General features: G+C 45.5%; 2 protein-coding genes across 2 annotated transcripts; one reads left to right on the top strand and one right to left on the bottom strand.

Annotated features, from left to right (window-relative positions):
- The first annotated feature begins 26,618 nt into the window (after positions 1–26,618).
- Positions 26,619–58,206, top strand: LOC149343397 (calcitonin gene-related peptide type 1 receptor-like). The gene is made up of 17 exons (XM_089546954.1): positions 26,619–26,641; positions 26,754–26,851; positions 28,411–28,521; positions 37,576–37,661; positions 38,611–38,767; positions 38,856–38,975; positions 41,312–41,418; positions 41,842–41,933; positions 42,626–42,752; positions 42,866–43,019; positions 45,748–45,814; positions 46,996–47,062; positions 48,314–48,399; positions 51,325–51,457; positions 53,033–53,074; positions 55,227–55,316; positions 58,132–58,206. Exons 1-17 carry the CDS (start codon positions 26,619–26,621, stop codon positions 58,204–58,206), a joined length of 1,635 nt encoding a protein of 544 aa, XP_089403080.1.
- Positions 58,207–60,871: 2,665 nt separating this feature from the next.
- Positions 60,872–64,485, bottom strand: LOC149343396 (uncharacterized). The gene is made up of 3 exons (XM_089546953.1): positions 64,333–64,485; positions 63,656–63,886; positions 60,872–61,153 (listed from the first exon to the last, which is right to left on the bottom strand). The coding sequence occupies exons 1-3, from the start codon at positions 64,483–64,485 to the stop codon at positions 60,872–60,874; spliced, it is 666 nt and encodes a 221-aa protein (XP_089403079.1).
- Positions 64,486–71,872: the final 7,387 nt, after the last annotated feature.

The raw sequence follows: 71,872 nt of genomic DNA, 5'->3' as shown, positions 1-71,872 counted from the left end.
AACACGCAACACTCTGGCGCAGACTACAGACACTCTCTCTCCCCTCACCCCTTGCCCTAGCCCACTATCATCCCTCCTTCCCCAATCCGGCATGCGCCCTATGCCCAGAACCCTTCGGCTCCTCCCTCCACATCCTTTCCCTCTGCCCGGCAGACCCTCCCCCGCGGGACCTAGAGAACCTCAAGACCTGGGAGGACTGGGAGCCCCTGCTGCGCTCGGAGGACCCGGCCGTGCAGACCATCGCCACCGGCCGGGCTGCCAGTGTTCTGGACCTTAGGAACATAAACACTTGAGTGCAGTGGTGTCGTGCGGGGACCCTGGGTCGTGCCCCGAATTCCTTGTACAATAAAGTTTTTATTGCGAAAGCACTACTAGTTGCACTTTCAGCCCGTCGCGCAGCGAGGCCGGTAGCTACCATATTAGCGTATTGGATTGGATTGTATTGGATTGGATTGGATTGGGTTGTATAACCGATGCATCACCACAAGTCTAACCACAAGCACCAGCACCAGCTACACTACCAGCTGAACCATTGCGTAGCTACGGATATTGCTTTAGCAATTACAGGGCTTAACCAAGCTAAGCCACAGCCATTTTTTTATCTCTCTTTCTTTCTAAAACACGTATGGCAACAATAAACACAAAACGTTCGCTCCTCTAGCTGGTCATTTCATGAAGATGCGGAAGTCCGCCGTGCATTACCTATATCAACATTTATTTTACCCGAAGAAAACGCTTGGTGAAAATCAGCGGCGAAAAGACACTCTTTCTTTACAGCTTCATGAAGCTCCCGCCACTACTGTTTATAGATCTTATAAATTACAACCCAACACTCAGAATAATTTTCAAGGCTGGACTGGTCATTTCCTGAACTTGGAAAAGCATGTGCGCGCAGAAGCACGACTCTGGCGTGTTGGCCTACCCAAGGCGCTTTTTTTTAAAGAAAAAGTATGGCAAGGCGTTGAAAAATGGTGAACCGAATTGTGTAAACGACGTACGAATTTAGGAAAAGTGTGTTTTGCAAGTTTTAGAGGAAAGGAAATGGCGCGGTAACTGTCATATCTCGGTGGACACACGAACTGCGCCGTAAGGAAAAGGATAAAGGAGGGAGAGAAAGAAGAAAGGATGAAAGAGGAGCCACGGCGGGAAATAATTCTTTCATTTATTTTATAAGACATGAAATGGCGCAGTAATTGTTTCACATATCTCGGTGGACACCCGAACCACGCCGTAAATAGGATAGGATACGAAAACTTTTAATGTCCAACAGACAGAGGGTAGCCAGAGGGCTACCCGCCTACACGACGGACGAAAGGTCTTGACTCTTGGCGGCGGCTACGGCCAGTCGGACGAGTTATAACTGAGTCTAGAAAAAAGAATAAACAGGGAGTTGAAGAAGAAAGGCAGAGAGAGGTGGTGTAGTAGAGGGCTCCGGAATAATCTGGACCACCTGGGGATCTTTAACGTGCACTGACGTCACACAGCACCCGGGCGCCTTTTTGCTATTCGCCCCTATCGAAACGCGGCCGCCGCGGTCGGGTGCGAACCCAGATACTCCGGCTTAGTAGACAACTGCTTTAACCACTAAGCCACCGCGGCGGGTCCGTAGTGGAAGGCTGCGCGAAATAATTTAGAGCATCTGGTATCTAGGCATCTTTAAATGCTTCCACATGTGGATGCATGCGCGCTTGCTTTCATCCTGCTGCAGCCTCAAAAATTCAGGGGGCACTTTGACTGTCTAAAGTGCGTAGAGGCGAAAGCGTTTTCCGCACCACTTTCAGTGCTTCTGTGGCACTGGTGGCGTCACATGTAATTGAGTACTAATTACTAAGTGATGACAAATCACTAATTAAAGGTTAATTACTGATTAATGCCTGAATACTAATTAATTGCTAATTAAGCTTAAGCTTAAGCTTCGCCTTTAGGAGTGGAACGCGACAGCGTGTTGTAGCGCTGCCAGGGAGTCCACGGAACGCCACCACCCGTTCGGCGCGATGCCTTGCCGTTTCAACGCAACGGTTTTTGAGGAAAGGAAATGGCACAGTAAATCTCTGTCATCTCGGTGGACACCTGAACCGCACCGTAGAGGAACGGAGGAAGTGGGAGTGAAAGAAGAAAGACGAAGATGGCCCGTAATGAAGAAAATGAAAATTGTATTTAAGGAAAGAAAATTACGCAGTAACTGTCTCACATATCTCGGTGGACACCCGTCAAAATTCAGGGGGGGGGGGGGGGGGTGCACTTTTTTGACCTAAAGTGTGGTCACTGATGTGTGGTTAAGATGTTAAGCTTCGCCTCTAAGAGTGGAACGCGAGAGCGTCTTGCAACGCTGCCAGGGAGTCCATAGAACGCCATCGCCCATTCGGTTCTACGCCTCGCTCGTCGGTAAATTGGTTTTCGAGGAAAGGAAATGTATTTCTCTCTCATATCTCGGTGGACACCTAAACCTCGCCGGAAGGGAAGGGAGGAGGATGGCAGTGAGCGAAGACACCGTATTCACTAGACGTGCCTTTGTTCATTCCAAACCATCGAGCTGGCATGGCGGAGTGGATAGCATGCTCGTCTCGCACTCCGAAGACCGGGGTTCGATTCCCGAGCTCGACCGATTTCTTACTAGGTGTTATTTATTTATATTGCCTGACTAGAGAAGTTAATTAGGCTAATTGGGTAATTAAGCAATTAACTAAGCTCAGTCCCACTTCCTTGGAGCATCACTATATGGTCCCTTCAATTGGTTGCATGGTTACTAGCCAAAGTACAATTGGCCCCGTTTGAAATTGGCGCACTATGACGTCACGACCGTTTCGACCAACTGAAAAGCGTGACATTCTCTGTCGACAACTGCTGCTTACAACGATGAGACATTAAAGGCTTTCGCCTTAAAATGTGGGTTCTTTTATTAGTCCTTTTTGTTTGCCTTGCTTCGGAGATCGAAACAAGAAAAGACCAAGACAAATTTTTTCGGCTGATCATTGGAACACTTTGCTCTTTCCAATAACTTCATGCTGCTTCTTTCTGCGCTTTGTTTAACGTGCACTGACATCGCACAGCACACGGGCTCCTTATGCCTGTCGCCTCCATCGAAAGACGGCCACCGCAGTCGGGGATGCCAGTAGTTGTATCCTTTGGCGCAGTGCATGAACACCAAGCCTGGGGGGGGAAGGTTTTTAATTCTATAAATGAGCGACTGGTTCACTCAGGTAAGCTTAAAACTGGTTGCGCGATTTCGTACCGGACAAAAGTAAGCTTATTTGTAAGCATGCACACACATCTAACGAAACCTAGATCTTTAACTAAAGCTTTTGGTTGTTTATGTATGCTATTTGTGTTTAGATAAAAGGGATTATCTCACTGTACTATGTACAATGGTATACACTATGTCATCGATATGCCAGGTATTTCAGAGAAGCACGCCTATAATTGTTTACAGTTTTTGATGTAAAGATAACCTTTTTGCGTAATAGCAATGCCAGTGTTTTCGGGCGTCAAAGAAGAGAGAAATCACTTAGACCAGTAAACTAGTTAACTAGATTCTAACAGTTAACTTTTTGCTATTATCGATAACCGTCCGATTGCAGTAACACGCACTCGATGACGTATATTTGTTCTACGCGAGAATGAGTTCCGCGCACGCTGGAGCAGCGAAGTTGCGAGAAGCGGGCAGCACCACAGTATGGACGAGGCGTATATAGTTGCGTAGTACGTGTGTCATGGAGTGACGCAATTTGACTGATGTCACTTTGCGCTCTCCCGCAGGAGGGCGCTTTTTGAATGGCGCGTGAAATAACCTTAATTTGCTGAGTCACTGCGGCGAGGGTAATCGCGATAAAAAGTTCATATGACTATTACGGCAAGCTACAAATCACTAATTGCTATTGGGTGCCTGTCGTAATAGTAAAAAAGTGAATTATTTAATTTGGTAATCACAATACTAATTTACGTGGTTCGCCTGTTTTTTTTTTTTAGATCCGCTAACAAAGATATTACGTTGCCGCAAAAAGCTTCTCTGTACGTGAAAAACCTATTTTTTTAAAGTTAGCTGCGGTCTTCTTCGAAACATCTAATATATAGCGTTTATTGCCCTACATGTGATCTTACAAAATGTAACCCCCTCAGCGCACCAGAAAAAGCACCCACAAGCGAAATCCTCGGTTATCATGCCACAATATGGATACATTGGGGTTAAATTTTATACAATGGCAGTGCATTACCTCAATCTAAAGGAAAGCTGCAAAACCAGCGAGAACTGCAGGTTTTATGGCCCTCTCAGTAGCTGTGTAAATACGCACAGAGTACCGTGTGAGATGGGTCTTAAACGCGTGGTAGTACAATTTCCGCTCCTGGTTTACGACAGCACGAAGCGGCAGAATTTCTTTCTGCGTAATGCGCCTGTATACCTGTCTCATCAACAAAGCAAAAAACGCCTCAATGGCATCAGTGTATCATTATTAACCCATACCAGTGGCTAGAAGCTATACCATAGAGTGGCTCTATGGCTATACATCACGATAAAAACTAGCAGCACGCCTATGAATTATGCAGCCAGTGTTCTAGCTTTAGCCAGTGCCCGCTATTGTTGCTACTGAACCGGAAGCGGTGTGTCTACAGTCCCTTACTGTCGCTGCTCGACCATATGCGTTTTCACGACCGGCGGCGCTCTCGTGGCCGTCGCTTTGCAGCCGGATCTCCGTGAACTCTCAGTTAACGCGCTTCATTTCCCTCGCTTTTGTTATTTTTTTTTGTTCATTCTACCAGCTTGCACAGGTGGCAAGCTCTTCTGCGGCGGAGCGTCTCTCTCCTTTCGAAAGCTCCTGAGGTGCTTCGGCTGAATTCAAAGTGTATGTAATATATATATATATATATATATATATATATATATATATATATATATATATATATATATATATATACACGCTGAGCCGACACAAAGCTACATACTCAACAATCCTGGAAAAAAAAAAATTCAAAGGGAAAGAGTTTATGAACTCCATTGTTTCATAAACTGTAAGATTTCACTACAGAAATTTATATACAGTAAATCTACCGTCCACAAGCTTGCATTTTCTTGCAATTAACATTTTTGAGAACCACAAAAACGTTCTTTGTTCATTTTCTATTGGAATCTGAACAATCTTAACTACTCGATGTGAACCGGGGAAAAAATTTTTAAAGATAGTAATTTTGCTACGCATCACAGTAATACACCATTACCTTCAATATTTTTATAAACGTACCTTACAGTATTCTAATATTGAAAACTTTTGTTCAAGAATGTTGACGTGTTATCGGGCTCAGCGGCCGCCAAAGCACGTCAGTTGCTGTGACATACGTCGTGACTGCTGTTGTAGCGATTCCCCGGGAATAACAGCAGGGCTTCCTTTTTCCTATGTAATGTCATTGCAGTGTGATAACGCGCTCTTTAACGCGCAAGATCTATTTCTAGGTGTTATTTGCTACAGTTATGTTCATCCAGTCTCATGCAACACTGTAACTTGTGCCGGTGTTGTCTGTTTGTGGACATGAGTATGCCAAAAGTGGCGTGCCGTCTGCTAGTTACCTCCGTAAACTCGTAGAGGTCGTCCACCTTCGGTGTTCCGCGAAACCTTTGTAATAACATCACAACCTCCTAATTAAAAGAAAGCAGACCACAGAAGGATTGGAGCCTTTAGGTGCAAATTTATTGTTGTTGAGTATACAACGACGCTTTGACCAACATTGCTTTTCGTCACAAGAAAAAGGACTCATGAGTGGCCCGATGCCTTTGGGCCTGTTTTAAAGAATTTTACGAACTACGCGTGAGCACTGACTGATCACAGTTCATTCTTAACTGAGAGCTGCGGAGTAGTTAGGACACTGTTTTTAAAAAAATCATGCGCGTAGGAAAAATGGCCTATCTAAGTACTCTTCTTTTCAGCATGTTCTGCGCAAACGGAAATCGTGAAGCCACAAATATACACGCCGTGATATGGCACTCAGAACATGTTGAAGAACAAAGTAAGTTGATGATACCAGTTTCGCTGTTCAGAGCTTGTGCAGGATTCACAAAGCTTTCTTTGCGCAATTAATCTCGGGATTGGCCACAAACAGTTATCTTGTTTCTTTCTAACGGCGATCCATAAATCGCCCGCAGCCGTGAGCTGAGTCATGCGAGTCTCATGATACGTGCGAAAATCTGAAAAGCTTTCATGAGCCTTCAGCGCTTTTTCGTGATAGTCCAATGCTAAATATCGATTACTGAAAAGGACGCGTAAAGGCCTATCTAAGGGCGTCCTTTTACTTTTCTAACTTGGGGAGAATTTACATCGGCAGTTCACTGTGCCCAGTTTTCCTGTCCCTTTGAATAGATGCCGTTCTCCATTAAACGACCACAAAAATGGATGCATGCCCCTTACGTTGCACTCTTTTCTGGGAAGTATAACAGTCTCCTGGGTGACACAGACCCAACTGGGCTTCAACGAGTAATAATTATTGATTGCACCTTCTCAACTGTCTTCGGCCAAAATGCTGAAAGCTAATCGAAACTGCACCTTCTTCAACTGCGTCCACGCGGAAAACCGCAAGCCGCCCAACATTATCATCCGTCACTAGCATCATTGTGTCGTTATTATCGTCCCCCTGCCAGCGCTCTCCGCTGACATGAGGCAACCTAGCAGGCAAAGCGGCTTTGTGAAGTTCGAGGCTTTCCTATGCAATCAAAACGAAGACGGGAAAGTAAACGGAAGAACATCGCAAAGTTAAACATCTACCATGCCATGCCGCTGCGCATAGCTCTCTGTGCTACTTTGCCAAGGGCATGGAAATCCACTTGGAAATAACACAACACTGAGTGACATGCATGTCGTTAATGTCGCCATCACAAATGACGACCTTTACGCTACTGCTACAGGCAAGCGAATGAATGTATAGTCACTCTTCATGTGTTTTGCGCTGGTGACTTGCGTTCCGTGAGAATAGTATTCAAGGTCGACCGTATCTCGTTTTGTGCAGATTCCTGTCCTGTTTGGCATGCTAAAATGCTTCATGAAAGGCGCTATAGTGTCAGAAAGTACTGCCATGCTGCAACTGTGTGAACCAAATCACGTGAGTGGTCAGCCAGCTTTTCTGTATCACTTTCAAGTTGGGTATTTTTGCACCTGAATAGCACGTGAACATGTAATAGTAGTGTCACCATTAAGATTGCTCTTCCTTTGTTGTCACTGCTCCATCAATTTGTTAAAGTGACGTTTAAAAAGCAAGGACTCCAGCGACAGCGTGTAGATAGATACACTATGGACAGAATGTATTGGCCAGTGCGTTTGGTATAAATTGACCAATGCAGCAAAGCGAACACGCTTTTCTAGAAAGAAGTCCTGTGAGCAAAACCAAGCCTTTGAAGATGGTTTGTTACTTGTTTGTTTTTATACTTGCCGCGCATTAATCGATTGCATCCTGTAAAGGTTCTACTCTGTGCATTGTTTTCGTCGACCAAAAACCGGATTCATAACGTGGGATATTTTGTAGCTAAGAAATTTTAAGCTGAATGTGCTGCCCGTTTCTGTCCTATTATTGTGTTCGCTGTGAACACGTGTCGTGCATAAACTATGCAGCACAACTTTTTTTTGTTCATTTTTGCTCTTTACCCTTTTTAAATTTTCCTAACGGCGCGTGCTTAGGCAGTGATTGATGGTGGCGTAGGCTACCCATAATGCGTAGTCTCTTGCGCCCTGCTAAGCACACTGCACAACCTGCCACCATGAAAACAAAGCTGCGAAACAGCCGCATCCGTGTCGACAGCAAAAAAAAAAAAATTGAATGTCGCGTGTCGCCATGCGAGCAAGCCACGATTCCGGTTACAAAACAGGTGTCAGGTGAATAAAGAACTCGCGAGCTACATCACCGTTGGGAAGCAGCTTCTGGTAAGTTTTTGCTATTATTCACTTGTTTATTTATTATATTACACATTTATCTCAAGTTGCACCATACTTGTTCGAAATTCGACCGTGGATTCCTGCCGCGGCGGCCGAATGTCGATGGCGGCGGAATTCTAGAGGCCCGTGTACTGTAGAGGCCCTTTACTGCGGCGTCTCTCATAGACTGAATCGCTTTGGGACGTTAAACCTCCATAAACCTAAACCTGTTCATCGACGAGTTCGCCTTTAACTGCTCGTGGTCCGTAACGAGAATTCCCGCTTGTTCTATCGATCCAATGAGGTTTAAGGGAAGGAGGATTGGCTTTAAGCTCGCATTGCTTTGCAGTCTAACTCACCTTCGAGAGTAGGAAGGTGTAAGCATGAGGTGCAGTCAAGGAAAGGTTCACTGCCTTCATTACATCTCTTGTGCGATATTCTATATAGCATGGCGTTATACTGACTGGCTGATGACCCATTTGGTTAAACACAATTCATGCTCTGCACTGACTGGCTACCTGGGCTGCATACAAATACCGAAGTATTTAAGCACTATGACAACTGCTGATGCATATTTAAGTTGGCGCCAGCAATAGGCAACGGTTTTTTTCAAGGTGAAAGAAATAAAAAAGAATTCAAAGGTACTAATTACAGGATAGAGCACCATGACGACAAAATGGCTTGAAGTTGTACATGGTGCTTTCTTGTGATTTCTGCCTTTGAATTTTAGCAACCTCTATGTTTGCGTCCATGGTAGAGAGAGGGTGTGGTAGATGGTCCTTGGCGATCACAAAATGAACAAGGGAGGGGCAAACCTCAGGTTGCTCGAGCCAACGTTTCGACAAGAGGACTTGTCTTCGTCTGGGCAAAGCGTTCATCATTGGCAGGGATTAAATAGGGCCTTCGCTCCGAGGAGGAAGCCCCCGGGTGGGGGAAGGAAAGTGGTGTGAGATGGGATGCGTGTTATTTTTTCTCCTTGAGTGACTGCCATTGGTCCTACGTTTTCTTTGATTTGTAGACGGTGCGCTGTCAAATGTTGCCATAGTATAGTGCAGTGCAGCAGGTCATATATTAACCCTTCAGGATGACCTCTCAACCTCTTTTGCATTAAAAATTATTCAAATTCTATTGTCAGCTTCCTAGTACTGCAATCAAATCTGCGGAATAGATATTGTTCTTTGTTTCTGTTGCTTGCTTTGTTGGATTTTTTTCTTATATTTTTGAGTTTAAGCCAAAATTACATCTCTTGTGCGATATTCTATATAGCATGGCGTTATACTGACTGGCTGATGACCCAGTTGGTTAAAAACAATTCATGCTCTGCACTGACTGGCTACCTGGGCTGCTTACAAATACCGAAGTATTTAAGCGGCGTCGTGTGTTATTTCGTTAATAAAGGGTACCCCTGACAATAAGTGGACAACAGACGGGCAAAAGAGAATAGGGGCCACAAATACAAGTACATTAGATGTTTCTATTTACAGAAGAAAGATTGAAATGTTGTTTTTGTTTTGTCACCGCTGCTAATAGCATATTGAGCTATGTTTCATATGACGATAAAGTGTGCTATGAACTTACAGTACGGCAACCGAATTACCAAGTCAGCAGCTGTACGTCTGGATAACACAAATTGTAAACATGAAAATCAAGAGTACACTACCATATAGCAGCCATCGTTTAGAGACCTGCCGTACATCATATAAACAAGCATGAGAACAACACTATAAGATATCTCAATCAACATGCGTCGATGTGTTTTCGAATGCCGCCTTTTCATCGACTGGTATTTACTGTTGAGCACGTATCAATGATATATTGATATTCGATTCCACAGCCCAGCTTATCAGAAATCTAGGCACTGGCGTCGACAGCATTTCAAGTCAGGCATTCAACGATGTGTATCCATAGCATTCTTCGCAGAAACTTCGTAAACACTCAGAATAATATGAAAAGCGCTACCTTTGCAGAAAAAGTGAACGCTTGCTAGAGGCATCTGGGAAGCGCAATGTCTGCGAGGTAATTGCAGGAAACTTCACGCCGCATTCTGGCGTCGGTGTCTCCGGTTCTTCTTTCCCTTTGCTGCTTCTTTCTCCGCGTTTCGGCGCAGACAGTTGGCAGTCTCAGTCACGTCTTTATCGCAGCCTCCAACGCGCCGAAGACTGGACGCATTCCTCTCCGTCGAGACGGGTTGCCCCGTGCCTGCTCGCCCTCTGCGGAGGTTACGCCCGCTGGGACCACAACAACATTTCCTCGGCGTAATGACGACTTACGCCGGCGACTTAAAAAAGGGCCGCTACGGGGATTTGCCGTAATCCGGTGGCTTAGCCCTGATTGATGGCGTTAATTAGCTCCATGACTGCTGCGACAGAAGCAGAACGGTTTACCTGACGCGCCACACTGCTTAAATACGAACCGCTGAAAAACTCACAGCACGTACGGGAAAGCACCACCTGGACAGGTTGCTTGTCGCTGCCGCTGTGGCTATTTGTGTGAGGCTTCATGACCAGACGAGCTGCGCCCATAAGAGATTTTCATCGCTCTGACAGGTGTCGAGCTGCGGGCTCTTAAACAGCAGTGCCTTCAGTGCAGCGAGAACACTTCAGCGGAACGTGGCCTGCCTGAGTGTCCGTTTTGCTTCAACTCAAGTAAGGAAGTCATCGATTATCCTACGGCTGTAATCACTTGGGTGGTTTTAGATGGAACCAGAACGTCGGCGTCACTTCATGGAGTAGTTCACAATGAGTTTTCTAGGAAACAAACTCCGTTACGTGTGAGCACACGTTTTCAGTGCGCTGAAAAATGATGAACTTGCTGGCAACCAATGCGAATCTTTTAAAGGCCTTCTCGTGCATAACACACTAATGTTCTATAATTTGTCGGGCATGAAACGGTGCGGAAGTGATTACTTTCTTCAGATTTTTTTTTTGTAGTCTCTCTAACTAGTATAATTCATTCTAATGACAAACTGTCTGGACCCCTCCGCAGAGCTCGCAGCGAAATGATGAAGACAGCAGAGAAGCTTCCCCTCACAATGGTGAGTGCTTCTGCATCCGTATTTTTATTGTTTGGGCCGCTTCTTTTCTTTGCCGCGGGCATCAGTAAAATAGCGTCTCTATTACTAAAGCGTAAACGCGATGAAAATATATGTCATATAAAGTCTATTTCTGTGAATACATTCGGCAGCCAACAAATAGTATTCTCTGCAGCTTGTCGATAAGTCAACTCATCTCAGACGCTTAGATACTCATAGCCGAGCAAGACGGCAATAACGGTCTTCATTGTGGGAGGCTTTCTTCCTCTATTTCCGCATATGAGTGACATATAAGGGAATAAATAAATATGGGCAAGACGACCCCGTTAAAGAGCCAATTTTATAAAGTGAGGCAACTACGGGTCAAAACAAAGGCAATTGAAACTGTCGCGAAATCAGAACCTCAGCTATGTTTCGTGCAGCTTTTTTCCATAAGGTTACTTATCTCTGCTTACCTCTGCTTGGTAGCCTTGCATTATGTGCATGTAGGGCAAAATGCTCCAAAGCTTAACAGTCAAGAATTCTTGAATATCAGTGATAACTTTGAGGGAACTGCATACTTTTGTGAGGTACGGTTGCAAAATATTTATTTTAAAGTTGGTCCATTGATCTCATCAAATTGTTAAGACTGCCGCAAAAAACCAGTGGGAAATGTTTTTGACGACAGCAAGAAACGTTATCGGAAAAAAATCCAGGCCTCCAGAGGGGATATCTGCGTATATAGTGATTTTTACAGTGAAATTTTATGCCATAAAAAGATTATGTTTAAAAACGTTTCCCCGTTGAAAAATATACTCGTCTGAAATTTCTAGGTATGAATGCTTGAATATGCTAATACCAGAAATTAGTTTGCAGTACGACGCACTCACGTCCGGCACAGTAAATTCATTCTGTACTTTAAAAAAAGGAAGCATAAATTACATCGCAATATTAGCGAATTAAGCTTACAACACGCAGCATATTTCCTTGCTTATTTATTAACCTCTACATTATTTATTAACCCCTGCCTGCGAGGCGTTGCTAAACACGCAAGAGTTCCTCAACACGAAGATCACTACTGTTGAACACGTACCTTCTAGCGCACCATGCTCTGAATTCTAATAATATTCCAGTTTTCCTTCACATTAATGCTTGTTGAGGTTGCCCGAATGCTGGGTGTTTAACTAATTTGTACATTAAAACTTAATTGGAGAGAGTTTTTTGTGCGGGTATTGAGCATCTATAACCTCTAGAAACCCGACCATGGAATACTTGGCCAATAAATTAAACAGCTGTTTCGACGACGCGGCAGCCAAAGAAGGAGGTTTAGTGCAGTAAAAAGTTGTTCGTCAGCTTTTGTTCAGAATCTGAGCTGGCGCACAGTCAATGCGAATAAATCGTTTTATTCCTCCTCTCCAAGAGATCTCAAAAAAGTGGTAGGCATTGTGAGCACGAAAGTCGCAGTAAAAATGAAATAAACGTGTCATGTAAATTTTATGCTATGGTAAATCAATCATAAGCACTTAATAACACTCGCAGCAGACCAACCAACACCATAAGCAGCTATGGGGTACCCAAAAGAAACCGAACTTATTTTTCTTGAACTTATTTGTTCACATTTTAAGCACAGACCTTCAATCTCCTTCAAAGTACTCTCCACGTGCAATGATACGCTTGTCGAATCTTTCATTCCATTTTTCAAAACATTGTTTAAATTCATCTTTTGTGATGCTTCACAGTCCCTCCGTCGTTTTTTTCTTCACCTCAGCAACATCAGCGAAACGCTTTCCATTCACCTGTCTTTTCATTCTAGGAAACAAAGAAAGTAGCACGTGGCAAGGTCGGGTCATTATGAGGGTTGAGGAGGAGTGGTCATGCCATTTTTGGTCCAAAATTGTCGTAGAGACAGGGCTGTGTAAGGAGGGGCATTGCCATGGTGGAAAAACCAGTCACCCATCTTCCACAAATCAGGCCGCTTCCATCGCACACTGTTGCCCAATGTTTTCAAAACATCCAAGTAGAAAGCCTGGTTAAATGTCTGACCCTGCGGAACAAATTCTGAATGGACGACTCCTCTCACGTCGAAAAAACAAATCAGCATTGTTTTGAGGTTTGCTTTCACCTAACGAGCTTTCTTGAGGCGAGGTGAATTTGAAGTTTTCCATTGGCATGATTGTTGCTTTGATTCAGGATTTGATTCAGGAACACTTGAGATGTCCCCATAGCATCGTCCTTGAACGTCCTTCTGAATATTTCAAGAGTTTCCGTTCCACTTTTTCCGAGTAAAAATCACAATTTCACCGGCGCACGCTGCTCCCAAAAATCAGCCATTGCAAAAACGACACTCACACAAAACAGCCGTCACTCTAAAACTCTGTATAAATTAGTCTGACCTCCTTCAGCGACGGCACTCGGCTTACTGACTCTGGAATGTTCGTTCTGTGCGCTCCTAGTGGCAAAACGCTGTACCACAGAAGCTCTGCCGATTAAAAAAATTAGTTCGGATTCTTTTGGGTACCCCCTCGTATGAGCGAAAGTGAGCTGTGGTTTTCTACTGTGCTTCGAATATTTCATGCTTTTCATAGCACACAGACAAAAGATAGAAACGCAGCAGGAAATATTTCAATCATATTTCGGAACCAAAACTGTATCACAAATGTTTATGCAAAACTAGATAAAGCAGTTTAAACTCCCGGAGACAAAAAGGTAAACCGAATGCGTTTAGCAAATTTCTTCAGCGAGGCCGCGACTGGGTTTCCAACCCGCGGTGAGCGAGCAGATCGTCTTCGCTGACCACTGCAAGAGAGTCCTATGCTATCGCCGCAGCCGAACACGCCTCGTGTTAAACTGAAACACATTCTCGCGCTGCGCATTGTACATCGTCGTCTTCATCAACTTCCATCTGCGGCGCGAACAGGACAGGATAGCTTAGCCACGGTCAGAGCTTAACCCTAGTCTAATATTGTCGCCGGACGTTCCGATGACCCACCAAAGCAAAACCATAAGCCAACCTGGCTAAACACATGCTTTCTTACGTCTACTTGGTTTAACTGCGTTAGAACAATGTAATTTTTTTTTTCCACTAACCAGCTCGACAGCACTTGCGCTTATTGATTCCAATTATTTCAGTGACTCTTCAAGTGCACTCGTCTGTCCTTTGGAGCCAGTGCAACCTATAATTTCTGACATGACTACGATGAACTTCGCGGGGTAAAAATGGCGCCATGCGGCCTTTTCTCTTTCAGTCTCGAAGCCAGCATTGCTGTCGACGGGCAAAAGAGCGTATTTTCCACTTCGTTTGTCTGACTTCCCTTACCACTAGCATGTGAGCGTCAGAGCACAACTGCCTTAATTAAGTCGTTATACGCTGAGCACGAACCTCTGATGGCTATATCTCAAGTCGTTAGCACCTTTGTACACGATCGTCTCGGCGCTCTCAAGGGCGCCTTAGGTGGTAAACAAGCCATTTAAGAGAGACACGTTGGCACTTTTTTTGTTATCTACGCGTATTATTCATTAGTTCTCTCCTGGGACGAGACGGTATGCAACTGTGCAAAACGGACGAGTATCCTCGTCTGTTTTTTGCATACTGATGACTTTTTATGTCTTTTGACGTCACGGCAGCTCTAGTTCTCCTGAGCCCCACCGACTAATAGAAGGCGTCGTCGGTCGCAACAAAGAAAAGTCTTCGGGCTGTCTCCGGCTCTAGAAACTAAAATTTTTTCGTGGATTATGGGCTGTCAAGAAAAATACTGGTAGTATAGCTTTTCTGCTAAAATTATATTTTGTGTGGCTTAAATTTACAGAGATCGATTAGTTAAGGATAAAAAGTAGAATAGTAGAAGAGAGGATAAGAGCTGTTTCTTGAAGGTGAAAACTTGAGCAAGGTAGCGGAAATAAGACTTGGTGCGCTGACCAGTAATTCAGTAAGAAGACTTTTCTTTTTCTGCGTGAAGACAAGTGAGCCTGTCGAAACGTTTCTCAAAGGGCTGAAGCATCTGTCTCGGCTATTTCAAGATTGTATTAAAAAATTGGCAGTGGTTTAGCTCTGGTTAAACCTGGAGGATTGCCAAAGTAGCGAGGAGAGAGAGAGGCGATGGAGAGCGTGGGCTGCGGTGGCGGCCCGGGCACGCTAGTCGTGCGCCGCTACTGCGCATGCGCAACTGGCGAGCGCGGCGGCGGCACCTCTGAGTCACCCGCCCAGCGACAGCGGCGGCGCGCCAGCTGTGCGCCGTGTGACGTCACTGCTCCTCGCGCATGCGCAGTATGGCCTTTCGTCAGTTCCACGAAATGGCTCGGCGACTCGCGTAGTGTTGCTTTCGCAACAAAATATGTTTTCTGGATACATCAGATCACATCAAGAAATTTCTGCCGTTCCTTAGTTTGCACAGAACTTTTTACTGTTCCTTTTATTCTTTTATGTTATTTTTTGTTTAGTTAGCACTTTTCCACGCATCCGCGCATGCTGACTACATCATTCAATATCAATAGCAAAGCCAGTGAAGAAGAATCTATCCTCACTAACGGCACTAAGTTACATTCGCTTTTTTGTTTCCTCTACAGCATCTTGGTAGAAGCTAGGTCTCCCGCTAACGATACTTCACGTAAATGGTCCAATTAATTCGATCCGCAACTTTTGAAAATTAGTTGGTTGCAGAAGACTACGTCTCATAGGAACATGGCTTCATTCCTTTTTACTTATTTTTTTTACTCTACCTGACTCCATAGGAAGTCCGTTTTTATCAGGTTAAAGCATCTTAGCGTCTGGTCGATGAGCGCGCGCACTTTGCGCCCGCGGCGTCATCGGTGTTGAATATCACGTAGCAGACATTACACGCTCCGTACTTCACACTTTCACTGCGGCGTGCCCGAACGACGTGCAACTTCCTCCGTTCCTCCTTTTCGTACCTCGCAACACTCCTCCCTCGTGATGCCAAGCTACGTGGCTAGGCGTCCTAATGCGAAGAGCGCTAATCCCCTCGACGGTGGCAAAAAAAAAAAAAACAAAGCAGCGCCATCGGGAATGGCACAGACTGGCACAAATCGCGCGTGAAATTCTTGCCACACAGGTCCGTGGATGCCGAGCTTGCTGCTTTTCGGTGTAAACCCCACACGCTTTCCTTCAGCTAGCGCGGCAAATCTGCTTCTTGCCATAATTTGCTCTTATTAGCTGCTCCTTGCAAAGGAAAGCATATCAATTTCTGCTCTTTTGACTGTGTAGACAGACACTTGAATTGGTTGACAGCACGTGTGTCACTCTAGAGCTGAACTGCCACTTCACCGTTTCAGTGAGCCAGAATAAGAACTCTGTCCAAATGAAGGCCTGGGCAAGGCACTATGCCTAGCACTCATGGAGCCACCCCTCACCCATCGATCTGTAACAATTGGTTTAGTTCTGTTCAATGGAATTGAACGTCCCAAAGTGACTCAGGCTATGAGGGACGCCGTAGTGGAGAGCTCCGGATAATTTCGATCACCAGGGGTTCTTTAACGTAAACTGACATCGCACAGCACATGGGCCTCGTGCATTTCGCCTCCATCGAAATTCTACCGCCCCGGCCGGGATTACGCACACTGAGCGCCATAATTACTGAGCCACCGTGGCGGCCACATTTCGAACGAGCTGGAGATAAACATCGTGGTGGTCTTGAGAGGTCCTTCGGGCTAGTTGGTAAACCAGTGAATGTGCTGGGGAAGCACACAAGGACCTACTCTGGCCTGACTCTTATTCGGAACGAGCAGGTTTACTTATTTTATTTCTTTATTTACAGAACACTGCAGGCCATTTTTGGCCCTAGCAGTAGGAATGATAGCATGCAATACAAATTTTTTAAAAATGCTGAAAAAAATTTGAAACACAAAGCCGAAAACTTGATGGCGTCAATCTTCTATTTTTTGATGCAGTCCGTGTCACGTAGCGCTGCCAACGGTAAAGCATTACATTCAGTTACGGTGCAAGGGAAGAAGGAGTATTTAAATAGCTTAGTTCCGGTGGTGAATGAAGTTAGTGAATCATAGAAGTGGTGTCTTGATAACTGCGAAGGGAAGGTGGCTTAAGATAGGGATGAGGGCACATTGAAAACTTCTTAAGTTTAAGTACGAAACGAAATTTTATTGCAATTTGAGAATTTTTGTTCTTACTTCTAATGTTTGAATCCAGTGTTCTTGCAATATGGCAGTTGATCAGTCGATTGACCGATATTTTGAAAAGGTGAATCGAATGGCCTCGCGCTGAATCATTTCAAGCGCTTGAATGTTAGCTTTAGTAAATGGGTCTCTTACGACGCAAGCGTATTCTAACTTGGGTCTGATTAATAATGAATAGGCTAAAATTTAAGGTCTGTAGGAACATTCTTCAGTTTGTTATTGAGGACAAAAAGTTTACGAAAACCGCATACCCATACGTTACTTATATGTTTACTGCAGTTTAGATTGTTAGTTGTCGCGTCAAGACGTTTATATCTATATTTTGCGTTCGTATACAGTAGCGACAGAAACAAAGCGAAATGGCAAAAAAAAACTCGTTCACAACTGTTATGAAAGTCTGGCAGGAACGTCAGCTCCTCGCAGAGATTTTTTTTTTATTCGAGCTGTTTGCCATTAGGCATAATGAAAAAGGGAAAGGAAGTTATAACAAGGAGTGCCAACAAGCCTCGCTTAAAAAGCGGCAGAAGTTCGTGATAAAGCGATTATCTTGAGTCCACTTGCGATGGTCGTCTGCAATGTCCCATCGCAGGCCAACCTTTCTTAGGAAGCGTCGTCTCACGGAAGCTGTAGCCGGGCAAGTCCACAGCAAGTGTTTTTCGTCACACTGGTCGGGCGCAGCACCACAATGGGGACACTTGTTATTCACTTTGTAACGTTTGTCACGCCACGGGTACGCACAGAAGGAGTCTGAGCCGCTCCTGCCCGAATCCGGCGCACAGATACCTCCTCCTCCCGAGTGAGACTCCGGGGGAGAGGGTATGAACACGGAGGAATTAGAGCGCGTGTTCGTTGACGCAAAGCCTGTTTCACGGAAACATGGGACAGGAACAGATCTGAGGGAAGAGGGGAAGGTGGCGGGATATCGGATGTGTCAGGGTGTGTCATTGCATCCACTTGAATATTATGCGGATCCTGGGCATGCCCGCGGATCCAATGTATACGCACAGGACAGGGGTATTTACCAATACCCCCCCCCCCCCCCCCCCCCAGAGATTTTTACTATCACCTTGATCATAAAATGGCTAAGGTTGCCACGTGCTTTCGCGCTGCGCCACAGGAGTTATGGCTCAGTTCCTTCCGCCATTTTTCTCCTTTTCTTCGCTCCTGTCATTGTGTCTACTCTAAGACGCATGCCCACTGTAAACAAAAGTCGATTGAGAGGAGCCTGCACCCGCCATGCTCAATATGAAAGAGAAGAAAGTATCAGCGTTCAATTAATAATTACTCTATAATTATGTGTGATAAGCCTTAGAGTTTCTGTTAGGTTTTGTAGCGAAAGCTGCATTGGCCACGAACTGGCGATTTCGCTGTGGCCATGCTCCGAGGAGGCACAGAGACCAACCTTGAGCCGTTCCCTAGCAACCGCCGCATCTGGCATGACGTCACATCGCGCGTCTCGCCGCGGAGCCGCCGCCGCCATTTGGTGAAACGTCACACAGTTTGCCTCGTCGTTGTGCTCGCCTCCGCTCTCTTCGCCAGCTGTGTCGCATGCCTGATAACATGTCGGAGGATTGGAAAGGGGAGCTCGCGTGCGCCGCAAGCACAGTTGAGGCGGCAGTATAGACGGCGACTTAGCTTTCGATACGTATATCTCAGACTCAACTTAACGCTCTCGAGACTGCCCTTGTGGGCCTCTACAAGGAAGAGCTCTCAACCTCCCTATCACTACCTCTACCCCTAAGATCTCTGCCACAGGCCTCCTCCATCCTCTTCGTTCTCTTCTCAGTCTCCATCGTGACTCGCAGCTTGCCCGGCTTTCCCTTACCCGTCAGGGTCAGTGGTTATTGACTCAAGCGGGTATCTCGCCCATTCCAATCTCCCCGTTTACCTCTCCTATTCCCACCTCCGCTCCCAGTCTTCGTACCCTCCCCTTCCTGACCAACATGTCCCCCGTTGTTGTGCCATAGAGTTGGTCCCGTTGCGCTCGCCACCCGTTTCGTGACTGAGCGTTGCCAGCTCTCTTAGCGGTAGCGAAGACTCCGAGTCAGGCGTCGGTAAGACTAAGAAAATGGTTTATACATTATGTACAGGGCATAATATAGTTCAACATCGGCACGGGGGCCGAGAGCTACACAACGCGACTGTTCTCGCACAGCGACGATCAGCGAGACACCAGCACGTCACACCACCCGACTCCACTCGTGAGCAGCACTCGACTCACGGTGGGCCGGTCACTCGGTCACTCCGGTAGTTGTAGCTGCTGCCCAAGCGACAGCGGTGGGGCTTATATAGCCTGAGGAACGGCGGCCCCTCAGAACTGGCCAATCCAAAGGCAGCACTCGACGGCAGCCCGAAAGGACCAACCAGCGACCGCCGCGCCAGCCACCCGCTTCAAATTTTGCCGCGCGCTGTGACACCCTGGGGAAAGGGAAACGGGCGCCTCGTAGTCTGGCACCCAGCGACGTGTCCAGGCACGCTGCTCGCCGATGCTTCTCCTTAAGACCCTGCTGACTTACGGCGCAGCATCGTGGCTTGTCAAGGGAGCGTTAGGGCACGTTGCCTTGCGGCGCAGCACCAGGGCTTGTCAAAGGGACGTTCGCAGGAGAAAGTTTGCGGCCTGCAGATTTGGAATCTGGGTGGGTTTCCCGGCATAACAGCACCCCCGCCATCAGATAAGGCGCCGGGAAGACGAGCTGCTTCCACGTGGCTCGGATGCCAGGCGCGCATCTTCGTTAGGCTCTTCTTCCAAGTTCACGTCCAGGTAACTTCACGAGCACCAGGTCCCACTCGCAGGCCAGGAGCTCTGTTCACCTCGTTGTCGCCAAGGCACCTCGACCACCAGCTTCGCTGAGGTCGTTCCGATTCCCTTTGCTTCTCGCCACTGGTCATGGTTGGTCGTTCTGCAGACTACAAAACCGACCGGCAAAAGGCAACACCCAACACGAGCAAGTGCCCTCTGCCTCCCGTCAAACACCAGACAAAGCCATAATCCAAATCAACGTAACTAAATTGCTGTCCCCATTTTTTTCCCGCTGCAACAAGAGGCATGCGTACGATCTGGTACACAAGGTTCAAACAACCATTTTACAAAGTATCCACACACCAAAATAGCAGGAGAACTTAATAATCAGCAATAATAATGAAAATCATCTTGGTCCCCTTGAAATCATTTGGACCGAAAACACACTACTGAGGAAGCAAATGAGGTCATTCATTTTTGCCCCTTTCTTCCTTTGAACATGATAGTTTGTCGCAAAGTGAGAGAAGGTAAGTAACGAGGAGGTCACTGAAAGAAGCGAGGCCTAAAATGCACGATTTAGAGCATCGGCGTTCGCGTTCAACCTTCCCTTATAGCGGACAACGAGATTATGCTGCTGGAGGGTCATGCTCCACCTCAGCAAACGACCGCTTTTAGACTAAATGTTACTTAACCAGGCTAGAGGGAAATGGTCCGTTTCCACAACAAACTCAGTACCGGAGACACAACAAGCCAGTTTCTAAACTGCCCACACAAGGAAGGCGCACTCTCTCTCCTCTGCCTCTTCCCTATAACTTAGTTTGCAACTCAAATACAAAATTGGTCGTTCATGACCACTAGCATCTTCTTGGCATAGCACCGCTCCCATTCCGCGATCGCTCGCGTAACATTCAAAGATGAAACCTTTCGGAAAGTCTGGTGCCGTTAGAACCGGCTTATGGCTCAAGGCTTGTTTCAATATTTGGAACGCATTCTCTTTCTTCGAGTCCCACGTCACCTTAACGGGCTTTGATTTTCGAAGCGCGTCTGTCAGCGGGTTGGCAAGGTCAGAGTAGTCTCTCACATAGTGTTGGTAATATCCAGCTAAACTGGTTGGCTGGGGATAGTTTACAATAACGGCTACCTTGATGTCGGAAGGTCTACGCCGGCCGCGCCCCACCACATGGCCCAAATAAGTCACTTCACTGTAACCTAGGTGACATTTAGCTGGTTTCACAGTAAGGCCTGCCTCTTTCAACCTGCACAATACGACTCGCAAGTGCTCGAGATGTTCTTCCCAAGTGTCCGAAAAGATGGCAACATCGTCGAGGTATGGCAATGCAAACTCGCCCAAACCATGAAGCACTCTGCCCATTAGGCTAGAGAAACAATACGGCCCATTTCTAAGTCCGAAGCTCAAATTTTGGTTTGCCTCCATCTTTCCTTTTACATCTGAGTGAATTACCAAAAAAACAAACACTAAATACAAGAAAGATGTATTCTTAGAATCCACAAACTTCAACCGCGCCCTGCGCGGTCGGGGTCGGACGGCCCCTCGACCAGCCGACGCTTCACAGAAGCTGAGGGGCTGATTAGTCACGCCTCTCCGCGACATGCGTCCAAAGCCTAGGCAGCGCTTGGAACGCCGAAAGCGAGAGGGGCGCTTCCTCCTTTCTCGGTCCCAGTCATGTCGTTTCCCTTTCTGACTAGCGCGTGCACTGTGGCGCTCTTTTGTGTGGCGACCGCGCACCCTTCTCTGGAGTCCATCACGCCCGTCCCGAATCCTAGGAATTCCTCTGCGGTTCTCGAGACAGGACGCTACGTGCGCGCGGCTATGTACATACAGTTTACTTCTTGGGTAAGTGATTGTGCGCAGTGGCCGCTCGCGCGCACTTATTTTCGGACAATGCTTGGACATTAGCGCGCGAGCGGCGCGAACTTGATTACTTTTGTATTTTGTAAATAGTGTACAAAGCTCTACCCTGTCCTTTCTCGCTGTCGCTCCCCTCTATACTCCTCACTATCCTCTTCCTTTCCCTTTCGTTTCCGCCGGCTGCAGCTCCGGTGCTTAAGATATTAGATAGCAATTGCCGCGGCCGGCAACACTCTTTTGCTTCACTTTTTATTTTTTAAATAAACCACTACCACCACCTCTGCGGTTCTTCCACAGCGGCGTAGTACGCTTTAGACTAGGCTGCGCCTGGTGAGTCGGCTTTCCTTTTACGCGACGCCTGCGAACTCTTGGGCTCCAAGGTGACAATTTCGGGCTCTTACGCACATTGCCGGCCCTCGATCGTACAAGCTTCTTCCGCACTTTTTCCTTTTTAGCGCAACCATTCACATTGGTTTTTCTTCTACGCCGCCGCTTTTTGGGAACTGCTCTAGCGGATCTGTTGTGCGATTCTCCGGTTATTTCGGTGCCCTCATCCTTTAAGCTACCAGCCTTCGTCTGACCAGCAAAATCTGGTCTTGAAGAATTCATGCTCTCGTCCCGAGCAAGACTTTGCTCGCGCAGCCACAAAACCTGCGCTTTTCTAGCAGTGCCAGGCGACGGTTCACCTGACGAACCGTTCGGTGCTATTTCCTTTGAGCACAATAGCTCGTTTTAAGCAGTCTATCACAAGACGCTGGAGTTTGACCTTCACTAAGCTGATCTTTGTCTCGACGCAGCTCTGAACAGCATTCCTCGCCTACGATCGAACTCTCAGTTGGCGCTATCGGTGCGCCACTGCCCGTCGCGAACTCAGAGCGACCTGTCTCAATTTCCGCAGAGAACAGCTGCTCGCTCTCCTGTGGTCTACATCTTGGCGCTACGCCTTCATCTTTCAGGATCGCAACGGTAATCTCTGTAGCATCGCACTTTACAACGAACGCCGCGCTCTGGCTTGGCGCTTCAGCGTCACCGTCATGTGACTCACAGCCAGGCTCTGGGCCGCAGATTAGAGCCTCAATGTGATTACCCTCGCAGACAAGCTCAAATTTCTCGAGGTATCTATCCATATCCTCGCCGACGACTATGGGCGGCAGTTGGTCGCTTATTCTTGGACCGTTAGAGAGAACTGTCGTAGAAGCAAGAATAGGCGCTGGCGAGGTTTCGAGGAGCTCCAGCTCCATCATTCTTACCTCGTGCTCTCTAAGCGCCTGGCGCTCCCGCCTCTCCTCTTCTTCCCTTTCCTCCTCGCGACGTTCCTTCTCCCTCTTTTCCTCGCGCTCACGCCGTTCAATGACATCAGCCCAGGCCTCTTCGGCTTCCTCAGCCGTCACGTTCTCGGTTCTCATGACCTCAAGGATCGCATTCTTTCTTTTTGCTGGGCCCAAATCAATGCCTAACTCCTCACAAATTTGGAGAAGTTCTTTGACCTTGTAACCCTCCATCGTTCACAATGGCCTCTTGCTGTTTGCCCTTTTAGAAAATACTTGCCGCACACTACTATATCACTACTAGTTAGCCACGCGCAAGCATTTCACACACTGCCTTATTTTCCCCTTCAGCATCCCTTGGTTTTCAAAACACTCTTCCTAGGCTTGAAACACACAAGGTTAACACAATGCTACACCAAAGCTTTCCCTGAGCTACTATAACCTGTGTCGGAGAAAGTCTGGCGTTTGAGGAAAACTTCAGGCACTCACCGCGCCGAGGTAGCTGATGCCGCTCGATCCCATAGCTGCCATCCAATGTTGTGACTTTGGGCATCCCACCGCTGCCACCAATGTTGTGACTTAGGGGCATCCCAACGCTGCCACCAATGTTGTGCCATAGAGTTGGTCCCGTTGCGCTCGCCACCCGTTTCGTGACTGAGCGTTGCCAGCCCTCTTAGCGGTACCGAAGACTCCGAGTCAGGCGTCGGTAAGACTAAGAAAATGGTTTATACATTATGTACAGGGCATAATATAGTTCAACATCGGCACGGGGGCCGAGAGCTACACAACGCGACTGTTCTCGCACAGCGACGATCAGCGAGACACCAGCACGTCACACCACCCGACTCCACTCGTGAGCAGCACTCGACTCACGGTGGGCCGGTCACTCGGTCACTCCGGTAGTTGTAGCTGCTGCCCAAGTGAGTGAGTGAGTGAGTGAGTGAGTGAGTGAGTGAGTGAGTGAGTGAGTGAGTGAGTGAGTGAGTGAGTGAGTGAGTGAGTGAGTGAGTGAGTGAGTGAGTGAGTGAGTGAGTGAGTGAGTGAGTGAGTGAGCGAGTGAGTGAGTGAGTGAGTGAGTGAGTGGATTGAAGAGGGAAAGGGGGGAGGGCACGAGCCTATATACTGGTGGCAGACCACCACGCCCATTGCCAGCGTGCCGATAGTGGTAGGGGGGAGGGGGAGAAAAGAGAGGATAGAAGAGGAGCGCGCCGCCGCATAGTGTGTCGTATGACACTCGCTGTGCTCCTTAGGCCTGGAAACGACCGTGGAGACCTGTCTCCTCCAAGAAGGTCAGGAGGAGCTGGAAGGCTTTGATGGGGTGGTATCCTCCAGGGAAAAGGAGATCTTCCTGCGAGGAGGAGGGTAGACCCAGAAGGCGGAAGCCTGCAGCCAATTTGTTTCTGTGAGCTGAGAAGGCCGAGCACTCGCAAAGAAGATGCTCCAGGGACTCCATAGGGCTGTTGCAGTAGCTGCAGGCTGGAGAAGGGGTGAGGCCGAGGCGGTGAAGTCTGGAGCCCGTGCTGGCGCAGCCCACACGAAGTTTCAGGAGGAGCCTCCTCTCTTGGACGGTGAGACCCGAAGAAGGGAGTGGCCGTGGCGGGTGACCCTCAGCGACCCTGGGGTCGGGGTGGTCAAGGAGCAGGTGGCGGTCGGTGATTGACCTGGCCAGGTCCAGGGGACACAACGATGTTGAGAGTGGAGTGGAGGGGTTGTGTGCTTCCTTTGCCAGGGCATCAGCTGCCTCGTTGCCAGGTATTCCAGCATGGCCTGGGACCCAGCAGAGGTATATGGTGGTCCCTCTATTGACGATGGCATCCAGCCTGGCCGCTAGTCTCTTGACGATGGGGGTGCCTTTGGAGGGTCTCTGGAGAAGTTTGAAGGGCAGTTTTGGAGTCAGTCCAGACTGCCGCAACACGGACTTCCAGTGTGTCCATAAGGATATCGGCTGCCAGGTGTATGGCTGCCAGTTCCGCTGTGGTCGAAGAAGCGACGAAAGGTAGCCTGGACTTTCTGCTGGAGCCGAGGGAGGGGGCAGTGCAGGCTGCTGCGGCAGACGGGCAGGGCCCAGGCACGACAGAGCCGTCAGTATAGAGATGGACTGCTCCGGCAGGCTGGTCGTGCTCGAGTGCGGCCACTTCTTGACGGAGGCCAGATGGTGGAGTGTTGCTTTTGGTACGGGATCCGGGGAGGGAGAGCTGTACCGTGTAAAGGTGGCCCTGGTCCGGGCGGGGTGGGAGGGGTACTGCCTCAGGCGGCAGCGGTGGAGCTTATATAGCCTGAGGAACGGCGGCCCCTCAGAACTGGCCAATCCAAAGGCAGCACTCGACGGCAGCCCGAAAGGACCAACCAGCGACCGCGCCGGCCACCCGCTTCAAATTTTGCCGCGCGCTGTGACACCCTGGGGAAAGGGAAACGGTCGCCTCGTAGTCTGGCACCCAGCGACGTGTCCAGGCACGCTGCTCGCCGATGCTTCTCCTTAAGACCCTGCTGACTTACGGCGCAGCATCGTGGCTTGTCAAGGGAGCGTTAGGGCACGTTGCCTTGCGGCGCAGCACCAGGGCTTGTCAAAGGGACGTTCGCAGGAGAAAGTTTGCGGCCTGCAGATTTGGAATCTGGGCGGGTTTCCCGGCATAACACCGTCCTGCACTCCGGCCGTCGTCATGCGGCCGCGCAGCACCATTCTCCTCCAGGGTGTAGCCTACACGGATGCCTCCTTAGTGGCTCCTCGAGGTTCCTGCGGCTGCGCCTTACCATCCCCACCTCTCCGCTGCTGAAACCCACACCAGTGGGCCGTATCTACACCCTCCAGACGCATTCTCCCTCGGGGTCCTCGCCATTGCGCATGCCCTCCAGTCATTTGCCCTCCTTCCCTCTCTCCAAGAGTACACAGTCTATTCAGACTCACAAGCCGCTCTGCACCACATACAGAAACGCACCCTGACCCCTTCTCTCCAACAGGAGGTCGAACGAGCGGTCTCCGCACTGCAGCCTTCCATCGTTTTCCTCCGCTGGGTCCCTCGGCATTCAGGGATTGACGGCAATGAGCTGGAACATCACCTCGCCCGCGACACACTTTTCCGGGCACCGTTGATCCCGTGGCCCAAGCCCTTGGAGGACGGCGGGAGATTCACCCTTCGCCGCACCATAAAAGAGGTCGACCTTGAGCTCCGCCTCTACAAACGCCTTTACCCTCCCCCTCATCCATCACTCACTGTGCCGCAGTCTCGCCTTCTTCCGAACATCCAAATGAATGCAGTTATCACCCCGTCCCGCCTCTTTCTCTATTGCTATCGATCGGACCCTTCCTGTCCCAACTGCCCCTGTATCTATGCGGACCTGGCCCATTTAAAAGAACTTTTGTCTCTTCTATTGCCCGGCTGCTCAGCAGTCGGGTTCCTTCCCCCCAACCCTCTCTATCGATCACCTCCTGGCTCGACTGGCTTGGCGCTGAAGGGGAAGACCAGCGGCTTCTGGTCGCCCAGGCGGTCGACATGCTCGGCCTATAAATTATGGTCGAATAAAAGTCTTTTACTACTACTACTACTACTATCTTGGCATAGCCGAGCTAAGCCACTGCCAATTTTTCTTACCAGATTTCCTCTTGGAGTATCTTATCCGAAATTCATTCTCAACTCTACCATAAAGTCAACCAGAAAACTCGCACTTGTGGATAAAATTGTTTTGTCCTTGTCTTCCTATGCGTCCTCAAGGCTTTATACGGTAAGAAAGAAAATAAGCCGCGGTGTGCTTTTTTTTGAGTATGTACTTTGTCCTTTTTACGCTGCACCTTCCAGCTGGCGTGGGCCTGGCTGCTGCCCTGGTGTGCGTTCAGCGCACGCAACCCAAGCACCGAGAGAGCATTCGCGCAGCTGAAGGCGCTTTACGAATGTGGAAAGGGATCTCCTCTTCAAGCTGGCGAGAACAGCACAAGTAAGTTCGTTTCAACAACAAAAACACTGCAACATAATTGGCGCCGACGTAGGCAAAGTCCACGCGCTTAAGGAGGACTGTTACTTTGCCCGACAAGACGGTCTTTATTTAGAAGTGTTAATGACGCTGTGATGATAATAAAGTGTCATTTAAACAAACACTGATGTTATGTCCAGCCTATTTTTGATCTATTAAAAATCAGTTTTTGGCTGCTGGTGCCTGTATGGTTTCTTTTCGGTTTCGAAAGATGCATTTAATCCTCAGAGAAATTGGATTTCAAATTAGAACAGATTTTTTTTGCCTTCCACTCAGTTGAAATTTTGATGACCATCCTCAGAAACTCTAAATGCGAATGGTGGTGTGGCGCACTCTATTGGCTTTTCCAATCATTTAAAATAAGAAATAAAGAACCTTGAGGATATTCCAGTTTGCTTGTGCGAACGGCCACTGGTGCCGGTGGCTGTATTTCATTTTTTGGAATTTCTTTAGACTTGATTTTTGATTTTTATTTCAAATGGACCGTGTCCTTAAAACACTTTCATGTATCGATACATGCCACCTTAGTTTGCGCCTAGTGTCCTCTTTAAATTCCCAGATCGTTCGAAACACATTTCCATCGCAGCGGTGGCCTAGTGATTGATCGTCCGCCTCGCGTGCGGAAGGTGCGGGGTTCGATTCCCAGAGCCACCGGGTACCCACCGATGATACAATGGGTACAAGGTTTAATCAGGGTGAAATGCTTAGGAAATGGGTCTTTTACCCCACCTAGAGCAAACGAGAATTCCTTCTGGCATGGCGCGCTTTGCCTGCAGATGCCTTTGCACCATAAAACTTCACTATCATCACTATCATCACCACCAAACACATTTTCAGGGCTTCAACTTTTTGTCTGCGTCAACTGTGGTAATTATTCGGCAAATGTAGACTAAAACAGCGTCTTATACATTTAGGACACGTGCACCTTTGCACGTGCAACCAAAATTCGCCAGGACGTTGCGTAGATTTGGTACGCTGGATAAGCAAAGAAAGATATGAAGTTTTATCACAATAAAACTTTATACGGCTGTGGGGAAAACGATCAATTTTGAGCGCGACCTTGCGCTCCATTTTGTCAGAATCTGGAGGAGGGTGCGTCACCATCTGGTTAGCAAAGCCGTCCTCTTCTTTTTTAGTCTTTTCCTGATTTTTCTGTAAGCCACTCGCATCTCCACGTTCTTGAAAGCATTTTGACCTAGAAGTAGCGTATCCCCAACAACGGCGTGTTTGGTACTGTTCGCCGGCCAAAAGATTAATCTGAGGTAGAAAACAAGCGCGCAACTTCAGTAACGATATTCGTCCTCCGCAGACTTACCTCATGAAAGTCAATGTATTTGCAAACAACCTATGTGCTGTCACTCGCACAGTGCACCGCCGGGGCTCCTCTGGATATCTCGGTTTCATATAGAAAAAGCTTAGCCCACAAAGATGGCCCAATATTCCGTACTGGCATACACAGTATATTCTGCAATGTGAAACAACCTACGAAGTTCGCCTGAGAGTCTCTTCGCCGAACCCGGTAGGTGGCTGTGGCTGGAGGTTCGACGGATGGCACTGTTGGCGTCCGACAGAGCCTGGAGCTTCGGCTTGGTTGCCGTGTCCAGACCTTCTTGCCGGTGAAGTAAATTCTTCAGGTGAGTGTCATTTATCTTTCACTCCAAAAGAGAGCGCTAATTATCTATAGTGGAAACTGTCAAACGCTGAAATGTAAACTCTGTCCACCTAATAACTTCTACTGCATATACTGCATTTATGATAAGCTTGTTGAGCTACTACAAGAGTTTAAGAAAGCGGCTACTCGCGTGGTTGAAATCAGGCAGCGCAATAAAGAAAACTCATGGATGACCTTAAATATACTATCAGCTATAAAAGAAAAAGACTTGCTCTGGGCCCAGTCGAAAAGGGCGCCTGCATCTATCCTGCTACGGTCCAAGTTTAAGGTTGCAAGAAATAAAGTAAACGCAATGATTCGGCAGGCTAAAAGAGTACATTTTCGTAACAAGTTCAAGAATGCAGGCTCTGATACTAGAAAAACGTGGTCTTTGATTAACAATCTACGAGGTGTCAAAAGGCGTGGCAATGATGGCAAAGATTTTGTGTCGTATTTCGGCACTGATGAAGAAAAAATAGCTAATGAATTCAACAGGTTCTTCTCGCAAGTTTCGGGCAGTGCGCAACGGAATCCCTTATTTTGTACTCTGAAGAACAGCACAGTTGAATCTGCACACCTACCTTTGCTAAGTGAGGATGACCTATGTTCAATTATTTTTGGTCTTAAACGCAATAGATCTGTGGGAATAGATGGCATTTCAGTTGATGATTTGCGAGCCTTGTTCGATATACTTAAAGGCGTGTTGCTGTCGCTGTTCAACAGCATTATCTCAAGCGGCATGATCCCGGTGAACATGAAAGCGGCTATAGTTACCCCAATTCACAAAGGTGGTGCCCGTAATAGGTATGAGAATTATCGTCCTATTTCAGTCTTGCCCTGTTTGACTCAAATATTAGAAAAACATCTGCTGTTTACAATGACAAGTTTTTTAGATAAGCACAAAATCCTGTCACCGTGTCAATATGGTTTTGTACAAGGTAAAGGGACGGAAATGCTTTTGGAGGATTTTTCTGACATGTTAAATCGATCTTTTGAACGTAACCAAGTGGTGTGTGCACTGTTTCTGGATGTCAGCAAGGCTTTTGACAGCGTGTGTCACAGTGTGTTATTGTGTAAACTGTCCAGGTTAGGCTTCCGTGGAGTGTTTCTTTCGCTTTTGGAAAATTTTTTACTGCAGAGAACGCAATATGTCTCCATTGGCCGGGCAAAGAGCGCTTCTTTGTTAATTAAAGCTGGCGTTCCGCAAGGTTCTATAATTAGTCCCCTGTTATTTAACGTCTACGTGAATGACCTTTCAAACTTTGTTCCTGTAGGCCTGTACCAGTACGCTGACGATACTGTACTTGTAACCCAGTCACCGAACTACTCTGACTCAATTTCTTCTCTTCAAGCTGCAGCAATAATTTATATGGACTGGTTCTCAAACAACCTAATTAAAGTTAACAGCTCTAAGACTCAGCTTATATGCTTTCACAGCCCGATGAAGAAGGTAGATTTAAACAATCACCTTTTCTTGCACGGATCTGATTGTTCCCAATGTCAATGTGTACCCTTGAGCTATACAAATACAGTGAAATACGTAGGATTATACTTTGACAGTGCTCTTTCATGGAATGATCACTTGTCCCACGTTTGTAAAAAGCTCCGAACCGTCTCCTGTGTGCTTTACAACATCAGGTACTACATGCCGCTTTCAATACGCAAAGTTATCGTAAACGCCCTTGGTTATAGCATACTGCGCTATGGCATAACGATTTATGGTCACTGTGCAGTTCGCTGGAAGTGCAGGATTGATTCTTTCCTACGATCTTTATTAAAAAATATCGGCTATGATTTAGGCCTTCCCTCCGATTCTGATCTCTTTAAGGTATTTTCTCTACCTGATTTTGATCGCCTTTTGATGGAAACGATCGTCCTGAAACATTTTTGGCTTAGTGACTATAAGATTCCGTATGTTCCCACACGGTCTCTTCGACCGAAGGAACCTTTTTGTATTCCCCGACGGTCTACAAGATATGGAAGGCGTGTAAGAGATTATTACGTTCCCTTTCACTTTAACAGGTTACATCCAAGTGTTCGCCGGGCAAAAACTAAATACAAAATAAAAAAGATGCTGCGATACATTAATTAGAGGGTTTACGACATCATGCATGTGCTTTACCACCTGTTAAATAAATCTTGTGATTTCATTGGTTACTGCTGTATTTATTGCATTGATCTGAGGTATTGTCATTCCACTTTGGTTTTTCTTCCTTGCAATTTAATCTGATGAGGATTTTTTTTTCTTTCATGCAACAATTGTGTCTATTTTGTTCTCACCATCATACTAATTTGATGTCCGTTATTTTGAATGTGTGTTTTTTTTGCCTATGTGTATATCTGCGCGGTTCCGCTGCCTGTCGGGCTCTGCCACTCAAGCCCTATGAGGCTTTGGCAGGCCGGATTTCTGTACATTTTTTTAAATATTTGGCGCAATAAAGTATTATTATTATTATTATTATTATTATTATGAGAAAAGCCAACAGCCACAGAAACCAAGGGAGACAGGGGATATTTTTAATTAATTTATTTATTTTGTGCTGTTCGATTGAGAATATTACTGAATATGTTATCGCTTAAAGCTAATTGATTAGAAAACCAGAAGAAAAAACAACCTCATGCCGCCGGTGGGATCCGAACCCACGACCTCCGAATTACGCGTCCGGTGCTCTACCGCTCAGCTACGGCGACGGCTGTCAAATCTGCTGCTTTCGGGGGTATTTATGTTTACGAATAACCTAACCTTGGAGTGTTCATCAGCGCCACCCACGTTCTTAAGCGGCGGACGTATCACGTCCTAAGTTACCGCAGATGTGACGTAGAACGTCATCGAATGACGAGGGTGGAAGTTGTGTGAGAACCCTCTTATGCTTCCTATGGCGTCAAGGCTGCCAGAACCGAGGCCCTCGCTAAGCAATTAAGCAAACAAGGGAAGGGGAATGAGGGGCTCGTTATAAATATGAGAAAAGCCAACAGCCACAGAAACCAAGGAAGAGAGGGGATGTTTTTTCTTCTGCTTTTCTAATCAATTAGCTTTGAGCGATAACATATTCAGTAATATTCTCAATCGAACAGCACAAAATAAATAAATTAATTAAAAGTATCCCCTGTCTCCTTTGGTTTCTGTGGGTGTTGGCTTTTCTCATATTTATAACGAGCCCCTCATTCCCCTTCCCTTGTTTGTTTAATTGCTTAGCGAGGGCCTCGGTTCTGGCAGCCTTGACGCCACAGGAAGCATAAGAGGGTTCTCACACAGCTTCCACCTTCGTCATTCGATGACGTTCTACGTCACATCTGCGGTAACCTAGGACGTGATACGTCCGCCGCTTATGAACGTGGGTGGCGCTGATGAACACTCTCAAGGTTAGGTTATTCGTAAACATAAATACCCCCGAAAGCAGCAGATTTGACAGCCGTCGCCGTAGCTCAGCGGTAGAGCACCGGACGCGTAATTCGGAGGTCGTGGGTTCGGATCCCACCGGCGGCATGTGGTTGTTTTTTCTTCTGTTTTTCTAATCAATTATCTTTAAGCGATAGCATATTCGGTAATATTCTCAATCGAACAGCACAAAATAAATAAATTAATTAAAAATATCCCCTGTCTCCTTTGGTTTCTGTGGCGGTTGGCTTTTCTCATATTGCATATATGAGTTATTCTTACCAAAACAGGGGTCAGATCAAGCACTAATAAATGTTCCAAGAAACCGGCTATTTTTCATGATATTGTGGCCTATCTTCATTCACTGCAAATATGCTTATATTAATTAATTAATTTATTTATTTATTTATTTATTCAAATACCCTAAAGGCCCGAGCGGGCATTACATAGGGGGGAACAACAGAAAAAATTTCCGATGAGTACAAAATTCGTTGGCCGGGAACACATTGTTGAAAAGCATCAAACACTCAAAATATAAAGGCACATGACAAAGAACACTCAGGTTTCCTTCAAAAGCAGTGCTTCAACAAGAATGCAAAAATATGAAGGTTACAGCTCGAAGTGACGTTTTAGAGCGGTTACAAACGCTTCGTAATCATTGGCAGACGCAATGGTGCCAGGGAGCAGATTCCATTGACGGATGGCGATGAGGAGAGGCGAATGAAAGAAGAGATTAGTTCTAGCAAAAATGGGTTCTACTTTCAGTTGGTGATCAATGCGTGGGAATATCCGATGAGCCGGCTTGATATGGTACGAAGCAAAGGAAGAATGACTGTGATATAATTTGTAGAAAAATGACAGTATGGAAACCATTCTCCGTTTTTCGAGAAGAGGTAAATTTAGAGCTTTTTTTATTTCAGTTACACTCGCTGATCGAGAGTAGTTCTTCGATATGAACCGGGCGGCTTTATTTTGCAGGGACTCCAATTTTGTTACTAGGTATGCTTGATGGGGGTTCCAGATCAAAGAGGCGTAATCCAATTTCGAGCGAACTAATGTAGTGTATGCTAATAGCTTTGTGCCTGGATTAGCTAAACGCAGGTTACGTCTGAGGAAGCCGAGTGTTTTGGAAGCTTTGTTAATAACTGTATCGATGTGCCTGTTCCATGAGAGGTCTGCTGCTAAATGCAAACCTAAATATTTTATGATGGGTGCCGATTCTACTCGCACATTGTTCAAATTGTAACGACAAGGTTCGGCGCTAGATATTGTGGTAAATCTAACAACTTTTGTTTTTGAGGTGTTAATCTCCATTTGCCATTGTGTGCACCAGTCATTAATTTTGTTAAGGTCTGATTGTAGACGAGTAGAGTCGGAAGGATCAGTAATCTGTCTGTATATCACGCAATCATCTGCAAAGAATCTGACCGTGGAATTTAGGTTGTTACTTATATCATTAATATAAACTAAGAACAAGATAGGTCCGAGTACAGACCCTTGCGGTACTCCAGATTTAACGGGGGAGAGGGACGATGAATGCCCATTAACAAAGACTGTTTGATACCGACTGGCCAAAAAACTCTTGATCCAAGAAATAATTTTAGGATTTAAGTTCAGATTCTCAAGTTTATTTATTAGACGTATGTGTGGGACTTTATAGAATGCTTTGGCGAAATCTACGAATACGGCGTCTATTATAGAGTGAGCATGAACAGCGTGATGAAGGTCAGTGATCAGTTCAAACAGCTGTGTTCCGCAAGATCGACCGTGTAAGAAGCCGTGCTGATTGACAAAAAAGAAGTTATGCTGTACCAGGTAACCCATGATGGCAGATGAGAGTATGTGCTCGAGCAACTTGCAGCTGATGTTAGTTAACGAAATGGGCCTGTAATTTGAAGGGTTAGAAGCATCGCCAGATTTAAAAACGGGAATGACACGTGCAATTTTCCAGTCCTTTGGAACACAACCTGTGTCAATGGATTGCTGAAAGATAGCAGCTAAGATGGGGCATATTGCAGGTTTTGCTATTTTGAGTAATTCAGGACATATCCCATCGAGGCCGGGTGCGGAGTTAGCGGGTAGACGGTCTATGGCAGAGGATACGCCCTCTGGCGTGACAGGTATGTCGGGCATAGTTGAATGCAGCTTTGTAAATGTCAGGTCAGAAGGTAAAGGGCTCTCGTCTGTGAACACTGAGCAAAAAAATTGGTTAAATTCCTCTGCTACCTCAGGGGAGGTAAGGAGCTTGCCTTCTTTAGTTATTGACACTGAGGAGTTGGAACTGTAATTTGGATTAACAACTCGCCAAAACTTTTTAGGATTGTTCTTTAACAGATGCGAAATGTCATGGTTATAAAACTTGTCTTTCGCGTCTTCAATTTCAGTTTTGCACAGTTGCGCATGTGTGCGGTATTGATTCCAATCGCGCGCAGATCCTGACACTTTATATTTCGCGAACAACCTTTTCTTTTTCTTTATACATCTTTTGACGCTCCTTGTGAACCATGTGCTTTCTGTAGATGTGGTGATGGTGACTTTGGGCACGTACTTATCTTTTAACAAAGTTAGTTTATCGCGAATGAGAGACCAGTTTTCATTGGCATCCCGTGAACTGAAAGAATGAAAAACATCGGCAGAAAATGATGATAGTTCATTGAGCAGCATATCAACATTTGCCCTGGCATAGTCAAATATAACTTTCTTTGCCTTTTCTGGTTTATTCCAGGCTACTGTGAAATCGCACTGCAAAATACTGTGGTCACTGACACCATCGAGCACGCTTACAGTTGCCTTGTCGGGTTCCGTTGTCAGAACAAGATCTAAAAGTGAATCACCACGCGTAGGTATGGAAACTAGTTGATGCAGATCAAAAAGTGAGAGCACATCCAGAAAATTCTGGCATTCACGCTTTCTTATGCCGTGAAGGGGGCTGCATGTCTGCCAATCAATATGCGGATAATTGAAATCACCTGCCAGGAATATTGGCGAGCGTGGAAATTTGTTCTGCACGTAAGTTAGAGATTCATTTAGGTTTTCAGGGAATTCCTCGTGCGAATCAGGTGGGCGATAGCAGACCCCAACGGCACAAGTTACTGATGGTGATAGACGCAATGCAACCCATAAAATTTCCAGACACGATCCTGTATCAACAACATAGGCTTGCAGGCCTTTCCTTACAGCGATCAACACCCCGCCACCGTGCGAGGTAATGCGATCTTTTCTAAATAATGAAAAATGGCTGGACAAAGATAGTTCAGAATCAGCAATATCGGGAGATAACCAGGTCTCTGTGCCCAGCACAAGGTCGGCTGAGCATGCTTCAACATAAGAACACACATTATCTTGTTTTGGAAGGAGGCTGCGGAAGTTTGACACTAAAATTGACAATGCTGAATTTATGGGTTTATTTTGTAGTCAGTGGTCCTCAGTGGTTGCGTCATGTTCAGGAGTGGTCATTTCACTAGTGCCGCTTTTGGGGACAGCAGCCACTTCTTTAGAGTCGCGCTTGGGGAGGGCAATCACTTCTTTAGTGGCGGAGTTAAACGAATACAGTGTGTTATTGAGAAGGAGCTTATCAAATAAGAGCTTATACTTTTCCCCAGGATTTATAGTATTTCGGGCGAAGTCTCTGAGCTGTTTCCGAATAAACTGCATCCTAGGCGAGAAATCTTCCTCTATCCAAACGGAAGCGGAGTCGAGATCTTTTAATTTGGATGCATTTTTGAGAATGTTTGTCTTGTCTTTGAAACTTAAGAACTTCACAATTATTGGGCGGATGCTGTCCTGCCTTTGCTGTCCTATTCTGTGGGCACGTTCAATTTCGCCAACTGAAATGCCTAAGTTTTTGGTTACAAACTTAGTCACAACTTCTTCCGTATCCTTCCATGTTTCCGTTGTTTCCTCTTTAAGTGAATAAAATCACACAATTAGCTTCCAAAACACTGGTCCTCAATGGTGCAGAGGCTAGACGCCTGATGCGCTTTGTGTGTGGTACATAGAATTAGTGAAAAATTTTAGCGATGTAACATTCGAGCTGCTGCACGAATTGGCATAGTGAATCAAAATCTGTGAAAACTGTTGGCAAAGCAACCTCTGCAGAGCAAGTAACTTGCCGAAGTAGCTTGCCGAAATTTGTTGGCCCACACCGACAAGGGTGACCGTATTTTCGAAATTCTAATAATTGATGTAAATGTTGCTCTGGAAGTCTAAGGAGTCTAACAATAAAAGTTACAAAGTTAGCTATTCAATTCATTGTAAGGTAAACAGCCTGCTGATTCGCATATCTTACTTGTATTCTGATCTACTGCACCGGTGACAATCCTTTGCCAAAAATCGCTCGTCTAACTCAAAAAGCCTATTTGTACAAATTGTTGAAAATCTGAGGTTAAACACCCTGTATACAAACCCCGATAGGGGACACATCATATTACCCGATGCCCGTTGTGTCCACTTTTTGCCCTCGTCCGTTGTCCTCCATAGCTGCCTTTCTAGAAGTGATAGATACCAAGCAAACAATACCCTCATACCTTGCGGTGCGGCGTTTCTGGCGCAAACACTGTGGGCACCCAAACTGTCGCCCAAGTGCGGAACTGATTGCGTTAGCATCTGTGTATGACCTAGATTCGAAGTGCTAGTCGCAACTTTCGCCATGCATCGGTCAGGAGTCGAATTGTCAACCAACGCATACAAGGACGTCGATGGAAGTAGCAGGTCCCGCCCATCGGGGCCCTTTTCGCTGGCAGGTTCGGTCCCGGAGGTGCCCAAGACGCACTTGCCGGTCTATTGCTACCGCACTCTCCACACTTAAGGTGAATAAGTGGTGGCTATATCCTTGCTAGAAATTAAGATAAATAAAAGGACAACAGAAAACTAAGTGTTCTGACTGTTTCCCGAAACACTAGAATAGCAGCACTAGATTGCACTATGGCAGCTTGAAGCGCGCTTAAAATATGTTTTCGTGTACTGCCCATTAAAAATTGAAGTATGCTTTAGACCAATGGGTTTCATATTTGTGAAAGTGCATTTTTAAGCTATTACCAACATGCCAAAATCGCATATATACTTTTTCGCGAATTGGAAAAGTGCTCGAAGCATGTTTTCAGATTAGGTATTCTTTTTTAAATTTAACAATGCATTTCGAATACCGAACAAGAAACGTGACCAGCTTATTTCCTACATTGTTTTAAAGCATTCATTCATAGAAATGTGTTTAAAATAAAATATGAATATCTCCCCGCATATCAAAACGTATTAACTTTCGGTAAGGGCATGACAGTGTTCTTTCGCAGGCAATTAAGTTTAAAATTTAATAATTATGGGTAGGACTCGTTTTTTTTGCTACGTTGTCACGAGGGCATCGAATCGTTTATTTCGAAACTATAACTTTAAGAAACGCTACAGCACATGGAACCACCAAAAAAAAAACATCGCCTGTGCTGGAAACTTCGAGGGAGCAATCCTCCACAGAATGAATGACATAGGCAAGTACTCGCTTTAGATACATTGTGAAATAAAAGTAATTTTCCTCAGCAACACTGTCAATATATGCACATTGTATAAAAGGCGCGTTCAGGGCCTGAGTACTACTCCTTACAGAAACAAGCGTGTAATCTTCAACTTGACTTTCTGCTCAGCCTACTTTTTCTTTTCTCTGAACAGCGACGGCAAAATACCACTGCCTAATAAATGGGTCTTGGGATGGTGAAACAGGAGACTACAGTGCTTGTACCAGGTCGCCGTTTTTGGTAAGCATCTTGGGAAACATCTTTTCTTGACCAAATGTCAGCCGTATTGTTTAGTACCTCGTTTGTTAGCAATCTCCGCTTGCATGAGCCATTGACCACACTAAGGATTTCGAAGAGACACAAAAAACAGCTTTTTTCCGGTTCATGCATCGTAATCCCACAGAATTGGTGCATTCAGTCATCTCAGAAATTCGCGAAATTTTGGTGTTCAAGAAAACCTTTCCCAGAGTTTTTCAGTATACCAAAGAAAATTGAAAGAAGGGTGTTGCAGAAAGAGTGGTAATTCAGCTAGGGCAGAGATAAATATCACGAAGGGAAGGTTGGTTGGTTGGCCTCAAATAAAATGGCACATACCCACTACGGGGGAGTGGCCAAGACACAGACGATGAACTGCTGGAAAGATTGGTTGGTTGGTTTATTGGTTTTAACGTCCCAAAGCAACTCAGGCTATGACAGACGCCGTAGTGAAGGACTCCGGAAATTTCGATCGCCTGGGGTTCTTTAACGTGCACTGACATCGCACAGCACACGGGCCTCTAGAATTTTGCCTTCATCGAAATTCAGCCGCCGTGGCCGGGATCGAGCCCGCATCTTGCTGGAAAGAGGAGCTGGAAAGAGGAGCATTTATAGAGGAAAAGGAGTAGTAATAGGATATAGGCTGACAGATTGGACGACGCAATGACAGGGGACCTGTTAGCTGGGAGATCGAAGACGGGGCGATGGCTGTATGTGCAAATTCGAATGCGACTTACGTAATGGTTCAATTTTGCACTGACCAAAAGAGAGAAAATAAAATAATAAATAAATTTTGAAAATCAGGGAAGGCAATGGAAGGGTTGACATGAGAGGAAGAAAAAGGAGGCTGAGACATGCACGCTGGAGGCAGAGACATGCAGACAGTATGAACGTAAGCGGTTTATTTTAGTTTGAACTCTTCTGGTTATCCCAGGATTTCAGGTTAGAACTCTTGAACAAAATTGCCGAAGACATCGGCGAAGATGCTCCCTGGGAGGAAAGCATGCAGAGCGGAGAGGAAGATATCAGGGAAGATAAAATCAACCGCTTCAAGGACTGCCTCGAGAACGTCTTGCTCAAACCACATTCAGGTACAGGCCTGCAGCGCAAATTTTTGTCTATTGAAGCCTCTAACGGCGGCAGTAAACGAAGAATGCAAGCAACCCTCATTTTATGCAGCTTCCAATGAATCCGTCTGTCCCGGGGCATGGGATGGTTGGAGCTGCTGGAATGATACCTTGCGAGGCAGCACGGCGTATGCGCCTTGCCCGCAATTCGTGGCTGGATTCGTATCCTACAGTAAGTTTGTTGTCTAACTGGTTTTTCTGCAGTGTGCGAAACGAGGTTTTATGAAGATGCAGATTTGCATAAAGTGTATCTGCTCATAGCAAGCCGGTTCTAGGAAAAGCTGCGTCCCAATTCGAAGTTATTTTGCTGTCCTCTTAACGTTCCTCTCCAGTGCAGTGAATTATGAACCATGCAAATGAAATGTGCATTCCTTTTAATGGGCAGTGTTATTAAGCAAAGTTATTTTTTCCTCAGGCAATGTTATTACCACGCGCATGCACTTTGCAAGCGCCATAGGTTTATTTTTTCCAGACTTCTTGATCACGCGTTGCTCTCCCTGCTTCCAGATGTTTTGCCTGGTATGCGAGCAGATGTTTTTTTGTTAATTTACTTCAGTTGAGTTGCTAATTCAAACCCCCGGTAATTTTTTCATCAAACTTGTGGACTACATGTGCGCATGCCATGTTCGCCGTACCGGAAAGCTAGGAGTGTAGCACCACAGACCCGAAGCGCTATTACATGCTGCTATCAGAGACATGAGCCTTGCTGATGTACTTCCGTCTGGCTTGTACAGAGGAGAGAGAAAAATGTGTTTATCACGAATGCTCACATTTTTAGTTTAATAATATAGTTTATGCAATGGCGACACGTTTCCATTCAGCTGCGGGCCTTCACGCTTTGGTTTTCTGTGATTCGCAGAAAATTGTGCTGAAATTCTCAAAAGGTAATTCTGGGATTCGCAGATGGCTTCTAACTGTTATAAAAACAGCAATCCTGTATAGATTTCAAGCGCCGAAAAACTTCCTTCGCAGAGCGTTTTTCATCACGTTTCTCGATTTCTTGGGGTCTGCTAGTACCTCCCTTCGGCGTGAAATTTTCTTCGAGGAATTCAAGATGGCTGCTCCCATAGTAAATAAATATAGAAAACCAATTGGTGATTGATTGGTGACGTCATTAGTATATTTAATTGGTGATTGGTGACGTCATTGATTTTGTGACGCCTAGTTAACTCGTCCCATGACTATGTTTAATCGCTTTTAACTCAGTAATTAATGAGGAATCATAAAACGAACTAGATATTTGTAATCCTTTACATGAGTAGAACAGGTTAGACACCAAAATAAACTAATGAACTTAATATTTAGTTATGGTTTTACTTATATTTAATTGCTTATAATTAACTAACCGATAATGTCATGATCGAAATAATGGATATTCGTAAAGTGCCCGATGAGTAGGATAGGTTAGACACCAATATTATCTAATTAGGTTAATATCTACTTATCGTTAAGCTTAACATGACGGCCATGTTTTCAGCGCTCGGCAGCTCACAATTTCTTACCTCATGGCGACCGTGCACGTACCGCCTTGAGGTAAGAAAGAATGGCTCTCCAAAGAGTCAAAAAGCTTTTTCGGCCAAATTGGTCAAAAAGATCCGACCTCAAGGCGGTAGACGCCCACTCGCCGTAAGGTATTGAAAAGTAGCCCAATCACGTGGCAATACTTCGCATGGACGATAGATGGCGCCACCGAACAGATAACGCTTGATATCAACGTCTTCCATACGGAGCCGGCATTTTTTATTCGGAGATTCAGAATAGAAAAGGGCATGAGAAAATCGGAAAAGCTAATTCGGACCTTCTGTTAACTGCTCCTAAACATAAGCATTACGTTCCAAGAAGCTTGTGAGGCTAGTATGAAGTCGTTGGAAAGGAAAATTGCCAAAAGTGTGACGCAGAGACATGTAGCGCCGTGTTTCCCTTTACCCGATATGAGGTGTAAGAGGTCTCCAGCGCAAACAAAACGCAAGTGGAAACTAATTCCTTATGAAGTATCACTGGCGCTATAGATGCCAGCAAGTCTGATTGTCGTCAGTACTTTCTTAATACAGGCGAAATTGGTAAACCTATTGAGAAGACTTTAGCCCCGCTGGCTCACTTATACCGTCCAGTAAACATTTGGATCAGGAGAGCATGTCGCTGCTAGTTGGTTTTGCATGTCGTGAATAAGTTAGTGCGAACACTAGACGAGGCTAATGCTACCTCTGGTGAACGTTTTCTATGTCTCTCCTTTCTTCTGTCGCTCGTGTAGTATTTGTGCTAATTTCTTCACAGAATATTAGGATATACTTTATTACTGCACCCGCTACCGTCATGATTACAAAAATTTTCAGTGGTAAGCTATTTTTTTCTAAGCACGCTGCATTGTATCTAAGGGCAATCATAGACATGGTTTATTGAACCGTCATTGGCATTCGATAGGAATGTTACATTTACGAAAGGAAACATTGTTTAAAATACAGCGAGGAGATTGATCGCCATGTGCCTTAAAAGCTTTTCTATGCCTAGGACAGGCGCACAAGGTGTGTACACCGAATGGAACCTGGTTCCGCCATCCTATCACAGGACATGTGTGGTCCAACTACACGGCTTGCGTCGACACCCACGATCTGCAGGTCTGTTCAAAACATTTTACTGCTATGCAAAAAGTCTTGGTATTTTCAGGCGTAGTTCTTACTGTCGCTTCATTCACCATGAGAATATTTTGAAATCTAGATATGTCCTGCTTCTAACAAAAAAAGAATCCCTCCTGTTGCTACCGACATATTTTCCGGCCCCTTATGTTACCGGAGCCATGACCAAGTTTGGTAAAGGACTATTCTTTGTCCACTACTGGCTCTCTATAAAGCATTAGCTGAGAAACTGGAGCCTCTTGCGCGGCTTTTGTACTCTACTTGTTGCATATGACAGGGCATGAAGCTTTTCAGAATCACAGCATGAAATTTTCGTGCGTACAAGCATACTGCACGTAGGCACAAGTGCAACCCGTATGCTGAAACACGCGTTTTCCAACTTGCATTACGTTTGCTCGTTTGCAGTACCGAAATCTGGTGAATTCAATTTACGTTGCTGGGTACGCAGTATCACTGGTGGCGCTGATTTCTTCGCTCTTCATATTCATAAATTTTAGGTGAGTTGTTTCACAGGTCACTCTAGCTGTCTTTATCTTGCTTATTTCTCTGAATCATAAGATCAGTAGCAAACAGGAATGACATTGCTAAGTGATAAAATATAACATAATCCTTAGATTTAGTGCTGTAAGATATTTTGCAATGCGTTCAGACGTAAGCGGAAGGAAACTAAATGTTTTCTTTTTAAGATTTTCTAAATACAAAGCTTCTTAAACATTGCGCTACAAAAACTCCAAAAATTCCCGCAGAACATGTCCGCAAACGTTTTGCCTTCCCCAAGGTGAAACATCACATCACGGAAGGCTTCTGTAGTGAACTTGTCTCAGGGCAAAGAAATGTGGTGAAATTTTCACAGCGTTCACGGCTCCAGGCGTATTGGCATATAGTCGCGTTATTTTGGGCGCTTTGCATCGCGTTCTTCGCAGTATTATGTGGCACATACGACTTTGGTCAGAGGTATTTAGACCGCAGGTTTAACTCTCGACATGTGCAGTTGGGTGATATTTGAAAATCCAAATATATCACTAGAAACCCCAGCTTGTCTCCCCGCCTCTTAAGGGGTTTTGACGGCCGTTGATGCCACAAAACAGGTCCGCGCATTATACCTTCCGACACGTGAAAACTTTTATGCAGTTGTATACAGTGCGTAAATTTTTGTCAGCAAGAGCTTGTTTCCCTTTTTTCTTTGCAGATCACTTCGCTGTAAACGAATCACCATACATAAAAACTTGTTTGCATCATTCGTAATTAGCAACCTTTGCTGGATATTGTGGTACGTTCAAGTCATCTCAGGAACCCATGTAATCGAAGAAAATCCGGTGAGCGAGCATTAGTGAGGCCTGAAAACGCCATCATTAAGGCAGCTCCTTATATTTAGGACTGGGTAAGAAAGGAAAGAAATTGAGGAAACACCTTGATTGCTCCTTTATAGGTGTGGTGCCAGGCTCTGCACGTGCTGACGCAGTACTTTCTGCTGTGCAACTACCTGTGGATGTTCTGCGAGGGTCTGTACCTGCATACGCTCCTAGTGCTCGCATTCATCGCTGAGCACAAGATCTTCAAGTGGTTCTTGCTCATCGGTTGGGGTACGTGTCATCAGCTATGCTTGGTGGTCATATTGTTAGCACGGTAAGTAAATAATGGCTAGAAGGGCATAAGGGCCTCACCCTGCTTTTTTTTAGACTTAAAGACAGAGCCATAAAATGAAGCATCCTCTGTCGAAGCATTGGCCCCGAACACAAGCATCACTTCCCTTATTCCCCCGTGGCTATTGGTTGTGTCTCATCATTACGCTTTTCACAAAAGAGTTGTCCAAGATAAAAAAAAATGCGGGGAGAACTTCGGTTCCGCCTTAAGGGTATGACGCGATATTGTTAGAGGACATTTAGATTAGGTTGACCCTGTCGTTAGTCGCATAAGGGAATCAGCCTTTTGAGACGGACGCTAGTTCTTATCCTCCAGCTCCATTGGTTGAAAAGAAAACCGCCATCTGCTACTGCGCATGCGCAGTTCATGTTAGTGACCGGCCGATGCGACTGATGGCGGTAGCTGTGAAGCACACACTTGCCACTTCACAGGCGAAGCTGGCTGCTAGCGGAAGCGGATCGCGCCTGCGTCTACCACGTGCGTTTGTTTTCAACCCGTAGCAGGCGAGTTTTCACCGCTCCCCACAAGGCGCCACTTGTGTAAAAGGTGGCCAGGGGGCTCCAGTGCGCAGGCGCAGGAGAACAGCGCCCCTCTCTACGGTTATTGTCCTAGGCCTCTGCACTGACTACCCACTAGTCTCTTATGCCCTTAGCAGATGCCCTTATCCTGTTCTAAAGCCCCTAATGGCTCCCATCGGCGGCCGAGGTTCTCTTTCCGTGTCACTTCGCAGATACGGACACTGTAGGAAAAGACACACAAAGCCTCCCTTTAACCAAATACAATGAACGAGCCTCGGTGCCCTAAGAGTAGCGTGTCTGACACGGGATCCAAGGAGCATGGGCTTGATTTCCATCTCACTTTAGTTTTCTTTTCAGTGCAAATGATTTACTTTACTTTCTTACATATCATAATGACGATTCAGTCATTATGATATGTTCTTGGTCGATCTAAAGAACAGCTAGCAAGGGAGGCTCTTGAGGCTTCATTCATTCATAAGCTGGGAAGAGATAAGTGCATCAGTGAAACGTCGGTAGTTATGCTTGAAAAGGAATCCATCTTTCTAAATTTTAAGTAGTCGCTTTCGCGTCACCGCTCGTAGGTTTGGCACGGGGCTGTCCAGCTCTCGTCATGGTGATTAGGTCGTGTTCTAGTCGTGCTAGGTCAGGTTTATCTTTCCGCTTCATCTAATCAGTTGTTGCTGGGCATGCGTGTTTGGTTCCTCGAGCTCGGAAATTCGCTTCATATTTTTCAGTTGTAAGTTAGCACTGGTCCTGTGTCTTGTGTCTCTCTCGTCCCTGTCTTTTTTCGCGCTACGCCTCCCTTAAACATGTTTTACCAACTGGCCCAGAACACCACTATGCTCAGATTCAGTCATGTTATGAGCTCATATTCACAATTCGCCTCATGTTCTAATCACTTTTCAAATGAGCCACCGCGGTGGCTCAGTGGTTACGGCGCTCGGCTGCTGACCCTAAAGTTCGATCCCAGCCACGGCGATCGAATTTCGATGGAGGCGAAATTTTAGAGGCCCGTGCACTGTGTGATATCCCTGCGCGTTAAGGAACCCCAGGTGGCCGAAATTTTCGAACCCTTCACTACGGCGTCCCTCATAGCATGAGTGTCTTTTGGAAATTAAACCCTAATAAAACCAAACCAAACTTTCTCACATGCACTGCTCCGTGCGTGTCGTGACCACCTTTTCGACCAAACCACATTTTCTCGTATGCCTTAGGTGCTGCTGTGCTATCCGCTGAAGGGAAGCCTTAAAGCTGCCGTGATAAGAATCGCTTAATCTTCTTTTTATTGCGATCGCATTTATGTTGCCATCTTGCGGAAAACCAACCGGTTTCTTCGTAACGAAATCCCCTGATTAGTAGATATTGTCGTGTCATCATCAGCGCCGCCAAATTTCAAAATCTGTGGGCTAGCATGTGCGACTACCTGCCATTATATTATCAAATGAAACTGTATCAACCCCACCCACGCTTTCACCTCAATCCACCTACTAATAATCGTTAATCCTCTCCCTAAACCCCACAAATTTAACTCAGTCCACCCACTGATATCCAGAAATCAACGCTTAGTCCGCTCACTAATCCCCACCAATCCACCTTAATCCATTTTCTGGGTTGGGTCTACTTCCAAATGCTACCACATTTTCTTCTTTAAGAATGTGCTTAAGAAGACCTTAAGTTTTTCTGGCTCTCTTGACGTTCACTGGACGCAAAGGAAAGACCGACATAAATTTTTGATTGCCAGGCAAAAAGAAAATTTTTGATTGAAGTAATGAAGACCGGCGCATAATGCGTGGTAGCCTTCCTACCCGTACTTGCAGTGCTCAGCGACACACTTCTAACATGCCGAATCAGTGGCTATTAGTACTAGTTGTGATAGAGTGACGCACGGCAGTAGATCTGGCTGCATTTCGTGCCGGGTCCAGGGGTAGTAACGATAGATTGGAGAACCAATTATAATGCGCGAGTTGTGCCGTAAACAGTTTTGATCTAGTTTCCTTTTTTAATGCCCTGAACGTTGTCTGCACCTATCGTCCTTTCACAAATTGAGTAGCGATGCGTTTAGGAGCAAACTGAAAGCCAATTTTATGACAGCACTCGCATGAGAACAGCCATTCATAGTTGTCTTCATAACACGGCCACTTTTTTGCAGGTTTTCCTTTGGTTCCCACCGTTAGTTACGCTGTCGCACGCGGCTTGGATCCTGATGCATCAACGATGTGAGCATCAACACTACTTATTATGTATCCTCTTTTCATTACAATTCATGTCAGTTCCTTAAGCATATGCGCCTATCGCATGATTCTGCAAGCTCATGTTATGCCTTTAAAGAATTTCCGTTCTCTTACTTCATTCATCTCAGCAGTGAAACGTTGGTAGTCAAATAAAAGTAGATGACGGGAGGTTAGAGGAATTGTATGAAAACTTGAGCCTGGCAGCTGTCGACATCTGTCATTTGCCCATCAACAGCTATCAATATTAGGAAAATGTCGCAGACATCCTTCGAAAATAACTGGTTCTAAAGCATGTCCCCGCGTTTACAAACCCGTTAGCACACGGGAGCAGCTCGCTACGAGCCCGCGCTCCGTAGTCTTGTTCTGTAAAATAGACGAATACCTTAGGCTCTCCTGAGCAGTCAAGAGCCGCTATTTACAGGTGAGAACTCGCATAAATAGGGATTTAACGAGGAACAAATTCAGTTTATTTTCCTAAATAAATTCGATCATGCGTTAACTTCTCACACCCAGCCCGGCATTCCTCAGTCCCAACCCGGCATTTTTCTACGACACCTATTCTGGTCCGCCAGGAATGGGCCCGATTAGAAATCGCAGTGACATTAAGGCAGCATACACGAAGCCTGCCGCAAATGATTGGCCCGCGTGCAAGCTACGTGTTATTGTGCCAGCAGAATCTAAGTGGAGCGCTTTCCTCGGGCAGTTAGAGAGAGTTAGAGAGAGATGTCTTCACAGAGGTTATATATATTAAAAGGATTTCGCAGCTAAACAGCGCGAGGGTATCTTATTTCTAAGGCCACTCATTCATTTTAGACAGCGGTTAGGAATCAGCGCCACCGGCCCTCGTTATCGCAAGATTGTGGTTCCACGTGTTACCGGAGGGTTTAAGAAGATACATTTTTTTCTGTGCGTTGACGACTCACTGTACTCTAGCCTTGGTACAGTTGTACAATTAGAGCGTGTAGGCGACTAGCAAGTGGCAAACAAAACAAATGCTGCAAAATGAATAATGCAACGTACCACGTTTAAAAAGAGAATGAGAGTTGACCATCATCCTGAATCGTAGTGACATGCAGCACCGCCCTTAAATCAGCTAAACCTGTTGCTAGCTTCTAAGTAGAAAGTGCCGGCAAGCCTTTCACTGGTGTTTATTTCTTTCTTTTTAGGTGCTGGGTGGAGCACGACATCTGGTACACTTATATACTTAGCGTCCCTGTTTGCTTTTCAATATTGGTAAGATGGCTCTTAAAACAACCATTTCTCAAATGTTTTTGGTTTAATGAGAAAACTTCTATGTTATGAAAAATATTAAGCAGTGCATTTTGCTGCTTTCATCTCTCTGAACAAAGAGACAATTTGCTCGTTCAGCTAATCTCCAGTGCTTTACGAATTTAGGCACATGCTTTCTCCATTTAGAATAGAATGCTTCCGAGCTAGTTGGTTCCACTTCTTTGGTGCTGGCCTGCTTGAATGAGTCCACACGGAGAGTAGAGATAGTCGGGAAAGACACACTGATTGATGACTTTCAACTCCAATCAGGACAGCTACAGTGAAGCGGAAACACGTAAGACCTTGACAGACCAGCAGGATACTTATGCATATGACAAAAAAATTATTGGCTTTTCTGACGAAACAAGGTGAATGGAATGCAGAGTCGAGTAAAGACAACCTATGTATATTTTCATTTGGTTAGATCTCTATACTTCACAGCTGAAATCTTCAATCTGTATGTGCTTGTTATCTACGCCGCCTGTGTTCATTAGTTCAAAGTGCTCCCCCCGAATGGTACTCCACATACATTTGTGGCCAAACAGACGCACGGTGAAGTTCAATTTGTTGCTCTAGCGGAACGCAAACAATTGTAATCTGCGTATGCTTCCTTTATGACTGGTATTTATTCGCTCTTTTTCCTTCCTGCTAATAGCGAGCGATTTCTCTTGGGTATCTTTCACTGCCTATACCCCACCCCCACACCCCTTCAACCTTTTCCTTTAGGCGTAAGATCCATCCGAAAGTAATAAATTTGTATTGACTCGCTTAAAATTGAGGAAAGGCGATAACAAAGCATTTTCCTCAAGGTTTTTGACCTTGACTTTGGGAAAATTCCTTAAGATAGCGCACAATTAATCAAAAAGTGCTTAAGTTTGACTCTAGCGGGGCGGGCAAGCCTCAATACGTCAGAGTGCAGCTCTTAGGCACCCGTTCTTGCATTCTGCGTCGTAGTCGTCGACGTCGTCGCCGGCGTAACACGCTACCTGACAGGTGGCTTGACACGGAGTGTGACAAGTTACGTGTTGACAGGCAGTAGCAGAGCAAACCAGGAGTTTGGCTAGCAGCGTAACACGCTGCCTGTCAGCGGTGGCAGGTGACGTGTGACGAGCTGCGCTCAAATTTTGCATAACTAACTGTCGTAATTGTCTGTCAATTTTTGTTTATAACAAGCAACTACACCATGATTTGTGCAATTCTGCTTGCTTCCCGCAGTTAAGCTTTGCGTTCCTGGTGAACATTGTGCGAGTTTTGGTCACGAAGTTACGAGCTGTCGATTCTCCAGACAGTGAGAACATAAGGTAAGCAGAGACATGCACTTAACCTACCCTTGCAAAAATAGTTTTCAAGTGGTTATTAAGTAATTCAGTAACGTGCGTGATTACAACTGTAAGGTTGTTGCTGAAACTGAAAAAAAAGGAGATCAGCATGTTATTGCTGATTCTGAAACAAAAAAAAAAGAAGGAAATGGCTAAACAATCGGTACTTTGTGTTCAACATGTTATTGCTGATTCTGATGAGGCCGTCCTGAAATATTTTTGTGTCACGATGGTCGTCATTCAATGCGTGGTAAAAGTTACTTGCAGACTTAAGCCACGGGAGCTATTACAGCTTAGTAGTGTCTACAGTACACTGCTATTCTCATTCATTTCTCGTTGCGTGCCTTGCTGATCTTTTGGTAATGTTTGACTCTTACCCGCCAGCTTCAATGCATGTATTTTCGTGTCCAGAGGCAACTCTTGCTTCCGTGGCGAATTAACCGACGGCTACGCTCACCCTTATCTCATTTAACAGCATGAGGATCAAATCGCAGCCGCGGCTGTCACGGCGTTCGCTACGGAACCCAGTGGCTGAACCACTAGAAACTGTCCCGGCAAAACGACAGTATACCGTCGCTTGTAAAAGGACGAGGAATAAGTGCGCGACTTTAGAAGATTGATATCGTACGCTGCGCATCGCTCTGTAACCTTTCCCCGCGTGTGTATCGCTTTGAAATGCTTCTTCACTTTTTTCGTGCGTCGGTAAGTTTCAGGACATACATGTAATAGGCAAACCCAACTCCAGCCATATTGGCATCAAGGTTGCACGTATGGGCACCATCACCTAAGAGGCTAGTAATATCCACGTGTGCATGCAAATAACTCAATTAGCAATTGCCCCACCACGCAAAATTAAATAGGACGATGAGAGCAGTAAGTAGAGAACCAACGAAAGCACTGCGCGGTACTGCCACACATTTTCAGACGTGCTATTTAAAGATTTTTTTTTACTCGAACACACATGCACTCACAGATACTTATATTCTCAAGTTGGAAGGCATATATGTGGCCTCGTGATGTTATGACGTTCCAGAATAAACACTCACTGGCTTGAAAGAAGCCCACTGGCTTACGTCAGAAAGCGTTCACGTCACGATACGACGTAAAACAGTATTTTTTAAAGACGCCAAACATGCTGCAAATCCCGGATCAAGTTGCCACTAAAATAAATCTTCTTAAAAGTAAAAAAGAACTCGCGAAATCGGTTCCTGTGGTCTAAATGAGCAAAATGCACTGCCACCTGTTAGCACTACATTCTCTTGAAGGGTAGGCACTCGGACACATAGTGACGTAAAGCTGTCTATCGCATCATATCCGGAGGCTAATGAACACCCCGCCGTGAATCCTCTGCTTAGAAGTTTATATTTTAGTGGGTCATTCATAGCAACTGAAATCTTTTTTCCGAGTTTGCTACCTGCCTTGTTCTGAGCATTGATGTTTCTGATTTAGTTAGCATCCGTTGAATCTGAAACCAGTACAACAGTACGTCTTCCTCGTCGGAACGCCCTCCACACGGCGCTGACTTGGTATCCATCCGGTTATGGTATCCATCTGGATGTCGATGCAGGCGCAGTCACTCTTCCTGAGGCCCTAGGGTTTAAAGATAACAATGGTCATGTAAATAAATCTGCAGTGGAAGTTAGCAAAAAGCGATTGGAGGAATGGTGGCTGAAAAGCAGATGTGGCACAAGGTCAGAATTGTAGGAAACCGTAGGTAAAGATGATGGCGAATCTTAATGAGAATTGCCAACACAGTAAACAAAAAAAAATAGTAAAGAAAGAAAAGCTGAGCATGTTGGCAATTGCCACCACCCCGTTTCAAAGGGGGCGCTTCTATCCATCCATCCATCCGTCCGTCCGTCCGTCCGTCCGTCCGTCCGTCCATCAATCCATCCATCCATCCATCCGTCCGTCCGTCCGTCCGTCCGTCCGTCCGTCCGTCCGTCCGTCCGTCCGTCCGTCCGTCCGTCCATCCATCCATCCATCCATCCATCCATCCATCCATCCATCCATCCATCCATCGACCCACCCACCCACCCACCCATCCATCCATCCATCCATCCATCCAACTGCGTGGCATTTATTTATTACGTTGGCTCCGTAATAGTGAAGGGTCGTTTTCTTCTTACACTGCACTCTGCTGTCTAACCTGCATACCATGTATCGAGAAGAACACTGTGACTTGAAACACTCCATGAATTTGTGGAGGATCAGTCATTGATGTCTCTTGTTACGTGTTATTAGGTATGTGGTACAACTCCTAGCTAGCACCGCAAAGCCTTCCGGGTTACTGCACTTGAATATCAATAGCCACGTTTTTTTTTTTTTTACTGCTAATCGTGCAGTTAACGCACCTGGTTTTTCCACAGAATTTAGGTCCAAGTGACCACCCGCGCTTGTATAATAAATCGACGTCTCGATGCCTTGCTAGCCATTTGTTCCACAATTATTGCAAGTTTAAGCCATGGACTTTTTACGACGAAGGTATAGAGATAAAAACCCCACTTTTTAAGTATCTAAGCCCCCAATGGCTGGTTTCCAGCTGCTTCAGATGGAGTAGGGACTTTGGAACTTAGTTTTTTAGTGTCTTGTTCATCGAGACAAATAAAAAATTCTCAAGACTGGCATTTTCACAACATGGTTAGCCCTCCTCGCGATGCAGGGCTAACTCAATGCAGCCTCACCCACGTATAGTATGTCGCGCCGTAGCTGAATTATTTAATGCTGCACCGCAGCGAGAAAAAGGTCTAACGTCTTGAATCCAGCTGTAGGTTTCTTTTCCTCTGCCACGTGGCGGCTAAACACGAGACCTAGACCCAGATTCTTGGTAACGAGCGCTGACAGTGACGCCGCCATGCTCTTCGGAAAGTCGCTTACTGCTTCGCGCCGTGTCTCTCTTTTTATCAGAAAAGCTGCGAGGGCGACACTAATTCTGTTGCCCTTGCTTGGTCTGCACTACGTGGTTACACCCTTCAGACCGGAGAGGGACCGCATATTTTTGGTCTACGAGGTATTCTCAGCTCTCGTAACTTCACTGCAGGTGAGCATGTCCCCTTTATCTCGTTATCGTTGTAAACGCTATGCATATACAGACATGCGACGGTGAATAAGCACAAGGAGCTTGTCTGTACAAATCACTTGCCATGAACAATGTGGATATATATGGGAGAATAACGGTGCATTTAGACCATTTATGTCTGAGCTGACTTCCTTATACGATTATACGGCGACTGCTGGCCGTCCGCTGTGGTTGTTTCCTTGTGGATACTGAATTAAAAATATTAGAGTTCGGAGATAATGGCGTGCCTAATAAAAAATATGCGTGTTGGGTGATGTACAGTAGGCTACACTTTAGCCTTAAAAGTACCTGAAAGAAACAGGTTCGCATCATCGTATCCCATGCGACAGTCCACGTAAATTTTAAAAAATTAATGTAGTTGTACATTTTAGTCTCGGCTCATATTAAAGGGGCCCTGAAAGGGGCTGTCAATAAAAGTGCTGTATTTCTGGTATATTAAAAGACGCCGTGTATGAATATTCTCCAGCAAGAATTTTTTCATGCGTTTTCTCGGAAAGAAGAACTCTAGTTTGGGCTAGTTGGTTCATGATTCAGGAGGAAAACGGCGCAAAAAAAAAACGTGGACAAAATACAGACAAACACGACAGGACCAGCGCCAGCTCAGGTATCTGTAGTCAAAATTTGAATTTCCTCGCCTTCGCGCCTTTCTTTCTTCTCTCGTCACTTTTTGCACACTCATAGGTCAGCGTTTCGCCGCCGGTCCCACTGCCGACGCGCGCAGAAATTCCCCAAGGGGCGAAGCTTCCTGAGCCACTCTGACATGGCGCTTAATCAGCCACACTGCTGACTGGCCGCGGCTATAGTAAATTCGTGATGACTGAAAGGATCCAACTAATAGTCAACAGGAGCACGCGACGGAGGAGGGCACGACCGTGAAAAAGACTCCGGAAAGGGCTCAAAAACTTTCAAACGCGATTGTGGGTTCTCTGCTGCGTGCAGAAGTGTATTATTTGGCTCAGCTGTCCACGACCCGAGAATTTAGTGATTGAGCTAGTTTATGAACTCTCCTGCGGAGGTGCTTCAGAGCCCCTTTAAGAAAATCGGCGCAACGTCGGCTTAACGCCGACGTTGCGTTGGCACCGCGTGGGCACCGAGGCGGTGTGACGAACGTTCACGTGCATACATTGACATTTAGGTGCGCGCAAAGAAAATTCAGGCAGTCATATGTAACCCGAAAACCCACAGTAGCCCACAGTAGGAGCTTTCAGACATGTGAAAAGTATTTTTAGATGACTTAGGAGAAAAGTAAAAGAATGATAAAATTTCGCCCGGAAGGACTTACTATGCGTAATTTTTTTTTGTTCTTGTTGTTTTCACCCCTTGAGATACGATGCTGTAGGAATTTCAGAATTATCGTCTTGAGGAAGACCGTTGCCATACTTATCAACGAAACTGAGTCCACTGCAGTAACGCACATCAGTAATAAATACGTCCCTGCCCTCGCAGAAGTAGCAAACTTCACCAACCAAGTTCCGTTTTGTACTTGTATAATGAGAATTCTTACCTACCGTCATTTTTCATCTTCATCACATCTAGGGTCTCTGCGTTGCCCTACTCTTTTGTTTCTTCAACGGAGAGGTAAGTGAACACCATGGAGTTTTTATCTATTATCACAATTAATAAAATTAGAGCTTTTTTCGGGAATTAGGGGACGGGAATTCGGGAATTGGGAGAGTGGGGATTTCGGGGACCAGGAATTCGGGACAGGCGCTTTAGTTTTCTTGGAAGCCTCCACGAGGCGCATGATGTGATATATGCTGAAATATCGGCATCAAGGAGATGAAATTGAAAATAGAAACAGGCGTATACAGGTCTACTGTATCGTGGCGGCGAAGGAGCCAACCGGAGACTAGCCGCATATCGGGATTGATATAGGCCGATGGGATACGCTCTTCTAGCAGATGGTGCGAGAGATATTCAAGACTTTGCAGAAATTGCGGAAAACAGGAGGAGTTTCTAGAGCTGAGGTTTAGCGCTGAAAAATCAGGCTATATGATCAGGCTATACAATTACGATTAAACTTCGTTGCCTATGGTTAAGGCGTACAAGTATCTTGGTGTATGTTAAATGATGTTAGAGACTACTTGCGAGATCAAAGGGATGAAATTACAAAGAGAGAGAAAAGAGCCGTGGCTCTCATGTAAAATCGCGCGTTCTCGGGATACAAAAAAAATATAAATTTATTCGGGTAATCTTGAAAGGTATAGTGGTACTAGTCTTGACGTTTGCAAACACTGTAGTATGTTTGGAATATAACACAAATTCGGCACTTCAAATAAAGCTTAGGACAGTCGGTAGGCTTGACTTGGGGGCACTAAGAAACACTACTTATGAAACAGTTTAAGGTGATATTAGGTGGTCAAGATTCGAAGTGCGAGAGGCAAGAAGTAATGTACAGTATGAAGAACGGTTGACGCATTTGAATGAGAAAAGATGGGTGGCAAAAATGTTCAGTATTTATACCGATTAACTGTCGATACTGCATGAAGGCGAATAGTAATATGGTATGACAGCCTTGAGTAAGAATGTACGATTCTCACAGAATACTCACTGGCAAAACAAAATGCTGGATAAGCTGACGTTGAAACTCTATCGGACGGCTAAATGTAAGAGTAAAAGGAAGAACTTTTTTGACAATTACAAAAAGAGTAGTGTGCTGTTCGAGGCCAGGGCTAAGTGCTTGAGGGCTTTTTGTAGCCGGCAAAAATTTGACACAACCCATGACGTTTGCTGTTGCTGCATGCAAGACAGGGAAACGATAGAACATAATGTTTATTCAGTGTGGGCCCCCCAACCCTCAGTCCACGATGCCGCCGCGGGAATCCGTGAAGCACTATGGTTTCGGAGTACCTAGAACATGCTCAATTTTCAAAAAAGTAGACAGAAGTAAGACACGGCTAGAGGAGTGGTGAAGGTCAAGAAAGTAGTTAATAAATGGGATAAAGTTTTGCAGTTAAACCTGACTTCTGAACGCAATAGGAACTAATGGCTAGCTGGAACTTGTGACCACCCCAATACAAAGGGGAGGCTAATAATTATCTATATGTTTATTAGAAAAGAGCTCGCTGACATCAACAAGAAAAAAATTGCGGCAACGCAGCTTTACGGCACTGCTGAGCTTCGTCCCGAATTCCTGGTAATGAGCTTCTCAACATCTGGTATTTTTGCACTTTTGGAAACCATCTCAAGGAAATTTGTCCAGTTTCATCATGTGTGAAACTCTCCAATTCAGTACTTCGCGTTGTCAGCCTATTATTTATTTGAGGTTTTACTAAAGCATCATACTCACTGTCCCGACCACACGAAAAAAAAGCTACATTTGTAATGCGCGGCTCAATTATCAAGGTATCTATTCAGCCGTTATATACCTATTTCATGTTTGACGAAAGCGTTGCTAACTACAAGCCTCCTACAAATTTAGAGTGTAATTAAAACATATTATAGAAAAATAATACGTTATTGTGTATATTCAAAAAGTCTTCGAGTTGTTAAAATATTCATACTTGTAATTTTACGTAGTCGCTTCTTTCACCGCAAGCCACAACACCCTCCCTCCCGATGTGCCTTTAAATCACTAGCATGCATGTGCAAGCAGCCGCAAGCTCTCTTATTTCGGTTTTCCGTCAAACGCACTTACAAGTGTAACAGTGGTGTGAAGGCAACATACTATTAGGGGCCGTGGTTGCTGATGTGAATTCTCAACTAGCTATTACTCTCATTTCTCCAATAGGTTCTGGCAGTCCTTCGGAAAACAATCTCGCAATCTTCATGCATCACAAACCACCGGCGAAGGATGTCTTACGCTAGCTCAAGCATAAGTGTAAGTCGCCTTCGAAAAACACCACAAAATCATTTTGCTGCATCAGTCGCCTGAAAGTGTCCTTAATGCGCTTAAAGATAGTACCTGTTTATTAATGTGCGCCTGTCCAAATGTACAGTGGAAACCAGGGCTTGGTTCCGTTTTACTTTCTAGCACACCTGGACAAGAAACGCTCTCCTTCAGCGCAGACCTCCATACATAAGCAAGCAGGCAGCCAGCATGCTTACCTGTTCTGAAATACACTTTCTTTTTTACTTTGCGCTGCCAAACATCACTAGTAATTTCGAGTGGTTCTGTGTGGAGTAAATACTGCAGCCTCTTCATTTCACGGTCGTACATTTCTTTCGCAATGATCGCGTTAAAGCGGAATCTTTTTTTGGAGCTATATTTCGTTAGAACACTCCTACGGCCAAGACACAAGCAGGCGCTTTTAAGCTATCTGTTTACTTCACAAGCACATTCGCCCTTTAATTCTTGCACACCGCATTACTTGCTGCGGAAGGCTAGTGACGGAAGGGGCATATGTGGAAATCTAATCAGCTCCATACAGCTCCATATCAGCTCCATATCAGCTCATTTGCTTAGAGAATGCGAATTGGAAGTCAGTGCGAGTTTTGCACAGTCATCCGGCTCCCGTTCTAACTCCATGCACTACATGTGCAGAACTTTTCGCTTTAAAATTTATAACTAATTTATGCGGTCATCTGTCAGCCTTCACAGAAGACGTATTTTGTATTTTAGGCTTGCTAACAAGTATACGAACAGTCATGGATAACTGTATTTCGCTGATCACTGAAATATATGCGAATGTGTTCTTCTTAGACATGATACATTTAAGTATGGAAATTTATACTGTCTTGCTTTTGTCGAATTGAAAACATTTGCATGTCTATAACAAGGTTGGAAATAAATTTTCTACTCTCAAATTTGCTGAAAACGCTGTCATTTTGAGCATTTTGTGAGCTATTTTTCGCAACTATATTGTAGAAATTATTGTGCAGACCTAATCAGGGCATTACGTCAGTGTTACACTGCATTCTAATACCTTTCTCCACCATAGATACATCTCGTGTATCTACAGCAGATCAGCTTTTTTGTTAATTATCAATCCAGTTAGCGCCTTTATTGTTTACAGCGTGCACCGATGCGGCCGAAACCCTCCGTATTCCTCTGCTGTGGCAACTACGGCTTGCCTCGTAGCCCAAGCGCATCTTAGCAATATTAAAACCGCTACACGTGCTTGCTGAAATCGTAATTATGAAAAACTTAAGGTCACACACTGAAGCCGCTCTTCATATAAGTTTGTTCGATAGACCTAAGTCACGTTTCACTTCGCAGCGTGTATTTAGTAGTAGCTGCTGAAACATGGCTTTGCTTAGTGCACCTCAAACCATGCGCACCTGGAAAATAACGTTATTTTGGCTGCATGCGCTATGAATAAAACACATAGCTGGTTGGGTGGCGCTTAGCTGACGACCACTTTAGGAAATGTGTCTATAAGGACGAAAATATCGGTTGAGGCTTGTGGAGCCCTGCCCTCGCTGCGTTTCGTTAGCCGTGGGCAAGGTAACAAAACTCTAACGTATCGCGAAGAGGTTCGGCACTTTGGTTTTTCTCATTGAATATGCTGGTTCAGTAATTGAAAAAATTTAACAGGCATGAGCTTTATATCTCACAAATGGTCTGGTTTTGTTTGAATGGGATTAAACGCACCAAAGTGACTTGTGCTATGATGGACGCAGGAAGAGGAGGTGCCCGGAAACTTTCTACTACCTGGGGTTCTTTAACGTGCGCTGACAAAGTACAGTACACGGGCCTCTAAAATTTTGCCTCAATCGAAATCCATCCGCTGCGGGCAGGATCGAACCTGCGTCTTTTGGTTCAGCAGCCGAGCACCATAACTGCTGAGCCACCGCGGCGGCCCTAACGAAGACGTAGCCACATTAGCTTATGCCAGGGCCTTGTTATTTACCAGTGCGCCAAAGCGAGATATAGTTGCGGGCAGCCCATTTTTTTGCAGCTGCGTATTCAGGCGTAAATTTCAAGCATAGCGATAAAAGCAGAGCAAAATGCTGGAAAGCATGCCTGTGTTCTTGATTAAACGCGCCGCGGCAGGCGCTTTTATCAGAAATCAAGACGTTGTGATTAATATATAGTCATACATTTACTTACTTTCGTGCTGTCTGCGCGTGTGCATGTGTGCGTGGCTCTCGGATCGAGATAAGGCGATGTCTTCTGCACGCAAAACAAATGAGCTAAGGATGGCCAGCAGTGTCCTTCACGCAGTGCATGCATGCATGCAGGCCTAAAGGAACACAGAACACAATTCCCTCCAACTATTACTAGCTCAAGACTGATTATCTGGCTAGTTCTAGGTGCATTAACGCGTTTTCCAGCAGCCGAGAATTTCTTTATGCCTCAGAAAGGTTCATTTCAAATTTTCTCCCCCACACGAGTCACGACTCATGGCCTCTACACATAAAATGAGCGGTTGCCCCCGCTTTGAAGCGAATCACAATGCAGCCCAGCCTTTGGGATCTGTTCCGTAAAATATGCCCCTTAACACACTCAGTTTTCTTGTGAAATGTGCCGGTGATGACAATTGTACTTTAATCTTTCGCCCGTTATAGCTCATAAATGCTCCATTTTTAATGACAGCAGCGTCCTTGTTTTTAGAATGCCGTAATTTATTGGTACAGTCTAACTTGAATTTATCCTCAGTGTACCCTTAATGCAAACTCTTTATTCAACGTGTTTTATCTTTTGCACTGGCGGTACCGCAGATTCCGTCACTGATTCGCTCTTTCCCATGCAGTTTCTGTCAAGACGTGCATCTGACGGCAGGAAACTGCCTGTGTCGCCTACTCCTGTTCAGCAATCACTGCTATGAACCAAACAAAAGGCGACAGCATCACCTCGTCATTTCAAGGGCCCAATCAGCGTTTCATCGGAGCTTGGACGAGAGCGAGGAGGCGGTGCTTCACTACGAGCTTTAGCTCTTGGAGGCAGTTGGCCGTGTGGGTAGCGTGCTTCGTGGAAGATGCCATTAAGCTCTGCAGCGAAGCAGTTAACAGGAGGACGCTTGTGATTCGTCAAATATAGTGCGCCACGCTACATTTTAGAACACGCGCCGTGTGTCGAGCAGCATAATTCTGCTCCGCTCCTTCACCTTCAGCGGTGGTTTTTACAAAACAACGACGAAGGATTAAAGGAAGCGGTCTAACCTGCGTGAAACACTTCCCAAAGAAAGCACGTGTGAAACCGCATCACTCCTGAATCATCTCTAATACGTTTCTGCAGCCAGCGAATGACATGCCACGCGCGGAAAAAGACTGCCTGCTTCGTGGTCGCTACTAGGAAGAATTAAGCATCGTTGTTTTAAGTGGAAACGCCGGTAACGCGAAAACAAAAGCGCCATAATAAAATCCACTCAAAAACATTTCTGGCATTCCTCCTTCGCAGCTGCATCAATACTTGGCCGCTATTTCATGCTATCCACATAAGTGTTTTAATATTGTGCAGGTGCGTCCACGTACATAATTTAGTTTGGGCAGAGTAATGTTGCCCAGCCCGCAACGCAAAATGTCCATGTGCAGACAGATATGTTTTGTACACAAGAGAATCAGGCAGAAAAGTGACGCATTTCAGTGTGACACATTTGAGCCGTTAAAAGCTCACGCCCACCAAGAGATAGGAATCCGAACAGGGTGGGAAAACCCAACCGACAGCGAACAGTAACAATGAGTATAGTGCACGAAGAAAGCATTGGAAAAGCATACCGGCTTTTACAGAAGCTCTTGAATAGAAAGTTGTAAGAAAATAGCCGTCGCAGAATTTTAAGGCCTCTATGGGGTAGTGCGACCACCCGGAAGCTGCTTGAAGCCATCTAGAAGCTATGGGTAACACAGTTCTTGATACTAAATAATGTTTTATGCGAACACTGCTGCAGTAGTGAGGAAACAAACTGCTAGCACTTGAAAGTAGTTCACCAAACCACTGACCGTGTCAACTGTGGGAACCTTCAGGCATACCAAAGCAACAGCGGTGAAGGTGCGCTAATTAAAAAGGAAACGAAACTCTAAATACGGGTAAGGCTCTGGATATTACGATGACCCTGTCGCCGTCCTGAGCACTTACGCCAGAAGCGACAAGCTTATCACACATACAGGTGTGATATCACCAATTAAACTTATCATCAGACTGTTGTTAAAATCAGAGCAAGAGGTCTTGTTCCTATCAGCCGCGTCAGAGAAATGTAAGTTAATTGATATGTGTACAGAGAGCAAAGTCCCCACAACTTTCAGGAAAGTGTGTGCCCAGTTCGTGGAAAAAAGAAACTGTAATCAGGAGCTTTTATTCTCCTTCTTAAGTTCACGTCAGTACTTTGCCAAGCAAATATATTGCGGTGAAGTTGCCGCAGCCACGCACAACAAAAGAACAAAACGAGAAAAGTATCAAAATCGTGCTTCAAATTTGTTATGCAGAACTTGATCGCTATAATGTCGAAGAAAAATATTTCTGAACTCTTGCAAAGACCCTCTTCGACGTCCCGCACAGCACAGTTGGGAGGCTGAAAGAAGCCAAGCACTACAGTACGCGGAAAAAATAGTTCTAAGGCATTCCTTGCGTCTCCACGCTCAGACTTGTGTACACAACACTTTCGTATATTCCAACTAGATCTAGGTACTATATTCAAGAGACTGACAAGTTCCTTCAAGATTTTAGGGATCTGATTTCTGCCAGCAGGCATTCTGGAAGAAAAGTTTGATGCGACCTTGGCTAGCTTCCTTCAAAACTTTGTGTCATGCGAGCTACCCAGCCGCACAAGAAAAGGCCAAGAATTAACACAAACACACTATAAAAACACATTCAAATGAATACATTCAAATGAATAAATTCAAAGGAATACATTCAAATGTATTCGTCAAAACAAGGTTCAATGTTTAATAAGAACGCGCGTTAGGCGTCAAATGTCTAAACTACTTCTTTCTTCAGGCCTGTACATCATCTAAGTAGGGTATATACAATATATCACAATATGCACAGAAAAAATGGCTGAGGCTTAACTTGGTTAAGCCTGCAGAATGCGAAGCATCATCGTGTCGCGTAATTTGGAGGCGCACAACCACAGCGACGGCGCGAGGTGGGCCCCCGTTTCTCCACTGTCGTGACGTCATCGTGTCACGTGGTGTGACGTCATGTATCACGTGATTTGGAGGCGCACAACCACAGCGACGGCGCGAGGTGGGCCCCCGTTTCTCTACTGTCGTGACGTAATCGTGTCACGTGGTGTGACGTCATGTATCACGTGATTTGGAGGCGCATAACCACGGTGAAGGGCTAAGTGGTAGCTAAAGTAGTATGCTTCGCATAAAACTGCTCTTTACAGCATTCGTTCAAAGCTTCTTTAATTTCGAAAACAATCACATCTCTGCCTACAAACACGCCCGCGGTTCAAGCCGCGTAGAGCGTGAAGCCTTGTCTCTTACACTGCGTGTCCATCCTCTCCAGCCAGTTAATTCTACGCGGAGCGCGCGCAGTTCGTTTATTGCACCCTAGGAAGTATCGTTGCCGCGAAAGATGGCCGTGCCTCGCACGTGGCGGCCCCTGAAGCAGTAGGCAGCCATCGCCAGCGTCACCCCGACCACCACGCTGAACAGGAAGACCACCAGCGGGCGCCAGCACAGCGGGGAACGCACGAGCGCCAGCACTTCTGCGCGCATTCTCTCGGCGTTCTGGTTGTTCCTGCTCCTCCTCCGAAAGCCGACAGTGACGGCATCGCCATCCCCTGCTTCACGGCTGGCCCGCGTGTCTTGCAGCGGTGGCGCCGCAGTGGTCTGTGAAGTGAAATATGGTGCACTATAGTGATGATCACTTCACAGCCTGCAGGCTACCTTCGCTAACCTGCCAACTATGCTGACGTTTCCTTAATATTTTTTTTTGCGCTACTGGCATACCATCATCCGAAGTTCATAGTACTATATAGTAAATTTCAGGTCCTCTTTCTTCCTTGTACCAGGGGTGCCCCGCCAGAGGCGGTTTGTTCAACTGGAATACTGAAGCTTTTGTTCGCACCAGGGTTGTCCCGTCGGAGACGGTCTTACGACGAGTTAAGATGCAGGGATAAAGGAAGTACTAGCAGTTTTATATACAGATATTTACACCGCATACAAGTTTAGACACTAGCTTCATATTAAGCAGCAAAAAGAGAAAACAACGAAAGGTGGAACTGGCTAACAATAGGGGAGGCCCCTACTCGGCATAGCCGAAGATGCATTACATTTGACCTTAGCCCAGAACCACCTTTTGCCGTTTTCTCTTTTTGCTGCTTAATATGTCGCTAGTGCCTAAACTTGTATGCGATGTGAATAACTGTAAATAAAACTGCAAGTACTTCCTTTATCCCTGCATCGTAACTCATCGCAAGACCGTCTCCGAAGGGGCACCCCTGGTGCGAACAAAAGCTTCAGTCTTCCAAGTCAACAAACTGTCACTGGCGGAGCACCCCTGGTGCAAGGAAGGAAGAGAACCTGAACTCTACTTATATCCAAAAGCGAATTCGAGAAACACAGCTGCAAAAAAAAAAGTTCTTTCCTCTAAATCTTCAAGCTAGGACTCGTTCATTTTTCATGATGCGTCAGTGGGCTTGCATACCACCGACACAAAAGTGCAGAGTCATGACGATATTCAAACCAGCGTAAAGGGAGTGAAAATACACGTCCTAGAAGAGAACCTTTTTTCTAGCCGACTGAGATTCCCCGGCGAACTTTCTTCATGATTCAGTGGTTTTCTTCATTAGTGAGAGAAATTTAAAATGAATCCCCTCAGGTATGAAAGGTACATTCATTCGGAAGCATGACTGGTGTATTCTCTTAGCAGTGATAATTAACCCAGTTCAATGGCTTCTTTGCTCCGATATCCAGAAAGGCAACGGTAATTGTGTCGCGATTAGCACGGCAAATAGCGGCCCTCACTCAAAGCTGCAAATGTGCTATGCAAAGCACAACTCAGCATCAGGAAAGCCGTAATCCACTTTGGCACCTCAGTGATCCCTACAGCGACGGACTTACGTGCAAATCGCTGCTGTACAGCACAGGCTGGACGACCCGCTGAGACGGGCCAGTATGGCGACGCGCTACAGCGGGGATTTCAGCAGCCGAGGTGCCTTCGCTGTGTGTCGCCTCTTGGCGCGGTTGTGTCGCCTCTTCGCGCGGTTCCGGGGAGGATGGGGTGGGATCCATTGAAGATGACCTGCTGCGGGCGTTGATGCCAGTCAAACAGGTCGACGCTCTTCTTCCTCCTCCTCTCTTCTCTTTTAGGCTATTTGTGCCACATCCGCGTTCAAACGTTTACGGCAGGACTCTTCTTTATGTAAAAGTGATCTCGTGCAAGCATAACCCTGATCAACGAACGCAAAACCTGCTGATCCTTACGTCGCACTCGCTGAAAATTAAAATGACGGATTGCTGGTGCACATAGCGACAGTACTTCATACCTTTCGTGTATTAACAACCGAGCAGCGAAATAATATTATGAAGTTACATGCTAATGCATACCAATAATAATGTATAATATAGGTAGCCACAGTATACCTGAGCGGGCTCTGGTTGTCCGTCATCACCTTTATGAGGTCATTCTCCCAGGCCGTCGTGAATCATACGTCTTAATACTTCCTTAATAGTACAAAGTCGCCTCGAAAAGCATGTTCATGACTTTAATAGCCTCAGCACAACGTCGTGGTACAGAGGAGCATGCAGTTGTAGTTCGGCGACGTAGTCATTACACCGCTTCACCAGCGAACATCTCGTTCCCACTGCGCGCCTCATGTCCTGAGTTTCGGTTTTATATAAAAAAGCATGAAATTTTTTATGCTACAAGCGTTTATTTTGACTTTTTCTTCGTTTCAAAAGTTTATGTATGCATCGTCTTGTCTTGCCTACGAGCCCGCCATTAGCTCTAACCGCCAGAGTGCGCAAATTTAAAATATAACATGCAAATCTTAATTACCAACCCACTCAGTACGATTTCATAAATAAGTGTTGTGAACTACAGCTTAATGTAATTTTGTAGGCATTTTTGTTTTTCAATTTTTAAAGAATCGGTATGAAAGTAACAGATTAGATAACACAGACAAAAGCAATTTATAGCATTCGGTAAGCGCTGCTTTAATCTCGAAACCTGACGCAACTACGTCTGTAATCGTCAGCAGATGTGAGCACACAACACAGGTCTTGCGCACCCCCGTCAACACAATGGACGGACAGCGCGCGCTGGGCACTTATTGCGTCCTAGGAGGTGGCGTTGCCGCGAAACGTCGTCTTGCCTCCTGCGCGAACAACCTTCAACCAGTAGGCCGCCATCACCATACCGACCCCGACCACCAGGGTGAAGAAGAAGACCTTCAGAGGGTGCCACCACAGCGGGGAACGAACGAGAGCCAGCATTTCTGCGCGCATGCGCTCGGCGTTGTGGTTGCTCCTGCGCCGCCTTCGAAAGCCGACTGTCACGGCTCCGCCGTCACCTGCTCCGTGGCTGGCCGACGAGTCCTGCAGCGGTGGTGCCGCCGACGCCTGGGGGTGGAGAAGAAGGCTTGCGGATCATGGTCATTGCACAGACCTAACTACAGTGACTTGGAGCTGAGCTGCTGCCACCTTATAAAGCGTGCACTACCCCTACATCCTTCACTCGAAATGTTCCTTTTAGTGAACAATTCTCTACCAGGCATTGTGTTTTGTTAAAACAGCTGAGTTTACTATTTCCGAATGCTGCATTTGATTCGTTGATGGCTGTAGGCCTATTCGAACGCACGACCGATGTGTACCCCTAGTGAAGGAATCTTACCCATGGACTGGGTAAGATTTGAAGCTCGTCAATATTTCCAGATAGGAACACTTTGCTGTGGTTGCTCCCGTCACGCAGGTGTCCCTCACAAAATCACGAACAAGCAACATAACGCAGCACAAAAACTAAAGCTTTATCCTTTGCAGCTGTCAGGCTACTACACCGGCGGACTTACGCGCAGATCGTTGGTGTGCAGCACAGGCTGGACGACCGGCTGAGGCATTGCCGTCTGGCGGCTCGCAGTAGCCGGGGCATCAGCAGCCGATACACAGCCTCTGGGCCCCGCCTCTTTAATGGATGGCTGCTGGGAGGAAGTCGCAGAATCCATTGTAGGTGACCTCCAGTAGGCCTCGAAGTGTGGTCGATGTTCTTCTTCTTTCTCCTCTCTTCGATCCAGCCCTCTTAACTGCGTGTGGGCGTTGAAAAAACGGCAGCGGAATTTTTTTGTGTGCAAATGGTATGCCCTGGTCCTCTCTACCTTCTACATTACACCAGAATCCTTTTTATCAGGATTTATGTGTTTTTATTTATTTATTTATTTATTTATTTATTTATTTATTTATTTATTTATTTATTTATTTATTTATTTATTTATTTATTTATTTATTTATTTATTTGAAATACCTTACAGGCCCATTGGGCATTGTGTAAAAGGGGCGAAAAAAATATAATACAGTGCGTTAATAACCAAAGGAAACAAAATAGAAACATATAGTCATGATAAACAATATATCAACAAATTAGTACAGAAGAAGAAACGACGCGGAAATAACAACAGGAAAAGGGGAAAAAAAAGAATACGCAGCACAAAATAAAGCACTACAATAAAGGATAATGTGCTCACCGAACGTGGGAACAATGAGTAAAATAGCGCGATGACGGCAAACACGGAAACATGGCAGACAAACATAAATAAGAAGACATCCGAATGGTACGAGTGTAGCAGCGAAGCAAAGAACAAAAAATCAGAAAAAAAATAAAATATTTGAACGTAGGCGTGCTAATTGACTGTTTCAGTGAAATATGTGATGAGTTGAGAATGGAAAGATTCTAGATTAGATGCGGAAGCGATGTTGTCTGGCAGATCATTCCATAATCTGATGGCTCGTGGTAGTGCAGATGAATTAAAAGCCAATGTGTCACCATATATTCTTGCAAAACTAAACTGATTATACAATCTTTTCGACGTGCGGGATGAGACACCGAGTTGAAATGAACTAGTTCTATTGAAGTGCGCATATTTGTGAAATAGTGTTAGCAGAGCGATGTCACGGCGCGTGCTTAATGATTGTAGAGAAAGATCTGTTTTAATCTGAGTGACGCTTGAACAGTAGTTATAGTTTCGTGAAATGAATCGTGCTGCCCTGTTTTGGATAGATTCTAACGCGATGATCATGTTCTTATGATAGGGACACCATATGGGAGAAGCAAATTCAAGTTGTGGACGGACAAAAGTGAGGTATGCTAGTTTTCGAATATTAGATGGTGAATTTCGGAGATTACGGCGTAGGTATCCTAATGACTTCGAGGCGACGGCACATATGGATGAGATATGGAATGACCATGAAAGATCTGAAGAAAGGTTAACGCCAAGGTATTTGTAATGTGATACTTGAGAGAGTAGATCATTTTGAATACGGTATGCATAGCTAGATTTGTTATTTTTACGGGTGAAAGAGATGACTTTGCACTTTGATACATTAAGAGTCATTAACCATGAGTTGCACCAGTCGTTAATAGTAAGGAGGTCTGATTGGAGCGCCAGGTGGTAATTAGTAGATCTAATAGGGCGATAAATGATGCAATCATCCGCAAAAATTCGCATACTGGAAGTTATATTATTAGGTAAATCATTGATATAAATAAGAAATAATAAAGGACCAAGCACACTGCCCTGCGGTACACCGGAGTTAACCGGGGAAAGGTTAGAGGACAGATTATTAACAAATACAAACTGTTGGCGATGCGAGAGGAAGTTACGAAGCCATGTTAAAGTTAGCGAGTCTAGACTGAGTGATGATAATTTCGAAATCATGCGGCAGTGAGCTACGCGGTCGAGCGCTGTGGCAAAATCAAGGAATATACAATCAGTTTGAAGGTTATCGTTCATATTGAAATGCAAGTCAGTAGTTAGTTCGAATAACTGTGTTTCGCAGGAGTGACCCTTTCTAAACCCGTGTTGATTAGTGAAAAAAAAAGTTATTCTGCTCAAGATGACTGAAAACGTGCGATGAAATTATGTGTTCCAGCATTTTGCAGCAGATGCACGTGAGAGATATAGGACGGTAATTTTCAGCTCAGTTTTTGTTACCAGATTTAAAAATTGGCACTATTTTAGCTATCTTCCAGTCTGAGGGTAGTAGACCTGTAGTTAATGATTGCTGAAAAATATGAAATAAAATTTTGCTTGCAACTGGAACTGTATTTTTTTTTTAATTTTTGAATTAATGCCATCAACACCAGCCGAAGTAGATACCTTAAGAGAATTTATGAGACACGTGATGCCATCTTCAGTTATCTGAATAGGTGTCATGTAGCGGTAATTAAGATCGGGAACTTCCGGAAGGGTAGAATGATCTTCAGAAGAGAACACAGATGAAAAGAAGGTGTTAAATATTGAGGGGCACTCGTTGTCTGGGATGGGGGTGTTGTTACTTTGTAGAGAGATGGAACTATCATCACGCTCAGGGCATACTTGTTTCCAAAACTTTTTGGGGTTAGTTTTCAAAAGGGCTGGAAGATCATGTGAAAAATATTTGTCTTTTGCAGCAGATAAAGCGGAGCAATAGAGTTTTAGTGCGTCACTGTACTTATTCCGCGCAGAAATGGTACAGGCACGCTTAGCATTCCGGTATAGCCGCTTTTTCTTGTTCCTTAGTTGTTTAAGCCTTCTAGTAAACCAGGGATTAGATTTACCTTTAGTTATTTTTATCACAGGGACAAACCGGCTGATCAAATATGAAATCTTATCTCTAAAAAGTATCCAGTTTTCCTCAACGCATCGGTTGTTAATTGAAGGTAGAAATGTGTTGTAAAAGAAGGTTTCTAGTTCTATGTTGATAGCTGTGAAATTAGCCTTATTATAATCGTGAATCTTTTTTGTCACATAGCCCATGAACTGAACCGGGATGTCAATACTAAGCTGAAGTAAATGATGATCGCTGAATCCCTTTAAATGAGTTATTGATCCTATCGTTTCCGGTGCTGTAGTCAATATCAGATCTAGTATGTTAGTGTCGCGTGTAGGTTGGTTTACAACCTGGAACAGGTTGAAATCAAGCGTCAGGTTACAAAATTCTGTGGAAATATGACAAGATGATGATAGTTCAGCCCAGTTGATTAAAGGAAAATTAAAATCTCCGATGAGATAGATGCTATGAGCAGGACATAACTCTGTTGCTTTAGTAATACTGATACGCAGTTCATTAACGAAAGAATGACTAGAATCTGGCGGGCGGTAACAAGCGCCTATCAGAATCCTAGTGGAAGATAGTAGGCAGGCGGCCCAGACAATTTCCAGATTTGAATCGGTATTAATTACGTGTGATGTTATTGTTTTCTTTATGCCTAAAAGGACGCCACCGCCTCTTTTTTCAATGCGATCATGCCTGTATATGTTGTATGAATGTGCACCACGAATGATTTCGTTGTTTGTAATGTTAGGATTCAACCAAGTTTCTGTAAGAATGATGATGTGCGATTCACTATCGTCTAGGAAAGAAGAAAGGAGATCGCGTTTTGGCACTAGGCTTCGGATGTTGGCATATGACAAAGATAGTGATTGATTGTTACGTGCACTCGACTCGTGGGTATCATTCGGACATTTACTATTGTTTAGCTATCTGTTGGACGGCACAACACTGTCTGTAGTGGTGTTATATATGTACGTCTTGGGTCCCATGTGCAGCTTGTCAAAGGATAGTTTGAAAGGCTTGTTCAACGCCTTGGCAAAGTCATAAAGCTTCTTCCTTGCCCGTCTCGTTGTGAGCAAGAAATCTTCGCCGATTGAAAACGAAGTTCCCTTCAGTTTACGTGCGTATGAAAGAATGTGCACTTTATCCTTGAAAAACATCATTTTTGCTACAATTGGCCTCCGCTTAGCATCGTTATATTTCCCTAGTCTGTGAACGCGTCCGAACTGTGTACCGGTTGTTTCGATTCCTAGTTTATCTGAACAAAACTGAATTATTTTTTGTTCAGAAACAGCCCAATCCTCTTCAGGATCGTCTTCCAATCCAAAGAAAAGGAGGTTGCATCGTCGCAAACGATTTTCTGCATCATCGCACCTAGACGTAATGAGCGACAATTGTTCCGACACGCAGCTACGCGCCTGTTCAGATGTGCTGGCTTCACCTGAACGTTGGTTGGCCAAAGATGTTTCCAGCGTCGCGACCCGTTCATTCAAAAGGGTGACTTCGCTTTGTGAGGCCGCCTCCTTTGCTGTTGCAATTTGTGTCTCACTTTCCTCAGTGTCGCGCGCCTCAAGCACAGCCACCCTTTCACTCAAGTGCCTAATTGCGTTCTCTGCGGCTTCCTCCCTCTCTTTGGAACAATTTCAATTCTTCAAGCAATGAAGCTCGACCTTCTTCCAGCTTTCGGGTTGTTTCGAGTAAGGATGCATAACCTTCATCCAGTTTTTGTACTCTTTCTAAGACGAGGGCAAATGCCTCAGATTCAGCCTTTGTCATGGGACCGGGATTAGACTCAACGTCACCCGAAAGCATCAGACGTACCTCAGATAATGACACCCACAAACAACTTGACAGACCAAATAGTCGCTTTGAAACATCAAGAAGCTCTGTTGGGCAAGACACCGCTAATAGGCAGTAATTGCTGCTTCTAATACAAGACGCAGACTTCAGGTAACTAACCTGGAAAACGAGCGGTGGTGAGTGCATCGTCGCTTGCGCGGTGTCATGCCCGAAGGGTGAGGCCCCCGATGCGCGCTTATATGCCGTGCTGATTGCTTCGGTTGTCGTAGACGAAGGTTGCCAGATAGAAGAGCCAGCTGAGACCAGATGTAGCGGTATGGAATCCAAGGTAGGACATGGCAGGAACAGAACGTCCGAGCTGAGCTGGCAGGAACCGAGAATCCCGGCGCATACGGCCCATGTGGCAACAGCCTGGAAAACGAGCGGTGGTGAGTGCATCGTCGCTTGCGCGGTGTCATATAGTTATTCTTATAAACCTTAAATGACTTACTGCCTCTTGTTAATTGTATTGCCCCATTTTTTTCTCTTTTTGCTCAGCCTTTTGTATTTATGCCTCCTTCACTTGCCACTGCATTTTTTTTTAGCATACGCCCTCCCCCCCCCCCCCCCACACCAATAATGCGCGCAGGGGAAATGGTTGGTAAAAGAACAAATTAATAAATAAAGTAACTGGGCCCACTTAAGGCCTAAGCCCAACGTGACTAGATTTCTTTGTAAACTGTTGACTGGATGTTCGCACGCCGAATATTTTAGTTATGCGGTCGCGCGGAATGAGATGTGTAATGCACAGTGGATAAATCGTCGCCATCAGCCTCACTTCGCCGACTGCAGGACAAAGGCCTCCCCCACATCTAGCCAATGAGCCTGATCCTGCGCCAGCTGCAGCCAAATCATCCCCGCAGATTTCTTAATATAATCCGCAAACCTAACTTTCACTTCCTTCTCCTGCTCTAGCATCATCTTAAAATCCAGTCCTTTGCCCTTAAAGAACATCGCTTATCTTGCCTTCGCGTTAGGTGCTCTGTTTAAGTCCATTTCTTCTTGGTTTCGACTAGGATGTCATTAACTAGCGTTTGTTTCCTTATTCGCACTGCTCTCTTCCAGTCACTTATTGCTGCACTTATCATTCTATTTTTCATACCCGCTGCGCTTTCCGCAGTTTAAACTGAACCCTCTTGGTGGCCTCTAAGTTTCTTCCCTGGCAGGTGACAACCGATAGGATACAACTGTTATATACTTCTCTCTTGAGGGATATAAACTGTCATTTACGATGTGCAAAAACCTGCAAAATGCACTCCACCCTTCTTAATTTCGTTATTTCACTCATACTATCCTGATCTGCGGTGACTACCTGCATTAACTGGACGCAATTCCTTACCACTTCCAGTGCCTCGCTACCAGATGCAAACAGCTGTTCTCTTCCGAGACTGTTGAACATCAAAGAGCGGTCAAGTCAGTGATGGTCTTAACATTTTTAAGACAACCATAGAGATGTGGGGACACGAACATTCGTACCAGTCGTTTTCGTAACGGGATCGAGTGCATGGCGGGCTCCAGTGCACTTTACCTCAGCTTACGCCCTCAAGATGGTTTCCTTTCTCTGTGTTTGCATCTGCGCATTTGCGGAGTAGCACCTACTCGCATTCCCCTGCGTCCCACACCAAATAATTTTTTTTCTTCGTCTCGAATTTTCTGCACAGTACACACAAGCCGGAAAGCCGTCCGTCTTATTGCTTGAGCAAGTTTGCGTCCTCCTCCTATTTTCCCGGTTTCATTTTAGCGCTGTTCCCACTAAATGCACTCTAAAATAATAAATCGACCACCACACTGCTCCCTGCGAACGCCTCTATTCAGAAAGTCATTACCATAGTTTTGGCGCAAGTTAATACTCGTGTTTTCTGAACGACCAAGCGTTTAAGCCAGCTACCTGAACCACAAACCGAGTTGCTTCGGTGCTTGCTGATCCACGGCTTAGTGATGTCAGTCTTAATTGCACCATTACAGGTGCAGACACTGCTGCAATCACCAAGGCTAAAAGAAATGAACATGCATCTCATTTAGGCGTGTGCTTGACAGCATGAATTTTGACTCATTTGCAGCCCGAAGCTTGAGGTGTAGTTAATTCCTTTATCTTTTCTTAAAAATTCAATGCATTTTGAACTCTACACAACAGATTTGCTGTTAACGCTGCGGAGTATGTCCATGCAGCACGAAATCAGCGTAAGTGCGCAGGCGGAGGCAGTACCTGTGGAATATCCAGGGAAGCTAGGCATGGGCTCAATCGAGGCCTCCCACTACCCGGCTCACGCCTCCCTCATGGCTCAGACCCCCTGAACGGCCGTCTTTGGGAAACAATGCAGCAGTTCACGGTCATGAACCCTAAGTGGCAGTGGAGCCGACTCGAGCGGTCTGCAGTGCATATTACCTAAGCCGATGGCAAGCTGACGTCATCTGAGGGCTCCGCTGTGCTCTCTCCCTCCGCGTCTTTCCTCGTCGACGCATGCACCTTGGTGCGCACTCTTTTCCCTTTTTACAATCCTACGCCCAATTCGTCGACACTGCTGCTAAAGTAAATTCAGAGCTGAGCGGCCACCCGGCGGGCGAGAGCGTTCCATCAGAGTCACTGATCCCATCGTGCAGTGACAGATGCAAAAAGGGCAACAGCACTTGCATGAAGACATTTATTCCAGAAATTCTAGGCATTTGGGAAGCTTCTGCGGCGGTGCTTTTGGCGCACGTGTTGTGTGCCAAATGTACAAGATAACCAGGCTCGTACACTACTTAAAGGCATTATGACACAAACACCTTCTACGGGGTGTGCCATAAATATACACACCTGTCAAGAACTCTCAGTTTCGTCATATGGAGAGACTAGGTACTTTTATTCTTCTCACTGGTTACGGAATACAGCTACGATCATTGTTTATTGCAGATAAACTATATTACAAAGATGCCACTGTAAGCGCCGACACGTTCTGATGACGAGATCAGTAAAACGATCAA

The sequence above is a fragment of the Amblyomma mixtum genome, chromosome 5 (assembly GCF_055824585.1).
Source record: "Amblyomma mixtum isolate Tamu chromosome 5, ASM5582458v1, whole genome shotgun sequence".
In the NCBI taxonomy this organism is placed as follows: Eukaryota; Metazoa; Arthropoda; class Arachnida; order Ixodida; family Ixodidae; genus Amblyomma; species Amblyomma mixtum.
Note: the sequence above shows the minus strand (reverse complement) of the source record. Positions and strands in the feature narration are given on the sequence as shown.

Bases quoted from the DNA above. Each gene is read 5' to 3' on its own strand.
- LOC149343397 (XM_089546954.1), top strand. From the start codon at position 26,619: ATGCGTCCTCAAGGCTTTATACG. The intron at 26,852-28,410 runs GTAAGTTCGTTT...CGAACCCGGTAG, and splicing joins AGCTGGCGAGAACAGCACAA to GTGGCTGTGGCTGGAGGTTC. The intron at 38,976-41,311 runs GTAAGTTTGTTG...TTCTATGCCTAG, and splicing joins GGCTGGATTCGTATCCTACA to GACAGGCGCACAAGGTGTGT.
- LOC149343396 (XM_089546953.1), bottom strand. From the start codon at position 64,485: ATGGATTCTGCGACTTCCTCCCAGCAGCCATCCATTAAAGAGGCGGGG. The intron at 63,887-64,332 runs GTAAGTCCGCCG...CTCCACCCCCAG, and splicing joins TGCACACCAACGATCTGCGC to GCGTCGGCGGCACCACCGCT. The intron at 61,154-63,655 runs GTTGTTCGCGCA...TTCACTTCACAG, and splicing joins TGGCGGCCTACTGGTTGAAG to ACCACTGCGGCGCCACCGCT.